Below are 72,089 nucleotides of genomic sequence, written 5' to 3'. Positions count from 1 at the left end.
CATACATTGTGAGCACATTAAACATCTCCAGCTAGCATGTTAACCTTCCTCCCCCTACCTTCCACCATACATTGTCAGCACATTAAACATCTCCAGCCAGCATGTTAACCTTCCTCCCCCTACCTTCCACCATACATTGTGAGCACATTAAACATCTCCAGCCAGCATGTTAACCTTCCTCCCCCTACCTTCCACCATATATTGTGAGCACATTAAACATCTCCAGCTAGCATGTTAACCTTCCTCCCCCTACCTTCCACCATACATTGTCAGCACATTAAACATGTCCAGCCAGCATGTTAACCTTCCTCCCCCTACCTTCCACCATACATTGTCAGCACATTAAACATCTCCAGCCAGCATGTTAACCTTCCTCCCCCTACCTTCCACCATATATTGTGAGCACATTAAACATCTCCAGCTAGCATGTTAACCTTCCTCCCCCTACCTTCCACCATACATTGTCAGCACATTAAACATGTCCAGCCAGCATGTTAACCTTCCTCCCCCTACCTTCCACCATACATTGTCAGCACATGAAACATCTCCAGCCAGCATGTTAACCTTCCTCCCCCTACCTTCCACCATATATTGTGAGCACATTAAACATCTCCAGCTAGCATGTTAACCTTCCTCCCCCTACCTTCCACCATACATTGTCAGCACATTAAACATGTCCAGCCAGCATGTTAACCTTCCTCCCCCTACCTTCCACCATACATTGTGAGCACATTAAACATCTCCAGCCAGCATGTTAACCTTCCTCCCCCTACCTTCCACCATATATTGTGAGCACATTAAACATCTCCAGCTAGCATGTTAACCTTCCTCCCCCTACCTTCCACCATACATTGTCAGCACATTAAACATGTCCAGCCAGCATGTTAACCTTCCTCCCCCTACCTTCCACCATACATTGTCAGCACATTAAACATCTCCAGCCAGCATGTTAACCTTCCTCCCCCTACCTTCCACCATACATTGTCAGCACATTAAACATCTCCAGCCAGCATGTTAACCTTCCTCCCCCTACCTTCCACCATACATTGTCAGCACATTAAACATCTCCAGCCAGCATGTTAACCTTCCTCCCCCGACCTTCCACCATACATTGTCAGCACATTAAACATCTCCAGCCAGGATGTTAACCTTCCTCCCCCTACCTTCCACCATACATTGTCAGCACATTAAACATCTCCAGCCAGCATGTTAACCTTCCTCCCCCGACCTTCCACCATATATTGTCAGCACATTAAACATCTCCAGCCAGCATGTTAACCTTCCTCCCCCGACCTTCCACCATACATTGTCAGCACATTATACATCTCCAGCGAGCATGTTAACCTTCCTCCCCCTACCTTCCACCATATATTGTCGGCACATTAAACATCTCCAGCCAGCATGTTAACCTTCCTCCCCCTACCTTCCACCATACATTGTGAGCACATTAAACATCTCCAGCGAGCATGTTAACCTTCCTCCCCCTACCTTCCACCATATATTGTCAGCACATTAAACATCTCCAGCCAGCATGTTAACCTTCCTCCCCCTACCTTCCACCATACATTGTCAGCACATTAAACATCTCCAGCCAGCATGTTAACCTTCCTCCCCTTACCTTCCACCATACATTGTCAGCACATTAAACATCTCCAGCCAGGATGTTAACCTTCCTCCCCCTACCTTCCACTATACATTGTCAGCACATTAAACATCTCCAGCCAGCATGTTAACCTTCCTCCCCCGACCTTCCACCATATATTGTCAGCACATTAAACATCTCCAGCCAGCATGTTAACCTTCCTCCCCCTACCTTCCACCATACATTGTCAGCACATTAAACATCTCCAGCGAGCATGTTAACCTTCCTCCCCCGACCTTCCACCATATATTGTCAGCACATTAAACATCTCCAGCCAGCATGTTAACCTTCCTCCCCCTACCTTCCACCATATATTGTCAGCACATTAAACATCTCCAGCCAGCGTGTTAACCTTCCTCCCCCTACCTTCCGTCACATATTGTCAGCACATTAATCATCTCCAGCCAGCATGTTAACCTTCCTCCCCCTACCTTCCACCATACATTGTGAGCACATTAAACATCTCCAGCGAGCATGTTAACCTTCCTCCCCCTACCTTCCACCATATATTGTCAGCACATTAAACATCTCCAGCGAGCATGTTAACCTTCCTCCCCCTACCTTCCACCATATATTGTCAGCACATTAACCATCTCCAGCCAGCATATTAACCTTCCTCCCCCTACCTTCCACCATACATTGTCAGCACATTAAACATCTCCAGCCAGCATGTTAACCTTCCTCCCCTTACCTTCCACCATACATTGTCAGCACATTAAACATCTCCAGCCAGGATGTTAACCTTCCTCCCGCTCCCTTCCACCATACATTGTCAGCACATTAAACATCTCCAGCCAGCATGTTAACCTTCCTCCCCCTACCTTCCACCATACATTGTCAGCACATTAAACATATCCAGCCAGGATGTTAACCTTCCTCCCCCTACCTTCCACCATACATTGTCAGCACATTAAACATAACCAGCCAGCATGTTAACCTTCCTCCCCCGACCTTCCACCATACATTGTCAGCACATTAAACATCTCCAGCCAGGATGTTAACCTTCCTCCCCCTACCTTCCACCATACATTGTGAGCACATTAAACATATCCAGCCAGCATGTTAACCTTCCTCCCCCTACCTTCCACCATATATTGTGAGCACATTAAACATCTCCAGCTAGCATGTTAACCTTCCTCCCCCTACCTTCCACCATACATTGTCAGCACATTAAACATCTCCAGCCAGCATGTTAACCTTCCTCCCCCTACCTTCCACCATACATTGTGAGCACATTAAACATCTCCAGCTAGCATGTTAACCTTCCTCCCCCTACCTTCCACCATACATTGTCAGCACATTAAACATCTCCAGCTAGCATGTTAACCTTCCTCCCCCTACCTTCCCCCATACATTGTCAGCACATTAAACATCTCCAGCCAGGATGTTAACCTTCCTCCCCCTACCTTCCACCATACATTGTGAGCACATTAAACATCTCCAGCCAGCATGTTAACCTTCCTCCCCCTACCTTCCACCATATATTGTGAGCACATTAAACATCTCCAGCTAGCATGTTAACCTTCCTCCCCCTACCTTCCACCATACATTGTCAGCACATTAAACATGTCCAGCCAGCATGTTAACCTTCCTCCCCCTACCTTCCACCATACATTGTCAGCACATTAAACATCTCCAGCCAGCATGTTAACCTTCCTCCCCCTACCTTCCACCATATATTGTGAGCACATTAAACATCTCCAGCTAGCATGTTAACCTTCCTCCCCCTACCTTCCACCATACATTGTCAGCACATTAAACATGTCCAGCCAGCATGTTAACCTTCCTCCCCCTACCTTCCACCATACATTGTCAGCACATTAAACATCTCCAGCCAGCATGTTAACCTTCCTCCCCCTACCTTCCACCATATATTGTGAGCACATTAAACATCTCCAGCTAGCATGTTAACCTTCCTCCCCCTACCTTCCACCATACATTGTCAGCACATTAAACATGTCCAGCCAGCATGTTAACCTTCCTCCCCCTACCTTCCACCATACATTGTGAGCACATTAAACATCTCCAGCTAGCATGTTAACCTTCCTCCCCCTACCTTCCACCATACATTGTCAGCACATTAAACATGTCCAGCCAGCATGTTAACCTTCCTCCCCCTACCTTCCACCATACATTGTCAGCACATTAAACATCTCCAGCCAGCATGTTAACCTTCCTCCCCCTACCTTCCACCATACATTGTCAGCACATTAAACATCTCCAGCCAGCATGTTAACCTTCCTCCCCCTACCTTACACCATACATTGTCAGCACATTAAACATCTCCAGCCAGGATGTTAACCTTCCTCCCGCTCCCTTCCACCATACAGTCCATACATTGTCAGCACATTAAATTTCCACAGTCGGTATGTTAAAGTTCTCCTATTGGTACATTAAACATTCACTATTCGTATGGAAACTTCCCAAACTTCCATTTACATTTTACAGTGTGGTATACCTCCAGTATAAGCACAACTTACCAACACAACCATGTTAACTTTGCACATATCACCATCAGCATGTTAACCTTGCACATATCACCATCAGCATGTTAACCTTGCACACATCACCATTAGCATGTTAACCTTGCACACATCACCATCAACATGTTAACCTTGCACACATCACCATTAGCATGTTAACCTTGCACACATCACCATCAACATGTTAACCTTGCACACATCACCATCAACATGTTAACATTGCACTTATCACCATCAGCATGGAAAACAAAATGAATCTTCCACTCTGATCACGTTAACCTTCTATTTTGAGATATTAACCTTCGACTCGTTGCGGTACTTTCCATGTTTGTAATCTTCCGGATCTGGTTCAGGGGGTAACCAGGTCGACAGACAAGAACAGTGATATCATCGTTCATGTTGTATCGTATCCGAGGTTAGAAAGAAGGTCTATCTCGTCCTTCACCTTTTCGCTCTGCATTCATTCTTAAACCTTCCCCGTTCATATCTGTCATTACCATGGAGATATTCCCAAGTTAACAAGCCAATCAAGCCTGGTGCGACCTTAAGATCACGAGGTCCTGAGTTCAAGCCCCTGCCAGCCGTTAAATTAACACCAGGAGGGTTAACTCCGAGGTCGGCAAAGTGAGCACCAGCTCACCGGGATGAATGAGACATGCAGGTATCCTTCGTCGGAGCGGCCACCTGTCCAGGATTGTGCCCAAAAGTTGAGGAAACCCCCGATGCACCTGAAGATGTAAAAAGGAGTGGTCGCCATCATCATCATCACCATCATCATCATCATCATCATCATCATCAAGCCAATCTGCGCAGCCCACGATCACAAGGGCAGCACAATGGTGCAAGATGACCCTGCATTCTGATTGGTTGTGATCTGGATTTGTGCGTTTGAAGAAGGTGAAATGGAGTCACCTCAGAACTCATAGTATCCATCTTCATTCATTAGAGGATCAAGTTTCAAGGACCAAGTTGTGAAGTTTTGTTCTCCCATCTTTGTTCCGATAACTTCTTTGTAAGTTTGTTAATGAGTCCAAGCCTCAAATCGTATATTGTAGACATTTTCTCCGGGATAGTTTACAAAATCTCATGGACAGTTTGTGTTTATTACTCTTGTTTCTCCAACTCTCAGTGGCTCAATGTCGGCACGATCCAGTTACCAGGATCGTTTGACTTCATTTTTCAGATCCTGATACTTCGTCAGTTTCCTTATTTCTGTTGTTCAGACCGAAATCTCTGGGTACCGACACCTCTATTCGCATTACCATCTTTTCCTTGTTTTTTCCATCTGAGTACTATATCCGGTTTGAGTACTATATCCGGTTTGAGTACTATATCCGGTTTGAGTACTATATCCGGTTTGAGTACTATATCCGGGTTTGAGTACTATATCCGGTTTGAGTACTATATCCGGTTTGAGTACTTTTTCCGGTTTGAGTACTATATCCGGTTTGAGTACTATATCCGGTTTGAGTACTATATCCGGTTTGAGTACTATATCCGGTTTGAGTACTATATCCGGTTTGAGTACTATATCCGGTTTGAGTACTATCTCCGGTTTGAGTACTATATCCGGTTTGAGTACTATATCCGGTTTGAGTACTATATCCGGTTTGAGTACTATATCCGGTTTGAGTACTATATCCGGTTTGAGTACTATATCCGGTTTGAGTGCTATATCCGGTTTGAGTACTATATCCGGTTTGAGTACTATATCCGGTTGCAATGATTTTTTTTTCTGTGTTCATGCTCCATGGGATGGAAAAGTCATACAGCAACATTACCTCCTCATTTTCAACGATAGCTTTCGCGTTCGTGCTTCCATGATTTTTCCGAGACTAGGATATTGAGGTTTTCGAAGATGTGCCAGGTGGATTACTTTGAATACATTTTTGGATGTCTCCGACGTCACTCCCAATTATTTGCACATTTTATAGACATCCCCCTTTCCTTTTCCTCTTAATTTCTTCCAAATTTTTCCAAACCCTTTCTTTTTCAAGTACTCCCCCATTCCTTGTGTGCCAGCTAAAAATAGATATGTCATTATATTATTTATTGTCATGGAATAACTTAGTTCTTCGGGCGGAGGGTTGTTTAATGGAATTCTAAAGTGTGTCCGGTGAAACGGCTTGAAATCCGCCGGGAAAAGATCTGTGACCTGCCAAGGAAAAGCAATGGGACGAGGTTACTGATGAGCCTAAGATTGACAGGCACAGGAACCTTGCCACTGGAGGAAGAAATTAACGAATGATGAAATCAATGGTGCATGATTCATTGATCTCACTGTTCATTAATTTATTTGTTTATTTATTCATTTCTCCACCTCCACCTCGCAGAGCTGTTAATACTTCAAGAACCCGACATTCATCCACCTTTCCATTACTGATGTATAAAAGACAGCAACCATATATGAAAGCTTTGCATGTGATGTGATGTGATGAGCATTAACACATCCATGGCAAGTAGCACCACCGCGTGCAAGTTCTGCCTCTCGGTGTCCCCATTATGGGAGACTTTTAATCGACCTTGCTTCCCAATTAAATTGTGTGAATAATGATTCGGTACTCTCACCACCGAGTTTGGAGATAGCACAATGTAAGAATTGTCCTAATTATCTTAGGATCACTCTGAACAAAATTAATCTGCTGAGACGTTTGCAGGGGAGAGGGGAAAGGGCGGGGGAGGATAATATGATTTTTCTTTTTAAGTTGCATTTCCCACATGTGTCTCTGCAACTGTAATATATATATATATATATTTATATAAAGCAGTAAAGTATGTTTGTTTGTCCTCTTATAACTCGAGAACTACTCATCGCAGAGGAAAACCAAAGGAATATTCGGAATCAGTTCGTCCTAGAGCAACTACAGCACACCTTAAATTTAAAAAAACTTCGGGTTTAAAATTAGCGTATTAGCGCAGAAACACGAGCAGAAGAGGGAGGGAATCGAAGGGAGGGAGCGCAGCGCTCCCTCTAGCGCTTCGCAGCGCCAGCGCTTCTGTTAGCGTAATTAGCGTATTTCGGAACGTTAATTTTTCAACTTCATTATTCGGAATCAGTACGTCCCAGAGAAACTTCGTAATGTTAATTTTTCAACTTCATCCGATTGACATGGGACCAACGGCATGTGACAGAGAGTGAAACATACATGCTACATTTATTTGACGACAATGAGTTCTGACTTCCGGGTTCGTGCCGCCAACCTTGTTAGGCGCCTCTTACGGCACACAGGGAATTACCAGTGAACTGGTACTCAATTTGCCGACCTCGGTAGGATGACAGGCTGAGTCAACCCCCCTGGTGTTAAGGGGGAGGAGGAGGGGAGGGGGAAGAGGAGGGGAGGGGAACGGGGGGGAGGTGGGAGGGAGAGGGGGGAGGGGAGGTGGGAGGGAGAGGGGGGAGGGGGGGAGGGGGAAGGGGGGGAGGGGGAGGGGAAGGGGTGAGGGGGGAGGGGATGGGGAGGGTGAGGGACGCCCTCCAGTACCGGCGTTGCCGGGCGGGGGAAGGGAGACCCGTACATTCCCAACCCGTACATTCGCCCTCTCGACTCAAGCTCACTCGGACAAAAGCCTCGCACAAATTACACCGTGAAGGCCCAATGGCCATGTCTATGCCACAAATCAAGTACGTGAGCGAGTCGGGCGCACTGAATTGAAAATACTAGGGCATTGCCCGTACTATATCTATATCTAAAATTATATCCCCCCCCCTCTATTTACATGAAATGGTTTGGTCCAAAGCGAACGGCTTCCGGAGTTTGGTAAAGAAATCGCCATCGCGTGCACAAACGCGCAGGAAAGCGAATGAATCGCAAATTCGTTTTTATTAGTTTTAAAACATAGTTTAACGCCAACATAGTTTGCAAACGTGAAATAAATGAATACGCTCTCAAATGTGCCATCCGAGGCAGAGTGTGTCCGCCACGTTCGGCACACGCGATAGTTCGCTGCTCTCTGATTGGTTGAATCGTTTTTTGGACATAGCTCGGTAAGTAATTGTCCGATTAATATGAAACCTTGAAAAGGCACATCCTCGGGTCCCCATCAATATACCTGGCAAGTTAAAAGTATATCGGACCCGTGGTTGTCGAGAAACAGCGGTCACAGACAAACAAACGTACAAACGTACAAACGTACAAACAGAGATTACTGGAATTATAGATAGATATAGAACGCTCATACTCCGTGAAAAGTGAAGCTACAATATTTTTGAAAAATTTCATTGGTTGCTAGGAGACGGCAGCATGTAAAAACCGTTTGAATATTTGCAATACAGTTTGATCCAGAGGTAAGTGGTATGGTCTTGCTGGTTGGTGGACACGATATGTGTAAGGGAAATTATTTTGGTGTCCTGTATCTGGTCGTGCTAGTTGGTGAACACGGTACATTTAAGGGAAATGATTTTCTGTCATTCTTCTGAGTGGTTGCTTCTCCTTCCCCGTATTTTTGTTCATTTTGTTGTTTTTTTCCACTCTCTTGAGTTGTGGGCCTTCCTTGAGTGGTATTACATTTATCATCATCATCATTGGAATGTCTGTTGTAAAGATACGGACATCAAGTCCGTATCTTGACGCAGAGAGCATCAAGCACCATCTTTTTATACCAGGCAACGACAACGGCAACGCACTAACGCAGACCTCGCTCGGCCCCGCCCACAGCAACCGCTCTCGGCCCCGCCCATAGCTGCCTCGCTCGGCCCCGCCCACAGCGATCTCGCCCGGGCCCGCCCACAGCGACCTCGCTCGGTCCCGCCCACAGCGACCTTGCTCGGTCCCTCCCACAGCGGCATCACTCCGCCCTACACGGCACTATCGATATATTATTCGTACAATGCCGGGTACTTCTGCTCGCTGAAAACAAATCTATGTGAAACATGCTAAATCATGCTAAATGCTAATCATGCAGAAGTACCCGGCAAAAACGCAATCGCTCTGAAATACGTGCGAACGCGTAAATGAGTTAATGGCGGCAACGAACATCACGTGATCGCTCTGAGCGAATCAGCGCGCTGCCCTGCTTCCGGTCAGATTCCGGTCATAATATTTCACGCTGAGATACAAATATGGTAAAAACATATTATGAAATAAATTTTTAGGTCAGCCATGTTCGTCCCAGGCTCAATGGCCATGTCTGTGCCAAATATCAAGTACATGAGCCTCTCCGTTTAGGAGTCTATCGGTAACATTACACACACACACACACACACACACACACACACACACACACACACACACACACACACACACACACACACACACACGCACACACACACACACACGCACACACAAACTGTGTTTTATATATATAGATTGTTACGGATCCCAGCGTCGGCCTTTCCCTTTAAGGAGGGGGGATTAATCCCCTCGCTGATGACTGACCGACGTGGTCCCGGGGGTATGACGTCACGCCCGGTCGGCGCTGGGTAGGGTATTAGGCCCAACCGTCCTATGACCTAAATACCAGCGCCTCCCGGTACGCAAGGAAATACTCCCCGCTCACGGCCGCAGCGTAATGGATGATTTGCGCCGAGCGAAGCGAACTGCGGCGTGAGCCGTTTACCAAGACTAGACCCGATTTATATTCGTTGGCCGAATTGCGCCACGTACCCTCAATATGGAAACCTCTAAAGCGACCGAATGTGAAGAAGAAGACAAGGTAGGAAGAACAGATATTTATTATTATTTACACACAACTAAAGCAGAAAAGAAATGAAATACGATTTACAAGGCAATGGAAGGAGCAGGAGACACAGTGCAAATTATTAGCTTAACTATACAGTCTTACCTATAAACCCCAAGACAACATGAAAGACGGACAAACGAGCACTCACACGATGGGGAAATTGCAGATGGATTGGCTGGAGGGAGAGGAACGTCCAGCCAAATGTAGTTGGCAAGGCGAATGTCCGAAGCACGGTAGGGCCGGGAGCGGGCAGCCGCCGTTCCTTCGCGGCCACGTCGGCACCGCCTTCAAAGCCCAAGCTGCGGTCGTGCAAGCTGCTACGGTTCGAACTGCGGCGGTAGCAAAGCTGCGTGGGGGAGTCAAAGCTGCGTGGTGGATTCAAAGCTGCGTGATGGACCCAAAGCTCAGCTCTCGTATCTCATCTGCTCCGTGTCTCATCTCCTCTCTGGTGGGGGCGTCCCACCACCGGTTATATTGACCACACCCCTGAACCTTCGCGAACCTCCCCAAGCGTTCTCTCCACGCCCTCTCAAAGCCAAACCCCTCGTTCTTGGTTGGTCGGCAAGGGCTGGCTCACTCCTCCCCTCTATGACGAGGTGGAGACACGCCTTTCTTCTCCGAGATTACCTCGCCTTAATGGTGGCAAATGTAGTTGGCAAGGCGAATGGCAATGACGCAGTTGGAAATGGAGGTTTTTTGAATGGGAATGAAAGGGGATCTATCTTATTTAATTGATGCAACGCAATGACTTAGTGGACCACAGAGCCTTATACTGACATTTACTAAGGACATAACTACTGAGGGAATCTATGATTTGCTACGTGTGTGCGATGGATTAACTAAGGGCGACCTTGGATCTTTACAATTGGAGGGTGATATTTACAAGATTTACAGCATACAAAAGGGGAAAATTTACATCAAATTACACACACAATTCCCATATCCCCAACAATATATATACATACATATATCCTCGGTTCATATTGATACCTCTGTGATTTTACACAATGAAAGTAACGATCCTTGGTATATATTGGTTTCCTTGTCCATTTTACACGATGAAAGTACTGATCCTCAGATCATATTTTTAGGTTTGTGGGGGGTAGTGATACCTTAGTTCAGGTAGAGTGTATAGATTAGTGTGCTCCGACCATAAGTAGGGATCCGGTAGACCGTGTGTCGTGGGTAAGCTTGTATCTTCGTCCCCATCACGAGGGTTGGGGCTTGTTAATTAGCGAGGGATTATGGGAAAATTAATTCCCTGTGTGTCGTCGCCTCTGTAATTTATTCCTCTGTTCCTTATGACACCACACTGGACGCCTAGCCAGAATCTACCATTTAAACACACTAATTAATAAAAACCAATGGAAATCATGCATGAAGCACTAGCGCTGATTACACTGACTTGGTAAGAGGATGCAGGACGGGCAGGCCGAGAGCCACGCCCTGAAGAGCAGTGATTGGTCGGGGTTTTGATTGACAGAAAGCACTTGTAAGATGGAACTCGCTGATTGGTAAAGCAGGACAGATGATGTCAGAGCCTGGACAATAAAGGAACGTGCTGGCGGACAATTTCTATTCTCCTTGCCTTCTCGTTCTGGATGCCATAGCGGGTGGTTGTGTGCCAACATCTTCCAGCCTTTTTCCGATTTTTGACCTGATCGCGAACGGCCGTGTGGCGAGGTCTTGCTGGTGGTCGTGAGGAGGAAGAGCTGTGGCTTTCCAAGCAAGAACGATGGGTGGATGAGCGCTGCTTGCTCGCCACAGAGCCACGAGGCAGCGCTGGTAGTTAATTTCACACGATGAAAGCACCGATCATCTGTTTATATTGGTATCTTAGTTCATTTTGCAAACAACTAAAGTACAGATCCTCGGTTTATATTGATTCCTTAGTTCATTTTATACAATTAAAGTACCGATATTCTGTTCATATTGATTTCCTTGCCAAGAGCGTCACATTCCAATTTCAGTTGCAAATTTCGCGATGATCGTCATTTGAGGGTCAGCGTACAAAAAGGTGCACATACTTGTCCACATATGTCAGATAAAATGGTATAAAAATGTTGGTAAAGTGCTCCTGGGACAAATTATTGATGAATGATGTCATTTGGGTGTATGATGTCTTCAAATATTTAAATGAAAAATCATATGATTGAAACAAACTTGATTTTGAGCGGTTTTGGGTGATTATTTCTGTAACATTTTAAAATTCGTTGTGGTCCTGATATTTATCACTGGTGCGTATTTTTTTATTTCATTATATGAGGAATTTAACATCCTTGCCAACAAGATGCTAAGCTTTGGTGAAAATAATGGAATACGTTCTTTCTTCACAATGACCCAGAGATACATTTTGGATGAAACATCTGCAACCGGCGACCTTAAGGGTCGGATTGTGTACCGTTGAGCTTCGGGGTAGGGTTGTGTACCGGCGACCTTCGGGATAGGGTTGTGTACCAGTGTCCTTAGGGCAGGGTTGTGCACCGGCGAACTTAGGGGTCAGGTTGTGTACCGGTGAGCTTGGGGGTCGCGGTGTGTACCGGCGACCTTAGGGATAGGGTTGTGCACCGGCAACCTTAGGGGTAGGGTTGTGCACCGGCGACCTTAGGGGTAAGGTTGTGTACCGGCGACCATACAGGTATGGTTATGTACCGGTGACCTTCGGGGTAGCGTTGTATATTGAGTGATAAAACAGAGAAGGCAAAGAGATACACCTCGTTAAAAATCAAAATTGGCCTTGCTCCCTCTGACTGATACCGATGACGAAAATTTTTGGGTCTGGCTCAAGGGCTAGGTGAAATAAACACTGAAATTAATTGTTGCATTTGGAAAGCTGGTGGTGCCTGCAAGCCATGAAAATATTGTCGATTGAATACCTTGTGTGGTGAACACCACAGGGTAGCACGGATGACCAAACAAGCTGCTACTCTGAGGCGTTCAGTTCAAATGGCGGAAAATACACGTGGGGGAGCAAAAGGAGAGGAAAACCCAGGCTTACCGTTTCGATCCCACCGGCAGTCTCCAAACCCTGCAATAAAATAACTCAAACGCAAACGGATTTAAAATGTACAAAAATAACAGATTTATCTCTCTATAATTAATGCAAGCAATCTCTGTGTGTCTGTGTGTCTGTCTGTGTGTATGTCTGTGACCGCTGTTTCTCGACAACCACTGGTCCGATCTCGGTGAAACGTGCCAGGTATATTGCTGGGGACCTGAGGATGTGCCTTTTCAAGGTTTGCTATTAATCAGACAAGTGGTTACCAAGTTATGGCCATTTATTTAGCAAACACATACGTTTTGTACGTGAATGAAGGAACAGCGAAGGACGAGAGCGAAGGAACGGCGAAGGACGAGAGCGAAGACCGAAGGAACGATGAAAGTTTTACTTTGTCTTTGCACGTACGGTCAAGCTACAGTGAAGGAACCGCGTGTGTGTTTGTTGTTCTCTTCTCTTTGTGCTTTTCCTTGCGATGAAATTGCAAAATGGCAAAATATGTTGGCGCTAATTGAAGAATTGGCCATTAAAACTAATTTGCGATTAATCGTAACTGCGATATGCGAACTTCCGGACAGCGAGGCCTTATTTTTGGTATGTACGTCAACGTACGTATGTCCACGTACTTACCTCCCCGCACGTACGGGCACGCACTAGTTTAAATAAATGCCGGTAAAAATAAAATGCGCGATAAACTAAATTCGTAAACGGGACGTCCCTAAAAACAGATCCAAAGACAGACGAAAGGGAAAAATAACTGAAACTGGAACTGCCACTTTACAACTGTTGGCAGTGATGACCGGTTTCCTCTGCCTTCCCACTTTCATATAACCCTGCTTTTGATACAACCCTGCTTTTGATACAACGCTGCTTTTGATACAACCCCGCTAACCCCACTTTCACGTTATTATTTTTTTCACACACACACACACACACACACACACACACACACACACACACACACACACACACACACACACACACACACACACACACACACACACACACACACACACACACACCTTTATAACTTTATAACAACCCCGCTTTCACATTATTATTATTTTTCTCCATCAATTTATCCGTAGATGATGCTCAAGGAATTTCATCCTTATCGAATGAAGTTTGGTACTTGTCGAATTATGACGTCATAATGGAGGCACCTATGACATTGTCATTCACATGGGTTATTCTCCATGGAGAGTTCTTTACAAAGAGACATGTGTCAATCTTTTCTACGCAGCGCTTTTTGAGAAAAATAGATGCAATTTTTTTCGGTTTTTCCAAGATGGCGGCCTTACCATGTGACTTATGATGTCATAATTATGCTGAAAAGATTCTACATGCCCAGGCACACCTATGGTGAAAATTTCCTGTCAATCAGTGCAATGACTGCAGAGAAAGTGATTTTTAAAGAAAATAAACCTGAAAACTGCAGAGCCAGAATCATTGATATGGCCTGGGAAGCCCAACCGAAGTTTCTTCTTCTACAAAAAATAACAACTTATAGCTTCTCCATATAAAATGCGATTGTGTCATATTTTCATCAAAAATAGTCGGAATTTCTCCAAATATGTTTTGGTCGTGTCTGAATATACCCTAGCGATTGCCAAATCTGAAATCAGAATTATATTTGAGGTTCAAATGACCCCGTGAGATCGCTCTGTGTGCTGCCTGGTCGTCGTGTGCAATGTGATAATTAATTCATTCCCCAAAATCATCCTGATTGGATAAAGTTTTTTACTTGTTGAATTATGATGTCATAATGGCAGCACCTATAACATCATCATTCACATTATGCTATTCTGTATGGAGAGTTCTTTACAATGAGACATGTCTCAAATATTTATGTGCAGCGTTTTTAGAGATATAGAGGTGCAAATATTTTCGGTTTTTCCAAGATGGCACTCGTACCACATGACCTGTGACATCATAATTAGGTTTACTCTCCATGCAATGGAGTGTAGCCTATTATTATTCCCAAAGTTTTTCGTACTATTCTTCCGCCCTATTTTGCACCTCTCAAAACTTTAAAATTAATGTTCTCAGCAACCCTTGGTCGGATTGACAGTAAATTTTCATCAAATGATCAGCTGGGCTCGTATAATTTTCTAATGCGAATTATGACGTCATATGTCACGTGGTATGGGCGCCATCTTGCAAAACACCTTCAACTTTGCCCCTCTATATCTCCGGAACGGCTGAATGGAAACATTCGAGCAATGGCTCATTCTAAAGAACTCTGCAATGGGAACAAAAAATATGTTTATTGAGTATATTTAAAATGCCAACGTTAGGTTAGAATTTGTCAAACACAATTTTTTCTCCACCAAAACCGATATTTTTTTGCCAGATGTTTAGTTAAAAAAAACTCAGAATGCAAAAAATTTCGAAGTCACAAGTCACATGGTTCGGCCGCCATATTGTTTTGAGTGAAAAGTCTGAAAAAACACTAAAATCCCATTTCTCCAAAATGCTTTGAACAGATCGAGCCGAATCTTGGCATGCATAATTGCATACCCATGACGAACAAAAAAGGCAGCCAGCATGATGTCATCCATCACATGGTTTCAGAGTTATGATGTTTTTAAGCATAAACTAGAAATGGTATCTCCTCCATAATTTGTGAAGATATCGAGTGGAAACTTTACACAAATGTTCCTCATGGCGGGATGTTTCATTGTTACTTGAGACGTTTTGATAAGTCACATGGTTTGGCCGCAATAAATAAGGAAAGAAAATTCTTAAAAGCTTCTAACTCTTGAACCACTGCATTGATCGACTTGAATTTTTAATGCCTTCTAGACCTCATCAAGCCGAAGAAGTGTGCAAAATTTCAAGATGATTGGATGTACGGTCTGGAAGCTAGAAGTTGTTATTGCGTGAAGAAGAAGAAACGCAACACTTTTTCTTACCAGGCCATGTGACATAACCACCTCTTTGGATTTGGCAGTCGCTAGAGGGTGTTAATATTCGAATGCAACAAATCTGGGCAAATTCTGATGAATTTTCGTAAAACTATGCTATATTGTCATTTACATTGGAAAATAACATTGTAAAACTCTCCGCCGCCTCGGCTTTATTCTAGCTCTCAAGTTCATCCTGTCTTCACTTTTAGAGAGAAAGAGAGGTATCTGCAAGCAATGGTAATCTTTATTTGGTGGAAATCCGATGAAAAATGACGAAGTTATTCGAAATCTAACATTATAAAATTGATCGCATTTTCAAAGTGAATTCTTACTGATGTAAAATATCCATGCATGCCAGCACGTGTGTGTGTGTGTGTGTGTGTGTGTGTGTGTGTGTGTGTGTGTGTGTGTGTGGAGGGGGGATGTGTGTGTGTGGGGGGATGTGTGTGTGTGTGTATGTGTGTGTGTGTGTTTGGGGATGTGTGTGTGTGTGTGTGGGGGGGGGGGGGGGTGCGTGTGGGTGTGTGTGTGTGTGGGGGTGGGGGTGTATATCGGGGTTGTATCGAAGGGGGGTTGTATCAAAGCATGAACGTGGGGTTGTATGAAAGCGGCAAGGTGGAGTAAACCGTTCATCACTGCCCGCAGTTATAAAGTGGCAGTTCTAGTTACCATTAAAATATTCTGCAGGAGGAGTCGCTCCTATGGTGAAATTTTCCTATCAATCGGTCCAATTATTGCAAAGAAAATTATTTTTAAAGGAAATAATTCTGAAAAATTGCAGTACGACAATCAGTCACATGGCCTAATAAGAAAAAGTGTTGCGTTTCTTCTTCTTTCCACAATAACGAATTCTAGCTTTGAGACCGTACAACCAATTTATGTTGAAATTTTTAACACTTAATCCCCTTTATGAGAGCTACATTACTTTAAAATTCCAAGTCAATCAATGCAGCGGTTCAAGAGATAGAAGCTTTTTATGATTTTCCTTCAATTATTTATTGTGGCCAAACCATGTGACTTATTGAAACTTCTCAAGTAACGTTTTAACTTCCCCCCATGGGGAACATTGGTGTAAAGTTTCCACTTGATATCTTCACACATTACGGAGGAGATAGCATTTTAAATTTATGCTTAAAAAGGTCATAACTCCGAAACCATGTGATGCATGACGTCATGATTGCTGACTGTTTGTTCATCATGGGTATGCGATTATGCATGCAAAGTTTGGGCTCGATCTGTTCAGCCGTTTAGGAGAAAAAGGGGTTTTCATGTTTTTCACGAAAGACAATATGGAGACCGAATCATGTGACGTATGACGACAAAAATTTTTGCATTCTGAGTTTTTCTTTAACTCAGGTTATGTAAAAAAAAGTATCATATTCGTGGGAGCAAGGGATCTATTTGTCGAATTCTAACCTCATAACGTTAGCACTTTTAATATACTAATATAAATAAACATGTTTTTTGCTCCCATTGCAGAGCTCTTTAGAATGAGCCATGACTCAATTTTTTCCATTGAGCCGTTTTGGAGATATACAGGGGCAAATTTGAAGGTGTTTTCCAAGATGGCACCAATACCATGTGACCTATGACATCATAATTAGCGGTAAAAATTATACATGCTTCGTCGATCACTTGATGAAAATTTCTTGTCAATCATACCAAGAATAATAAGAAAAACTCCAAGGAAAAACAAAAGGTATTCATTCCTCCACAATGTAATTGTAGGGGAAACCTAATTAAATATGTGTCTGTGTGCACTTAACTCTGATCGCTGGTGGGGTCTTGTCTGTAATCGTGGAAATCATCAGGGCCTTGGTGGGAACCGCACGTTCGTTGGCGGGAACCGCACGTTCGTTGGCGGGAACCAGGCCTCGCTGTGTGTCATACTCACTCCGGGCCTAGTCGCACTGCAGCAAGCCAGCAGTGCTTGTCCACCCGTCGTTCTTGCTTGGAAACCCGCGGCTCTTCCTCCTCACGACCACCAGCATGATCTCCAAACACGGCCATTCACGATCGCTCCCTTGAGCCCGAGAGAAAAATGCCACCGTTCCTATAAGGTTCAGGCGAGAAAAAGCGCAAGAGGGAATTCGATCAGAGCGAGGAGCCAAGGAGAAGAGAGCAAAATGTCCGCTAGAGCGAAAAGCCAAGAAGGAGAGAGAGCAAAATGTCCACTAGCGCGTAAAGCCAAGAAGAAGTGAGGGGAAATGTCCGCTAGCACGTTCTTTTATCACCCAGGCTCTGACGTCATCTGGGGTGCTTCGCCAATCAGCGAGTCACTCCCTACCAGTCCTTCCCTGCTCCTATCAGCAAGTCCCATCTTACCCCAGGCTTGTGACAATCAAAACCCCAACCAATCACTGCCCTTCTGTGGCGTGGCCCTCGGCCTGCCCGTACTGTGCGCTTCCAGAGTCAATGTCATCAGCGGCAGCACTCAATGTTCTGGCTTCCGGTAGGTTTTTAATTTGGGTGTTTAAATGTGCGCGATTGGCTAGTGTCTATGTTGTGGTGCCAAGAGGGACATAGGAAATAAATTACAGAGGTAACGACATACAAGGAATAAATTACCCATAATCCCTGAGCTAATTAACATACCCCACTCCTCGTAATGTGGACGAAGATACACCTTACACGACATCCGGGCTAATACAAATTCCCTACTTATTAGATGGTGGTTCCTCTTCTTCATCGTGACATACGGAGCATGCTAATTTATGCACTCTACCTGGTCTAGGGTATCCCTACCCCCTGAAAACGTAACAATATTTACAAAAGCATGTAGAACAGTCTCAGTACCAAAATCAAACTCTACAATAGTAATGTTGTCTCATCACCACTGTACTGTATTTTGCAGAGACGTGAAAATTGAAAAAGTCTCAGGAGCACGAGATGGATGCTTTTGACAGCAGATGCCTATGTAGCATTGACAGCATTAAATTGAATGACATTGCAACCAATGTGTAAGTAAGAAAGAGGACAAAGAAAGCATTCGTCTCTGATAATTTATGAAAAAGACTTTCATTGCCTTCAGAAGGTATTCATAACCATTGACTTTTTTTCACATTTTGGTGTATTAAAACCGGAATTTAAAATGACTTGAATTGAGATTTTTTTTTGTCACTGATCTACACATAATACCCCATAATGTTAAAGTGGAATTTTGTTTTCAGAATTTTTTTACAAAGTAATTAAAAATGAAATACAGAAATATCTAATAAAAACAAGTATTCCACCCCATAAGTCAATACTTCATAGAAGCACCTTCAGCAGTGATTACAGCTTTGAGTCTTCTTGGGTATGTCTGCGTCAGCTTTGCACATCTGAATTTGAGGAGTTTCTCCAATTCTTCATTGCAGATTTGCTCAAGCTGTGTCAAGTTGAATGGGGAGTGTCGGTGAACAACAACCTTCAAGACTTTCCACAGATTCTCAATGGGAGTCAAGTCTGGGCTTTGACTTTGGCCTTACAAGTATCCCAGTCCCTGCCACTGAAAAGCATCCCCATGGCATGGCATGATGCTGCTACCATCATGCTTCATGTTAGGAATGGTGGTGTTAGATGGGTGATGAGTTGTGCTCAGTTTCCATCAGACACAGCCCTTTGCATTCAGGTCATAGAGTTCAATTTCCATTGCATCAGACCAAAGAATATTTTGACTCATGCTCTCAGAGTCTTTCACATGCCTTTTGCAAACTCCAGATGTGCTGCTGTGTGCTTTTTTCTCAGGAGTGGCTTCCGTCTGGCCACTCTCCCATAAAGCCTAGATTTGTGAAGTGCTGCAGAGACTGTTGTCCGTCAGGCAGGTTCTCCCATCTCAACCAAGGAAGTCTGTAGTTCTGTCAGAGTGGCTATTGGGTTCTTTGTCCCCTCCCTAGCCAAGGTCCTTCTTGCCCGGTTGCTCAGTTTGGTCAGACGGCCAGTTCTAGGAAGAGTCTGGGTCGTTCCATATTCTTTCCATTGCCTAATGATGGAGCTCACTGTGCTCTTGGGAACTTTCAACCCTCTCGAAATTGTTTTATACCTTCCCCAGATCTTTGCCTCCCAACAATTCTATTTCAGAGTTCTATGGACAGTTCCTTGGACTTCATGGTGGACTTCCTGCTCTCACATGCACTGCCAACTGCGGGACCTTCTATAGAAAGGTGTGTTTCTTTCTAAATCTTGTTCAATCAATGGGATTGGCCACAGGTGGACTCCAGTTAAGTTGTACACGCATCTCAAGGATGATCAAAGGAAAATGGATGCACCTGAGCTCAATTTAGCAAAGGGGTTGAATACTTAGTGACTCAAGACTTTTCAGCTTTTCATTTTTTATTATTTTGTAAGACAATTATTTTAAAACATTTTCACTTTGACATTATGGGGTATTATGTGTAGATCAGTGACAAAGAATTCTCAATTTAATCCATTTAAATTCAGGCTGTAACAACATAATGTGAAAAAGTCAAGGGGTGTGAATACTTTCTGAAGGCAATGTACTGGGCGTGGGACATCTAATATGCCTACCAATCACACAGATATCCTAGCAGGCAGGCTTTGACATGGCAACCGCATGGAAGTAGACTGAGAGGAAGACCTAAACATCTTAGGAAAACACCATCAATAGATACTTCAAGGAACCAGAGTCTCCCACTGAAACGTAGAATGGTTCGGCAGAAGCAGGGTGTGTTGGAGATCCTATGTCACCTCATGTGTCAGAAGGAACAGGAGAAATGAAGTAAGTAAGAAAGTTGATTTTGTCCATGATGCACCAGCAAAGCAATGAGCATTCTTTGGAATGTTGCACAAGTCACTTGGCATTAACAAGATTCAGTGTGAAACTTGTCAATGCCAAGTTTCACCTAATGGTGTAGTTTTAAGATATTGAAAAGTGAAAAGGCAAGGTATGATGATGTCCCTCTGAAACACTTCATTTAAGGATTTTGTCCATGGTTACTGGGACAGCAATTGTTTAATCTACAAACTGTGTGCATTCAATGTGAAACAGACAAGCTTCTAACAGTTGCATTTTATATTTGTACGTTAAGCCCACAACTGAGGATCCTTCGAGAAGCTAACCTAAAACACTGCAAATGCCGAGCTGCCATTATTGATATTGTTCAACTTCCATGGCAACAGTCGTACGATGGATAACACTGAACAAATCCCCACCTAATCATGTCGAACGTTCAGCATACAGAATATGCCACGAACCCTGAATGAGTTATCTGTATTATCCTGTGCCTTGGCCAGCCGCTGGGAAAGATAAGGGTAAAGCACAGCAAGGGTAAGGACATCCATGTACATCAGGATGTCACCAGTGGCCTGCACAGGGTGCATACGTTCCTAGGTCTGCACATACGATGAGATTGGAAAGGCAGAATATCACAAGCGTGCCTTTGGTCTCACGCTCCCAAAGCAATTCCCTGAGTCTTGTCAATGCCAAGCTTCATCCCTATTCCTTTCCCTCCCTCTGTCCAACTGACCATTCCTCATTGCAAATTCCACTTTAGATAATCCTGTTTCATCCACCCCTATGGCTCGCAGGGCCTACAAAGAAAAATTGGTATTATTATCCGATGATAATAGGCCAATGAAAGCCTGTTATCCATGCAGGTGGTTGATGGTGCACAGGTTTCAAAATTGAATGCAAATGTTTCTTGCTGTTCATGAAAGTTTAGACAATCCTTTCAGCCTGCCAGGCTTTGATATGCCCAGAGAGCATGCTTTGGGAGTGCTACATCCATAGCTGGAAAATATTTAAAGGGAAGTCAGCAACTTTCATTAAAATTGATATTTTGCTTTTTAGTCTCGAAGCAATCCTTATGTGGAGCATTGTGTGGTGCCATAAGCATTTCTGTCACTTGGCAAGGACCTCAATTTCTCTGTGGATTTCCCTGGTTGATCTAGCCAACATGCAAGAAAAAGCAGTTGATGGGGAAATGGCAAAAGCATGACGATTTCCTTCTCGATAGCCTGCTGACAATGTGACCATGAAAACCAATTACAGCTTCGTTTGCCTCACTCCTCATTCATCGTCCTCTCTCTGCCATCTACCCTACAATAGAGTTTTTGATCAAGCCAAACGACTTTAGCTTCGCCACTTCACCTTCTTGAGCAAGCAACTTCCAATACTGGCCAAATAATTAATGCTGGATAAAAATCCATACTTTTTATTTCTTACATTTTCAATCTGCATCCTCCAGTAATCAATAGACGGCCCACTCAAAGCTGTCATTTATTATGAATCTTATGCTTGCTATAACCTTTCTATAAAGCATGAACTCATTTTCAAGGTAATGCATTAATGAGAAATTGACCTTTTACGACCATTTGTAAGATTAAAATATAATAATTTAGATTTTCCAATATGGATGACGTCACAAGATTTCTCGATGAATTAATTCAAGATTGAATAACATGGGAAGAAGATATCAAAATATAAACTCGACTGTGAATGAAGTGTACTGTTACAGATTCGTCACTTCCTCCTTTGTTTTTTTACATACTTGTCGGATTTTTAGTTTCAGGTAATATTGTTGTTAAGATTTATGTGTGAAATGGAGATGACTTTAGCAAAAAGGTAAACATAAATGTTTGTGGAGGAAAAAGAAAAAAATGGAAAGAAACCGGAAAAGGAGAGGAGAAAAATTGGTGGGGAAAAGAGACAGCCATGAGTCGCATTGAGGCTGCGAGCGGACTTCCTCGATATTGGTCGCGAAGGAATTGAGGCTTCCCGTGAAAGGGATTGCCCGCGACATCATCCCATATTGCGATTGCAATTAAACCTGTCTCTCAGGTTTTGGTACCATTCGTGAACTATTGTTGGCGGGAAAGCAAGCACCTTCATTGCAGACCGATCCGCCATTTTTCCTCTAGGAGGCTGTCCACCTGGTGAATCGTGTTTTGTTTGGCGTATCGTGAGTTTATTGCTTTGAGAGCATTGGGGAATGATGGTACCATCACATGTATTATTCATGAGATGCAAGTGATATTTTCATTGTACTTTCTTTAAGAGTGTGATTATTGTGTATGTGAGAGTTCTTAATACAATTACTTGTTTTGTTCCACACAATTGCATTGGTGTGGTTTTACCATGGTTTATTAGAACACTCAAAATAAACAAATCTTTCTGCCTTGTTCCCTCTCGAGACTCTGAGGTGCACCGTAATCGGGGTTTGGGGAGGAACACAAAACAGTACGTATATGCTCAATGGTTTCTTCCAACCCATAAAAGTCTAATTTATGTTTAGCCAACAAAACTGCCTGATTTCCACAAGTGTGAGTTGTGGAGTAGAGCATTAATTTACTAAAACAGCAATTGATAAGACACCGACCGAAGTATACGCAGCACATTGATAAGCAATTTCTGTTCTTGCAAACTCTGGATAATCTATCATGAAACAATGAACATGTCTCGGGAATATTTCAATTGTACAATAAGAAAGTGAACTTGAGTTTCTCTGACACCAAAGCTCTGACTTGACTCTTAGATGCAGGTGTCAAAAATCCTACATAAACGCAGCCATTGGACCTCGGAGGCCCAACGGATGTATTCGTGTAATGTTTTTTTTTTTTTTATAGATTTTTTTTTCTTTCATGTTATTTTTCAATCCAAGTCGATGCCCATGGATGTGTATTTGCTCAGAAAATGTGAATCATTGATCCTATTAGTTGGAAGAATCTCATACAATTAATGAATCTTTTTTTTTTAATGGGAATTTTATTTTTTGGTTCTTGGTTTTTCAACTTTTTTCTCTAAAAAGTTGAGGCTCATGGAGGAGTATTTGCTCAAAAATATGATTCATTAATCCTTTTATTTAGAATGTATATGTCCACAACTATCAAAAATCCTACACCTATGCAGCCATTGGGCCTCGTAGGCCCCACAAATGTATTCGTGTAAAGTTTTTTAATTTTCATATTTTTGTCACTGAATTATTTGTAACCAAGTTATCGGAGCATATAATGAGGCTCACATCAAGAAAATAATGATATAACGTAGTAGTACAACAACATTTATGTGGGGCCTTGAAGGCCCCAGGCCTGCATTCATGTTGGATTTTCGGGTTATGAGTGAAGAATGAAGATTTTCCCATGAGCCTGAATGAATTTTTTTTTAATGTCACTGAATTTTGTGTAACAACATGAAATTCGGTGAAAATGAGGCTCATTCCAAAAAAAAATTGTACAGCATAGTTTATGCAACAAAAAAAAAACCTTGTGGGCCTCCGAGGCCCAATCACTGCATCCAAGGGTTAAAGATATTTCCTTTGGCTTTGACAGCACTATGTTTTTCTTGCTTCTTACGATTGTGTGAACTGTTGTAAAATCAGGTAACATCTGTGATAGAATGTGTGCATATTAAAGGACAATCTCTCAAAAAGCCATATTGTCGAGGCCGTAATCTATCAGTCCGGAAATGGCTGGAAAAATGACTATTGTGCTACCCCCGCCGTGTAAACCTTGGGGTCAACCAACCCCCGCCCTGTAAGCTCCCTCAATGAGCACACACTTTGATGCGGTCAATACACCTTCATTCGGGTCGGCATCAGATGTAAAGCTTGTCGCCAAGTTTCATCAAAACTGTGTTTGGCTCAAGTGATGATGACTGAAGTGTTTAAGGACTCACTCACTCACCAACAGACAAAAGTCCAGGTGAGCTAACAATCATACAGTTAGAAGCAGTTGTACTCTCATGTACTTCCTGGCAGTTCCGGTTAACTTTCAAATTACTACAAGTTACGCTATTGTGGTTTATGTATTGCAGTATGAATTGCTGGTAACTGAAGTGATTACAGTTATAGTGACAGTAGTCTGCAGATAATTACTCCTTAATACCAGAGGTAAAACTATGGTTGGTTATTGTTCTAATTACAGGAGTCTGCAATGAATTACTCCTTTATATTCGAGTTAAAACTGTAGTTGGTTATTGTTCTAATTACAGGAGTCTGCAATGAATTACTCCTTTATATTCGAGTTAAAACTATAGCTGGTTATTGTTCTAATTACAGGAGTCTGCAATGAATTACTCCTTTATATTCGAGTTAAAACTATAGCTGGTTATTGTTTTAATTATTGTTATTGTTATTGTTCTAATTACAAGAGTCTGCAATGAATTACTCCTTTATATTCGAGTTAAAACTGTAGTTGGTTATTGTTCTAATTACAGGAGTCTGCAATGAATTACTCCTTTATATTCGAGTTAAAACTATAGCTGGTTATTGTTTTAATTATTGTTATTGTTATTGTTCTAATTACAAGAGTCTGCAATGAATTACTGCTTTATATTAGAGTTAATACTATAGTTGGTTATTGTTCTAATTACAGGAGTCTGCAATGAATTACTCCTTTATATTAGAGTTAAAACTATAGTTGGTTATTGTTTTAATTATTGTTATTGTTATTGTTCTAATTACAAGAGTCTGCAATGAATTACTGCTTTATATTAGAGTTAATACTATAGTTGGTTATTGTTCTAATTACAGGAGTCTGCAATGAATTACTCCTTTATATTAGAGATAAAACTATAGTTGGTTATTGTTCTAATTACAGGAGTCTGCAATGAATTACTGCTTTATATTAGAGATAAAACTATAGTTGGTTATTGTTTTAATTATTGTTATTGTTATTGTTCTAATTACAAGAGTCTGCAATGAATTACTGCTTTATATTAGAGTTAATACTATAGTTGGTTATTGTTCTAATTACAGGAGTCTGCAATGAATTACTCCTTTATATTAGAGATAAAACTATAGTTGGTTATTGTTCTAATTACAGGAGTCTGCAATGAATTACTCCTTTATATTAGAGATAAAACAATAGCTGGTTATTGTTCTAATTACAAGAGTCTGCAATGAATTACTGCTTTATATTAGAGTTAATACTATAGTTGGTTATTGTTCTAATTACAGGAGTCTGCAATGAATTACTCCTTTATATTAGAGATAAAACTATAGTTGGTTATTGTTCTAATTACAGGAGTCTGCAATGAATTACTCCTTTATATTAGAGATAAAACTATAGCTGGTTATTGTTCTAATTACAAGAGTCTGCAATGAATTACTCCTTTATATTAGAGATAAAACTATAGTTGGTTATTGTTCTAATTACAGGAGTCTGCAATGAATTACTCCTTTATATTAGAGATAAAACTATAGCTGGTTATTGTTCTAATTACAGGAGTCTGCAATGAATTACTGCTTTATATTAGAGATAAAACTATAGTTGGTTATTGTTCTAATTACAGGAGTCTGCAATGAATTACTCCTTTATATTAGAGATAAAACTATAGTTGGTTATTGTTCTAATTACAGGAGTCTGCAATGAATTACTCCTTTATATTAGAGATAAAACTATAGTTGGTTATTGTTCTAATTACAAGAGTCTGCAATGAATTACTGCTTTATATTAGAGTTAATACTATAGTTGGTTATTGTTCTAATTACAGGAGTCTGCAATGAATTACTCCTTTATATTAGAGATAAAACTATAGTTGGTTATTGTTCTAATTACAGGAGTCTGCAATGAATTACTGCTTTATATTAGAGATAAAACTATAGTTGGTTATTGTTCTAATTACAGGAGTCTGCAATGAATTACTCCTTTATATATGGGATAAAACTATAGTTGGTTATTGTTCTAATTACAGGAGTCTGCAATGAATTACTCCTTTATATTAGAGATAAAACTATAGCTGGTTATTGTTCTAATTACAGGAGTCTGCAATGAATTACTCCTTTATATTAGAGATAAAACTATAGTTGGTTATTGTTCTAATTACAGGAGTCTGCAATGAATTACTCCTTTATATTAGAGATAAAACTATAGTTGGTTATTGTTCTAATTACAAGAGTCTGCAATGAATTACTCCTTTATATTAGAGATAAAACTAGAGTTGGTTATTGTTCTAATTACAGGAGTCTGCAATGAATTACTCCTTTATATTAGAGATAAAACTATAGTTGGTTATTGTTCTAATTACAGGAGTCTGCAATGAATTACTCCTTTATATTAGAGATAAAACTATAGTTGGTTATTGTTCTAATTACAGGAGTCTGCAATGAATTACTCCTTTATATTAGAGATAAAACTATAGTTGGTTATTGTTCTAATTACAGGAGTCTGCAATGAATTACTCCTTTATATTAGAGATAAAACTATAGTTGGTTATTGTTCTAATTACAGGAGTCTGCAATGAATTACTCCTTTATATTAGAGATAAAACTATAGTTGGTTATTGTTCTAATTACAGGAGTCTGCAATGAATTACTCCTTTATATTAGAGTTAATACTATAGTTGGTTATTGTTCTAATTACAGGAGTCTGCAATGAATTACTCCTTTATATTAGAGTTAATACTATAGTTGGTTATTGTTCTAATTACAGGAGTCTGCAATGAATTACTCCTTTATATTAGAGATAAAACTATAGTTGGTTATTGTTCTAATTACAGGAGTCTGCAATGAATTACTCCTTTATATTAGAGATAAAACTATAGTTGGTTATTGTTCTAATTACAAGAGTCTGCAATGAATTACTGCTTTATATTAGAGATAAAACTATAGTTGGTTATTGTTCTAATTACAGGAGTCTGCAATGAATTACTCCTTTATATTAGAGATAAAACTATAGTTGGTTATTGTTCTAATTACAGGAGTCTGCAATGAATTACTCCTTTATATTAGAGATAAAACTATAGTTGGTTATTGTTCTAATTACAGGAGTCTGCAATGAATTACTCCTTTATATTAGAGATAAAACTATAGTTGGTTATTGTTTTAATTATTGTTATTGTTATTGTTCTAATTACAAGAGTCTGCAATGAATTACTGCTTTATATTAGAGTTAATACTATAGTTGGTTATTGTTCTACCTACCCAGGCACCTTGTCTCCTCCTACCCATGACCATGCGAGTACCACTGTCAATCAGGACCTAGAGAATGTAATGAACTGGGGGGAAGACTGGCTTGTTACTTTCAACCAAAAAAGACCACCTTATTGTCTTTGTCTTGTTCAAGATCACCTTGTTTTCCGACCCTGTCTATGGATTCTTTACCTTTGTAGGAACTTCCTGTTACCCTTCTGCCCGGATTGGATATCAGCTCAAACCTCAGCTGGCGAAAGTACATCTCTGGTACAGCTAAAAGAGCCTCCCAACGCCTTCGTGCTCAGCTTATTTCGTGCTCAGCGATACCTTTCTCAAGCTGCTACGTTCCATCTATACAAGGCCACTGTACTTCCTGTCATTGCACCTGTCTGTTCTTGACAGAATCAAGCGACATGCCAACTCCTGTCCCATCACAATGGCAGCATCATCCCAACATCATCTCAGTCCACCTCTCTGTTGCTCACCTTGAGCCTTTACTGTAGATATTATCAGGAATCTGCTGAGAGGGTCAATCACAGGTTGTTCCACCTGAGCATACTTTAAGACGCTCTGCACGTTTGGCATTTCTTCCCATCCGTACACTGTATCTGTCCCGAGGAGTAAGACTATGAGGTATGCTTCTGGTTTTTCCCTCCAGCACGGAAGCACTCGGGAAGTTTACCTGCATCCTGCTTTCCACTCCATCCCAACCTACCTCTATTCAAGAGGATTGTCAAAGGATTCCTCCTTTCTGTCTAATATCGATACTTTCCTTTGTGTAGCCTCCACCTCGAGTGGCCTTAAAGACTTTGTGGCGGTTGATCTCTAATTTAAAAGAAAAGTTCGAATTACAGTAGTCTGCAGAGAATAACTAAACTCTAGTAATGAGACGTTATTTTTCCCTGTGAGCTAGGTAGGTCGAGGTAGTTGGCCGATGTTGGTTTATGGACTCAATTTTTCCAGAGATCTGACCGACAATGATCCAGGTGAATTTTCACACTGATCACACAAATACAGAGCCTTCAGAAAGTATTCACACCCATTGACTTTTTTCACATTTTGTTGTTGCAGCCTCAATTTAAAATGGATTAAATCGAGTTTTTTTTTTTTTGCTCGCTGATCTACACAAATTACCCCAAAATATATACGTATAATTTATTTATCGAATTTTTACAAAATAATTAAAAACGATATACAGAAACATCTCATTTACAAAAGTCTTCAACTTCCTGAGTCAACACTTCATTGAAGGGTGTTTGGCAGCGATTACAGCTTCGAGTTCTCTTCGATGTATCTGTATCAGCTTTGCATACATCTGGATTTGTGGAGTTTCTCCCATTCTTCCTTGCAGATTTGCTCAAGCTCTGTCAAGTTGGATGGGGAGCGTCAGTGAACAGCAATCCAAGTCTTTCCACAGATTCTCAATGGGATTCAAGTCTGGGCTTTGGCTGGGCAACTCGATAAGTTTCACGTTCTTGTTCTGAAGCCATTCCAGTGTTGCTTCGGCTGTATGATTGGGGTCAATGTCCTGATGAAACATAAATATTCACCGCAGTCTCAGGTCTTTTGCATTCTGAAGCAGGTTCTCCTCAAGGATTTGCCTGTATTTCGCTGCATTCATTGTTCCCTTTATCCTTAAAAGTCTCCCTGTTTCTGCCTCTGAAAATCATCCCCATAGCATGATGCTGCCACCGCCATGCTTCAGAGTAGAGATGGTGTTAGATGGGTGATGAGCTGTGCTCGGTTGCTGCCAGATGTAGCACTTTGCCTTCAGACCGAAGATCTCAATTTTCGTCTCATCAGACCACAGAATATTTTCCCTCATCCTCTTTGAGTCTTTCACATGCCTTTTTGGAAACTCCAGGTGTGCTGTCATGTGCCTTTTTCTCAGGAGTGGCTTCCGCCTGGCCACTCTCCCATAAAGCCTCGATTTGTGAAGTGCTGCAGAGACCGTTGTCCTTCCGGGGCAGGTTCTCGCATCTCAGCCAAGGAACTGTGCAATTCTGTCAGTGGTAATTGGTAATCTTCCACATGTGTTATACAGCACATATTGTGGTAAATTTCATTACTAATGGGGCTAAATTCTGGAGAAGCATGCAAAGGCTGTGGAAAAGTGAAACCTTCTAACTAGTGATCTGATTGGCTGTTAGCGTGGAGGAATCAAGGAAATCTCTGGAAACGGTACAAAAGCCGTACACCGCAAAGTTCCGCAGCAAATTCAAAGAGATGTAACATCTGTGCCTGCAGGTATCTTCCTGAGATGCGATCAGGCGAGTGAAAGTTTCTATTTAGGCACATCAAGAACTGATCTATGACTCACAATCGTCAAAATCTATTAGTCAGTCGGTAGCATGCGATGAAGGCCCCCAGACCAATAGATGATGGCCTATACTCCGACTACTTCTTTCAACACCACCAATTATTCCCATCTTATTGTGGGGTCGGCCGGGGAACGTTTTTTGGCCTAAGTCTTTCATGAACCGACAGGCCAGGGCTTAAATTCAACTGAAGGTAGCAGCAATTTGTAATTTGTTCAGGATGCTGGTGATAACTTGCCTACTCTTCGTGAAAGACTTTAAAGGAACTTCAAAGTCAACCAAAGACCAAGGGCTGTCACACGGTCCTCTAACTTGGTGTCCTCATAGACGATGCAAACAACCAAGCATCACTCTCGATGCGAAACACCAGGGTGACAGTTTATAGCTGGATCAAGATTCAAATCCAGGATTGACAGCTAAGAGGCAAGTGTACACATCCATAAACGATCCCACAAGCTCTATAAAGTACAGTAATCTTTTTCATTTCAATAAAAGAAAAATAAATGCTTCGTTAAAGAAAAATAAATGCTTCGTTAAAGGAAAATCATTGACAGTGTTCATATTATTAAGTAATTGATGCGGTCAAACTGAATTCGGATGCTTTTGCTAAATGTATGAAACTTTTTCAGAAAGAAGCTTATAACCCTAACTTTCTGACGTCATTAATTTATAACAATAAAAAAGTAAATATTTTTTATCAGTTTCATAATACCATGACAATAAACAGAACAAACTGTGTAGCATCAGTGGCATTTTGTGAAGGTCAAAGATTTGTCCAAATCTCTTTAATTACAAAATGCTATTGTTTTCCCTGCTCTTCGAAAATAGCCTAAAATTACATCATCGAACACAATATTATACTTTTTATTGAAATACCATGGCATTTCTGAATTGTGATCAAAATTACATCATCGAACACAATATTATACTTTTTATTGAAATACCATGGCATTTCTGAATTGTGATCAAAATTACAAAAAACATCGGTTTACCACAGACATTGTCAAATGTTCCCATTTTAAATAATGCACGAAGTTGGTAAAACATTGACCTTGTATACGCTTCATATAATTATTTATAATTGACCTTATACACTTCATAGTACAGCTCGGTTATAGAGAATCATTTCGGTGTCACAAGGGTTCTCGCAATTTTTCTGTTCCAGCTTCAAATGTTTTTATTTTTATTTTGATATTTAATGACTCATAATGTGTTTCTGCAAACACGCAGAAGTTTTAGTTCATTTTTTTCTCCAAACTCTACAGTCCTCTAGCATCTATCTAGCCCCACCTCAATCCTTTATAGCCACTCCCTCTCTGTCATCTCTAGCCCATCCCTCATCTCTAGCCCATCCCTCATCTCTAGCCCATCCCTCATCTCTAGCCCATCCCTCATCTCTAGCCCATTCCTCATCTCTAGCCCATCCCTCATCTCTAGCCCATTCCTCATCTCTAGCCCATTCCTCATCTCTAGCCCATCCCTCATCTCTAGCCCATCCCTCATCTCGAGCCCATCCCTCATCTCTAGCCCATCCCTCATCTCTAGCCCATCCCTCATCTCTAGCGCATCCCTCATCTCTAGCCCATTCCTCATCTCTAGCCCATTCCTCATCTCTAGCCCATCCCTCATCTCTAGCCCCTTCTCTTTCTCATGTCTAGTCTCCCTCATCTCTAGCCCATCCCTCATCTCTAGCCCATTCCTCATCTCTAGCCCATTCCTCATCTCTAGCCCATCCCTCATCTCTAGCCCATTCCTAATCTCTAGCCCCTTCTCTTTCTCATCTCTAGTCTCCCTCTCTTTCCTGTATAGCCCCATCTCTCTCATCTGAGCCCCTCTCTCACTCTCCTCTCGTGTCTGTGTCTCTTTCTCGCCCCTCTTTCTTCCCTCTCTCATTCCCATCTCTCTCTAGCCCCTCTCTCTTTCTCATCTCTAGCCCCTTCTCTTTCTCATCTCTAGCCCATCGCTCTCCTCTCTAATCTCCCTCTCTTTCCTGTATAGCCCCATCTCTCTCATCTGAGCCCTTCTCTCGCTCTCTCCTCTCGTGTCTGTGTCTCTTTCTCGCCCCTCTTTCTTTCCTCTCTCGTTCCCATCTCTCTCTAGCTCCTCTCTCTTTCTCATCTCTAGCCCCTTCTCTTTCTCATCTCTAGCCCATCGCTCTCCTCTCTAATCTCCCTCTCTTTCCTGTATAGCCCCATCTCTCTCATCTGAGCCCCTCTCTCACTCTCCTCTCGTGTCTGTGTCTCTTTCTCGCCCCTCTTTCTTCCCTCTCTCATTCCCATCTCTCTCTAGCCCCTCTCTCTTTCTCATCTCTAGCCCCTTCTCTTTCTCATCTCTAGCCCATCGCTCTCCTCTCTAATCTCCCTCTCTTTCCTGTATAGCCCCATCTCTCTCATCTGAGCCCTTCTCTCGCTCTCTCCTCTCGTGTCTGTGTCTCTTTCTCACCCCTCTTTCTTCGCTCTCTCATTCCCATCTCTCTCGAGCCCCTCTCTCTTTCTCATCTCTAGCCCCTTCTCTTTCTCATCTCTAGCCCATCGCTCTCCTCTCTAATCTCCCTCTCTTTCCTGTATAGCCCCATCTCTCTCATCTGAGCCCTTCTCTCGCTCTCTCCTCTCGTGTCTGTGTCTCTTTCTCGCCCCTCTTTCTTTCCTCTCTCGTTCCCATCTCTCTCTAGCTCCTCTCACTTTCCTCTAATACTTAATGAGGATAAAATGAAAACTTTAACGACCTCATCTGATACGTAGTTCTGTGATTTTGTATTGATACTCATATGTCCGAAATTCAATATTTAAAAGTTTACGGCACATTTTAGCAATTTTGGCGGCCATTTAAAAAAATTGGATGGCATGTTGAATTTCCGAGTTGCTCATCAACTGGATTTAAAGAGTATCTATGCAAGATCATAACTGCCAACTTTCATGGTTGTATGGAACTTGTATGACACAGAAGTAAAATAAAGTTTGGGAAAGGAACAACAGATACATTTGTGTGTTGTGTGTGTGTGTGTGTGTGTGTGTGTGTGTGTATCAATACATGTGTATATATGTGTGTGTGTGTATCAATACATGTGTATATATATGTGTGTGTGTGTGTGTATGTGTGTGTACATGTGTATGTGTATGTGTGTGCATTTGTACGTGCGTGACTTCTTTTTTCTTTTTTTTTGTATACAGAGTCGAGGCTCGTGAAAGAGCTAACATTTATCAAACAAACAAGCAAACAAAGTATATAAAAAGGGGAGCGGTCGACAAGATGGGGAGAGAAGGGGAAGAAGCACACAAACACAACATTTGAGAGCAGGGACATCGGGAGATGTGTGGGAAGGAGAGGGCCTGGGGGGAGGCAGGATAGGTATAAAACGCAAGGACACCAAGGACTTCCAGGAAAGAAGTCGGCACCTCAAAAAAGTGGATTTGGGGTGAAATTAGCGGGGGTAGAAAAGATCAAGGTTTTGGATTGGGGAAGATAAGAGATGGTGGTGAACAGCCATTTTAAAGACCTGGAGGGAGGAGTGGGAATGAAGAGAGTGAGGGAGTTTGTTCCAGAGGTGGGAGAAAAGAGGAATGAAAGAGTGAAGGTGAGCAGAGAGTCTTGATTTTGGCAGTTTAACCATAAGAGGGTTGCAGGCAGATCTTGTGCGACCTGTAGGAATATTTGGGGGACAGAGCCCAGAGGGAGCTGGGGGAGCAAGGCCGGAGAGGAGTCGGTAGAAGACGGAAAGACCACCAACCTGCCTGCGGGGAGTAAGTGAAAGGCCCTCGGAGATATCGTCATCGCGGGAGATTCCAATGATTCTGAATGCTTTGGTTTCAACAGCGTGAAGAGGAGCTAGGTGTGAGGCAGGAGCACCAGCCCAGAGGGGAGAGCAGTATTCCATTGAGCTGCGGATGAAAGCCTTGTATGTGGTGAGGAGCTCAGGTGTGCCAAGGAAGGACGTCGCACGACGGAGGATGCCCAGTCGGCGACTGGCTTTGGAGGCCAGCTTGGAAATGTGGTTTTCCCAGGAAAGATCATGGCAGATAGTGAGACCCAAAAGCTTGAGTGACAGAACTTCTTGGAGAGGATTATTCAGAAAGTAGATGGGAGGGTTGTCCAGTCGGTCTTTTCGGAGAGACATCGTAAGAGTGTGAGATTTGTCAGGATTGAAAGACATGTTCCACTTGTTTGCCCTGTCTGATTTTGTCCAGGTCTGCAGAGAGTGAGGAGGCTGCAGACTGCCGATCTGAGGGATGAGGAATGGAGCGGCAGAGAGTGGAGTCATCAGCAAAGAGACAGAGAGGATTTTCAAGAGAGTCAGAGAGATCATTGATGAAGACCAGAAAAAGCACAGGGCCCAGAACACTGCCTTGGGGAACTCCAGCCTGAACAGGAAGAGGAGATGAGAGAAACCCATTCAGGGCCACACGTTGACTACGACCAGAGAGGAAGTCCGCCAGCCATGCGTGGAGATTTCCATTGATACCAAAGGAGGAGAGTTTGGTGAGCAGAGCTGGGTGCCAGACCGTATCGAAGGCACGTAATATGTCAAGGGAGACAGCTCTAATTTCCTGTTTGGCATTGAGGACCTCCATCCATTGTTGAGACAGCAGACATCCCTATGTATGCTATAGATTAACAAACCTATGAGACCAAGACACCATAAGGAAAAAACAAATTGCTATCGTCCTCACCATCGAGCTCTTCAGTTTGGTCTTGATCACTTGTAGGGAGGAATTTAATTTCAAAATGCCGTTCTGGTGCCGTGCAAGCAGGGTGAGCTGCATCTCAGAGCATGCCATAATTTCAATGGAGGAGGGGGGGGGGGGGCGGGGGAGGAGAGAGGTTTAGCCGACTCTTCCATTAACATTTAGGTTGTGAGTGATGTACATGATGGTGTATTTAACAATTAGCAATTTTGCAAATACATTTCCTTGTCGTTATCAGTACCATTCGGTATAACTGATACCGGTACCAAGGGTGTGCTGTGGTGAAGAAATGCTGCAGACGTGATGAGCTCTTATGTCTGACTTGTCTTGAAGACCCAGAAACCACTGCAGATATGCTGTTTTAGCTGGATTTAAATCATATGAGAATGAAATAAAAAATAACAAATCTGGGAGGGTTTCACTTCCCAAAGGTCTGCTGCCTTAGAGCTACAAACAAGATGCCAGCACCAACAGCAATCTGGAGTAATTGAGTGGACATCTTGAAAAGGGGAAGAAAAAAAATCAAACATCATTGCTTTTGTCATTTACAAATTCCAGGCAATCATCTTGAGAGAAAATTCCTGCAGGTGATTTTGTTGCATCGACTGTGACCGGACCATCTAACATCAAGAACCACATCTAATGATCACATACCACAAAGCCACATCTGATTGTGCCATAGACTCAGCATGGAGGACGTATAAAACATACCAATCACAACTGCACACACGTGTGTAATAGCGACAGCATAGTTGCCAACATTGAGAGAAGAAAGGAGGTTGGATGGAAAAGATCCATGCTGCGAAACAGTGATGCGACCGAGGGGGAATGATCTGGGAGAAAAGGTGGGTCGCCTCTCCCTCTCGGCTCTGCAGAAGGGGAAACGTTGTAATTTTAACCAAAAATGTCTACATTCTAAAAACACTTATAGAAAATCAAAGCAGAATAATCATGTTTTCTTTATGAATTTCCACCCAAAGGCTGACAGTAAACTTGTCACAACATGAAAATCTATCAAAAACAGTGATGAGACATTTTGTGAAAGTGGTATTTTCACTATTATTTGGAAATAAAATTGTAGACTGGCTGTTCAAATGTAGAAAAAATGGTATTTTCACTATTATTGAGAAATTAAATTGTAGACTGGCTGTTCAAATAAACAAAAAATGGTCTTTTTTATTATTATTGGAAAATTAAATTGGTTGGCTGTCTGTTTAAATATATAAAAAATGGTATTTTTACTATTATTGAGAAATTAAGTTGGTAGGCTGGCTGTTCAAATATATATAAAAAATGATATTTTTATTATTATTGGGAAATTAAATTGGTAGGCTCACTACCTCTCTGGTATTTTTTTAATTATTATTGGGAATTTAAATTGGTAGGCTTGCTGTTCAAATATATTTTAAAAATGCTATTTTTATTATTATTGGGAAATTAAATTGGTAGGCTTGCTACCTCTCTGGTATTTTATATTATTATTGGGAATTTAAATTGGTAGGCTTGCTGTTCAAATATATATTAAAAAATGATATTTTTACTATTATTGAGAAATTAAAGTGGTAGGCTCGCTACCTCTCTGGTATTTATTATTATTATTGGGAATTTAAATTGGTAGGCTTGCTGTTCAAATATATATTAAAAATGATATTTTTATTATGATTGGGAAATTAAATTGGTAGGCTCGCTACCTCTCTGGTATTTATTATTATTATTGGGAATTTTAATTGGTAGGCTTGCTGTTCAAATATATTTTTAAAATGATATTTTTATTATTATTGGGAAATTAAATTGGTAGGCTCGCTACCTCTCTGGTATTTTTTTTATTATTATTGGGAATTTAAATTGGTAGGCTTGCTGTTCAAATATATTTTTAAAATGCTATTTTTATTATTATTGGGAAATTAAATTGGTAGGCTCGCTACCTCTCTGGTATTTATTATTATTATTGGGAATTTAAATTGGTAGGCTCGCTGTTCAAATATATATTAAAAAATGATATTTTTATTATGATTGGGAAATTAAATTGGTAGGCTCGCTACCTCTCTGGTATTTATTATTATTATTGGGAATTTAAATTGGTAGGCTTGCTGTTCAAATATATATTAAAAATGATATTTTTATTATGATTGGGAAATTAAATTGGTAGGCTCGCTACCTCTCTGGTATTTATTATTATTATTGGGAATTTTAATTGGTAGGCTTGCTGTTCAAATATATTTTTAAAATGATATTTTTATTATTATTGGGAAATTAAATTGGTAGGCTCGCTACCTCTCTGGTATTTTTTTTATTATTATTGGGAATTTAAATTGGTAGGCTTGCTGTTCAAATATATTTTTAAAATGCTATTTTTATTATTATTGGGAAATTAAATTGGTAGGCTCGCTACCTCTCTGGTATTTATTATTATTATTGGGAATTTAAATTGGTAGGCTCGCTGTTCAAATATATATTAAAAAATGATATTTTTATTATGATTGGGAAATTAAATTGGTAGGCTCGCTACCTCTCTGGTATTTATTATTATTATTGGGAATTTAAATTGGTAGGCTCGCTGTTCAAATATATATTAAAAAATGATATTTTTATTATGATTGGGAAATTAAATTGGTAGGCTCGCTACCTCTCTGGTATTTATTATTATTATTGGGAATTTAAATTGGTAGGCTCGCTGTTCAAATATATATTAAAAAATGATATTTTTTATTATGATTGGGAAATTAAATTGGTAGGCTCGCTACCTCTCTGGTATTTATTATTATTATTGGGAATTTAAATTGGTAGGCTCACTGTTCAAATATATATTTAAAAATGATATTTTTATTATGATTGGGAAATTAAATTGGTAGGCTCGCTACCTCTCTGGTATTTTTTATTATTATTGGGAATTTAAATTGGTAGGCTCGCTGTTCAAATATATATTAAAAAATGATATTTTTTATTATGATTGGGAAATTAAATTGGTAGGCTCGCTACCTCTCTGGTATTTTTTATTATTATTGGGAATTTAAATTGGTAGGCTTGCTGTTCAAATATATTTTAAAAATGATATTTTTATTATAATAATAATAATTATTATTATTATGTTTGTATACAAGATCGAGGCTCGTGAAAGAGCTAACATTAATCACACAGAAAGACAAACCGACACATAAAACATATAACATGGGGAGCGGTAGACAAGATGGGGTGAGAGGGGGAGGAACACAAACACAACATCTGAGAGCAGGGACATCGAGATATCTGTGGGAGGGAGAGGGCTTTGGGGGGGGGGGGCATGGGAAGGGGGAGGGGTGTGGGAGAAGTATAAAACATATGGACACTGCCCGGACTTCCAGGAAAGAAGTTGGAATTTCAAACAAGGTGGATCTGGGGTGAATTAGCAGGGGTAGAAAAGATCAAGGTTTTGGATGGGGAAAGATAAGAGATGGTGGTGAACAGCTGTTTTAAAGACCTGGAGGGAGGAGTGGGATTGAAGGGAGTGTGGGAGTTTGTTCCAGAGGCGGGAGAAAAGAGGAATGAAAGAGTGAAGGTGAGCAGAGAGCCGAGATTTCGGCAGTTTAACCATCAGAGGGTTGCTGGCAGATCTTGTGCGACCTGTAGGAATATTTGGGGGACAAAATTATTTGGGGGACAATCAAAATTATGATTGGGAAATTAAATTGGTAGGCTCTCTACCTCTGTGGTATTTTATATTATTATTGGGAATTTAAATTGATAGGCTTGCTGTTTAAATATATAAAAAGTGGTATGTTCACTATTATTGAGGAATTAAATTGTAGACTGGCTGTTATAAACAAAACTGGCTGTTATAAACTGGCTGTTAACTGGCTGTTATAACTGCTATAACTGTTATAACTGTTATAACTGCTGTTATAACTGGCTGTTATAAACAAAAAGTGATATATTTATTATTATTGGGAAACTAAATTGGTAGGCACGCTGGTCAAATATATAAAAAGTGGTATTTTTATTATTATTGGGAGATAAAATTGGTCGGCTCACTGGTCAAATATACAAAAAGTGGCATTTTTATTATTATTGGGACACTAAATTGGTAGGCTCGCTGGTGAAATACATAAAAAGTGGTATTTTTATTGGGAAATAAAATTGGTAGGCTGGATGTTCAAATATATAAAAAGTGGTATTTTATATTATTTTTGGGAAATAGAATTGGTAGACTGGCTGGTCAAATATACAAAAAGCGGTATTTTTATTATTATTGGAGAATAAAATTAGTAGGTCTTTTCAAATATACAAAATTTCGGAAATAAATATACAAAAATATATAAAATATAGAAATATACAAAAATGTACAAAAATACAAAAAGTGTTCAAATATACAAAAAGCGGTATTTTTTATTATTATGGGGAAATAAAATTGGTAGGCTGGCTAGTCAAATATATTGTTATTGGGAAATAAAATTGGTAGGCTCGCTATTGAAATATACAAAAAGTGGTATTTTTATTATTATCGGGAAATTAAATTGATAGGCTCGCTATTGAAATATACAAAAAGTGGTATTTTTATTATTATCGGGAAATTAAATTGATAGGCTCGCTATTGAAATATACAAAAAGTGGTATTTTTATTATTATCGGGAAATTAAATTGATAGGCTTGCTATTGAAATATATAAAACGTGGTGGACTAACGCCATTAGTGGAAGATAACCGCCATTAAGTGGAAGAGTTAACAAGTGTTTGACAGCCGAGCATATTGCAATAACCACAGACCTGCGCCCCTGGTGAAAATGTTTAAAATAATCCAATGTAGCCAGAATTGGATTCTTGTGAATGGCAATGTGAAGTTTAAAAGCCCTATGGCTGCTATATCTTGCCTTGCAGAATCACCATGCAGTACCGCGAGGCGGGGAGCTGCTGCTGGGAGATGTGCAGTCGTTACAAGGCAATGATTTCAAAGACATGAACCAGAAGCCATTACAACACATCGACTCAAATGGAAGCATACCGCTTCGGGCTGCGCCATTTTCCCTGACAGAAACCTATACAGTCAGGCAGCTTAGGCCCGGATTTGAGATGGATATGAACGTTCCGGCCAAAAGCGCCTATTTTTCCCCACATGTTACCCGTTACCTTACCTTTCCATTTTTGATAGGAACCACTTCCTCCGAATGCATTATGGCGGCCATCTTGGATTTTCAAGATGGCCACAATGTAAAAACCTATATCTACCAATATCTCAGCTTCTAAGCCACTTAGGATCAAAATCTTGGTGTCTAAACAAACATTTTCTGTGTCAAGGAATAAAACTATACCATTTGGAAAAGCAACAGACGATTTTTATTAACACAAAAAAGAAACTGAAAATATAACTTGAAAAATAAATAAAACGGAATCTTACTATAATTCACCAAATGTCCGTCCATCCATTCGAAGGTACCGCAAAAACGGCTCAACCGATCGCAACGGTATTTTGGGTGGGTATTCCTGGGACCCCTGGGAGTAAAATAGGCTATATTGTTTTTCCAAGTTTTCCAATTTTCCAATTTTCCAGTTTTCCCAAACACGATGGAATAATATTTACCGATATGAACAGAGATGTGGCTTTTGTTGAAATTCTACAAATACTGTTTATTCTACATACCAGGAGAGAGTAGAACGACTCCTGACAAACTCTTCCTATATAAACGTGCGGCTCCGAAGTAACATGACAGCGTGTGCAAAGCGACTGAGAAACAGGTGTAGCGGCCGCTTCCGTGTTACAGATTCGGCATGCACTACAACAACAAACAACAACATGCATTTTAAGGCCATTTTCCCTGCTAGAGCGGGGGTTAGCCTTGCGGTCCCCATGACAATCTTCTCCATCTTGCCCTATTTTCTGCATCTCTCCTTGTTAACCCCCTTGCCCGCATTTCTTCTTCCACCATCTTCAGCCGGGTCTTTCTCGGTCTTCCCCATCCTCTACTTCCTTCGACATTCATTTCCATCACTCTTCTCAACCAGTCACTTTCATCCTCCCTCAACCCATGACCAAACCATCTCAACCTGTTCCTCTTCACAGCATCAATCACAGGCTCTATTCCCATCATCTTTCGCAATTCATCATTTGTCTTCCTCTCTCTCAACGATACTCCACACATCCATCGAACCATTCGCATTTCCACCCTTTCCAACCTTCGTTGCTGCTCTACGTTCATTACCCATGTCTCGCTCCCATAAATCATAACACTGCTCACACATGCAGCATACACCTTTCCCTTCAGCTTCAACGACACTCCCCTCCTCATCAGCACGCCACTCAGTTCCCGAAACTTCTTCCATGCAATCTCACTATAGCAACCGTTGCCGAGTCTGATCCACCTTCTCCATTCAGCATGTCTCCGAGGTAGCAAAATGTTTTCACACCTTCCAGCTTCATGCCGTCTCCAAGATCCAACTCAACATTTCCTCCATCTGCAGCTCCCTCTGTGCACACCTTACATTTGAATGTAGCTGCCACACTGGATAATGACCCTCTCAGACCACTACATAGTTGATGAACCCACTCAGCACACATTGTACATTGAATGGAGTTCACTCTGATACCCTTCCTGCACACAGCACAGGGCCACTTCCCAGTTCTTTCCACCTCACCACATGCTTTACCACTTGCCATCACCTTCGTCTTTCCGATATTCACCTTCGTCTTTCCGATATTCACCTTCAGACGTTTTGTCTCCATACATTCCTTCCACTTGTTCCTCGTTTCCTTCAGTCCATCCATACTTTCCGCAATCAACACCAGATCATCTGCATACAACAACTCCCACGGTAAACCCTCCTTTACGTTCTGAGCCAGCACCTCCATCACAGCTACAAATAGTAGTGGACTTAGTACCGACCCCTGATGCACTCCTACCTTCACCTCAAACTCACCACTGTTCCCGTCCTTCGTCCTTACAGCTGTGCGCGCTCTTTTGTACATTGCCATCACTACTCTGATCAACCATTCCTCCACTCCTAACTTCCTCAATGCCCATGTCACTACTTCACATGGAACCCTATCGAATGCTTTCTCCAGATCAACAAACCCAAGAAACAACTTCTTCCTCTTCTCCATGTACTTCTCCTGCAACTGCCTCACAATAAAAAGCGCGTCTGTCATTCCTCTTCCTGGCATAAATCCAAACTGCATTTCGTCATATTCGGCGTGCACTCTTCACACATAAACGTGCGACTGAGAAAGATGTGCAGCGGCCACTTCCGTTTTGCAGAATTCAATCTTTTTTCAAAATGGGCGCCATGTACTGTTTTGATTTTGATGATTTGCGTGTGATATGATTCAACGGATGTTTGTATGAATCGTTTAAAATAAAAAAAGCCTTCAATTTCTGATAATTTGCCTTTTCATTTGGGCCTTCCAATTGAAGCCCCGTTCAATAGGGCGGGTACCGTTGCTAGTACTGTTAATGTACCATAGTCACTGAAAATACTGCTCGGACTGTAATTATATCAACTGTAAATGTGACGTTATATTGTCATCACACACCACTACACATGCATTTTATTCCCAGCCTACTTCTCACAGTGACAACTGCAGAGTTCAGTGCACTTCCAACGTACCTTTCTGCATTCGCGCCGAGCACCACATCAACTTTGAATCTTGAAGCTACATTTGACGAATTCAGTTCAGGCCACAGGTAACATGTTACACACAGGAACCCATGAAATGCTGTCCTCATCGAGAGTCCAGCCCCAACCTTCTGGAGTATGTGCGTGTTGTTCAATCTGCTCACTGGTGCACCACATTCCTGCCTGATATGCAACTCGCTTTGTGTGCTGCAATAGTGCATCTTGTGTTGGGGGAAGTCTCTCCATTGTCTTCCCCTTCTGGCAAAACAGCTCCTTTCTAGCTTCATCCACATGTTGCAGGTCACTGGTCTTATCATACACGATAACAGTGAAGCGTTTCAGCAGCTGGAAATGTTGAACACCAACCCCTACTTCTGTGTAATGATGAAGTGCCATGTTGGTAATGGCAAATGTCACATCGTGATAGCAGTTCCAAGCCTCCCATGCTGACTTCTTGCCTCTTCCAAAGAATTCAGATGTAGTATTGCATCCCGTGAAACTGTGAAAGATAGGGAGGGCCAGGCATTTCTCCCTACCCAGGTCTTCGTAGATATCATTGATGTGGTTATATGTAAAGTTCTTGCCCATACCAAAGGCAACCCAAATGCTCACATCTTGGCACAGAGTGATCAGGTGATGGAACTTGCCAATGAGAATCACCACGACATCCGTGTCAACAGTGCGCACCAGACAGTTGGTACAGTCATTCTGAAGAGCATCCTGTAAGTGGAACAGCAGCCTCGTGTCCGCTTCCTCATGATCACATGGTGCCATGGATTTATTGGTTCCTCGAAGAATAGCTGTGATACCAGATGTGATGATGATTTCCTTCTCTTTGGGGCAATCCACAGTGGCAATCTTGTTGGAAAGAAATGCAAACAGCTCCTGTTTGTTGGCTGGGGCACTTAAGAAGTCGGCCCAGTTTCCTGGGAGCTTGTTCTTGCCCGCAACCTTTCTCCGAAAACCCTTTCCTCGCTTTTCTCTAGTGGATTATTTGATGCTGTTGGGGAAGTATGTATCCTATACTATATCAACTATTTTGGAGTTTTCTAGTTGTTTTATGATGTATGGAACAAAGACCTGATCAGCATACTCATCAAATGTCACAATGTTGGTCGTGGGGAGCAAGTGCACCACAGCAGCTCCACCAAGAAGCTTCATGTCAATTGAATCAGGAGGATCATTGTGGGTGTCTTTGGCCAGAATGATCATCAGATCAGATTTCTTTCCTAAGCGCATTTTTCCATTATCAGATCGTGAAGGGGGGAAAGGATGGTTCTCATGGCTGAAGAATGTACTCATGTCACTAACCCTGTGCTGCATTACCATGTACAGGTGAGAGAACAGAACAACATCATCCTTGAGTAGGGAGATCTTTCCCACTTGTTTGGTCTTGGCTTTTTGACAATGGACATGGACAACTGAAGAGAGGAAGGGCATTCTTCTTAATCGGCTCATGAATGGAGGATGTGCGATCAATAATAACCTCTTTGCAATATTTGGCATACTGGTCCTTTCCTAGACCATGTACTGTTCGCACCGTGTTCACCACAAATTCATCCAAAACATTCCGTGTGTCTAGTGCCAGTAACTCATCACTGTCATCAAGGAGAGGGTTTCCTAGCTCATTGATGACCTGAACCACATTCACAGCCTGCTCATTGACACTTCTCTGTGTGGAAAATCCCTCTTCATGATGACAACCACAATCTGAGTCTTTATCCTTTGGGAGGTAGTCCTCCTCAAACTCCTTCAGTAACCTTGCTTGTTCATGCCCTGAGACCATCCATTTCCTGTAGGCTGAAGGATTTTCAGTCAGACCGAATGCACCCCCAGAACCCTTGACCACTTCATTATTTTGTTCATGGGCTTGGTCGATTGGGATGATCGAGAATCTGTTGGTGGTTTTGTGGATGACCCAGTGACTGTACTACTCAAACGCTTTGAGAATGGGTGCTGGCAGACTCTCCATGTCTCGGATGTGTATTGGAATCCACCGTGCATAATTGTGGTGGTTTAAAGCGAAGAATCATGGAACCAAGGCCTTCAGGCTTTCAACATACAGAGGAAAATTCCCCTCACGGTGTGATCTGATGAAGATGAGTCCCAGGAGTTCCATGTTGAGAACTGTATCCCAGTACTGGAATGTTGGACTCTTCTGTACCATTTCCTGCCTCCACGTGCTCCTTGGCTTCATCATTGTGTGTTCTATTCCCTCAGTGTGCAGAAAAGCATCCTCCTGGAGCTTTGCCAGTGCCAAAGCAGTCACCTGGTGAGTGTGCCTTGTTCTGGTCAGATGTGAGGCCTTCAGAAATGAGTCGGTGGTGCTTGATGCAATGGCAGCTTGTGTCAGCGCATTTGTCCATCCAGATCCCTCCAAGTAGTCACCATATGTTTTCCACATCACCATCTCTATGTGCAGGCCACCAAACATTGCTATGAACTTATCCTCTCCGTGTGTGTCAGGCCAGTTCTACTGAGTGAACATGGCAAGAGCATAGAGTGGTGCATCAAAGGCTATAACTGGTATAGGTCCAGAATTGAGAAATTCTGTAGCCCAATGCAGCACATTTATCCATGCTTGATCATAGCTGCAGTAGCTGCCTTCTCATAGAAAAGGGGCAAGAGCTGTGTGAGGGTGGTGTGCTGATCTGCTGATGCATCTTGCATGGAGGCATGGAATGCTGACCAGGTAATAGTGTCACCTTTTTCATCTTCATCTTTCTCCATCTGTTGTCTAGCATGCTCCAGCCAGCTCTTCTCCTTCAATTGTGTGCCTACCAGTTGTCCGTCTTTTGGTGCTGACGCATTTCACAGTTGTGGAACTGACACTTTTGCTGTCTTCAAAGCCAACTGTGGTGAAGCTGTCTGGCAACTGGTGATTCTTCTTGGTATCAGCCAAAGGCAGTCTGATGTCGTTCTGCTTCTCTCCCGAATTAGACGAAATGGGAAACTGGAACAGACATGCCTGTGCCATGAAATGACCCCTTAGCAGTTGTACTCGAAGGATTGTGATCCAGGTTGTCAAGCACACAAACAGTAAACACTCCACATCGCAGCTGAGCAGGAACCACAGCTCCTTTGTCCTGAACGTTCTCACAGGCAGCAGTCGCAAGCTGGCTCTCAAGGTGAAGAACTCTGTCATAGCTTACACTGAGACCCAAGTCATGTAGCTGTGTGATGCTCGTTTTCGACCTGGTGCCTGTGTGAATCTTCATCCCGTTGTACAGTGGCAATGGTGGTTCCCTATCCAGGGAATGCCGACACTTAGAAGTCGACGCATGTTTCTTGAAGTTAAAGAGAATGGTCTGAGTGACTGAGGTTTGACTGCGAGTCTGTGGAATCTTGGTCTTTCAGGTCAGCACCATTCAACATCATAGACACAAGGGTCTTAAGAGTAGATGGAACTGATCCTTGTTGACAACCAGAAGGAAATTTGCCATCAAAGTGGAAACCTTTGTAGCTGACCAGCAGTAGTGGCAGCCTTAGCCAGCAGTAGTGGATCACCTTTATAATCACATGCCATGGCTTGCTTTAGCATTTCCTGCATACCATGTTCAAATACCAGAATCTTATTTTTGCCATCACTTTGCTATTTTGCTTGCGGGAAGTATGCTGGAACTTTCTCCTTGAATCGGGTTCTGTTTGTCTCCTTATCAACACCAAGGTATCGTTCGCGGTTTTCATACAGCCGACGCAAGACCGAAAATTTGGAGTAGAAGGTCCCATCTTCCACACAGGTTTCTACATGAGTAAAGAGCTCCACAAGTGCTCTTGCCTTTATCTTCTTTTCCTCAGAAGAATCTCCTGATTCCTGCTCATTTTGTCGCATCAGTGATTTGTAGCGATTCCATAGTTCTGTTAAACACTGCAAATGATATTTAGCCTCGAGTGCTATGAGATAACGACCTTCTATTCTAGCCATTAACTCTGTTACCTGCAGCTCGGTAGCCACCTGTCTTATGGTCTCATCATCTCCAAGTGTTCTTAATTCATGTAGGTGTCCATCCTCTCGATGACAAAACAGACCATTTTGTCAATCAACTGGCGCTGAGGCCGTTTAACCCCAGAAGTGCTGCTCTCTGCAGCGTCATCCTTGTCACGCTTTTTGGTATCTCTCTCCAACTTCTCTTTGCTGAACTTGACAAAGCAAGATTTGTGCCATTCACCCCGGTTTTGGACCAGTTCACCTACAGTCATGTCTTCTCCAAAGTTAAGCACCACTGGCAATGTGTCCAGGGCTCTGAAAGAATTAACGTTATTCCGGAAGGAGCTGTATGGTTCTGACTTGTCCGCACTTCTTAATGCATTGAGTGGGCATTTCAGAAGCTCTGAAGTCTTTTCTTGACAGATCAAACACATGTTCCAATCCATCATGCTAGTCAACCTGAAAATAAATGAAATTATTAATTTCTTATGAAATAATCATCCTATAAAACATGTCAATTAACTTCTCCATCTGTTGTACTTCTTTTTCTTTCCTCTATGTTGACGGAACTGTTCTGCCTGAAAAAAACCTGAAAATAACCAAGCCTTGTTGTATTTTTGACCAAATAACCAATCTGACACTATCCTAAATGGTATAGTTGTATTCCTTGACCCTGAAAATGTATGTTTAGACACCAAGATTATGATCCTAAGTGGCTTAGAAGCTGAGATATTGATATACAAGGTTTAACATGGCAGCCATTTTGAAAATCAAAGATGGCCGCCATAATGTATTCGGAGGAAGTGGTTCCTACCAAAAATGGAAAGCTAAAGCTATGGGTACCATGTGGGGAAAATTTTGTGCTTTCGTCCACAACGCCTACATCCATTTGCTAAGCTGCCTGACTAATACCTCTACATTGGTTAAATGGGATTTCACTGAAGCCTTGTTGCCCTTTTGCATTAACTATTGGGTGTGACTAATTTGTGACTGAAGCTGCATATTTAAAAGTCATTGCAAAAATCTTCTACGAGCCATTCATTCATTACATACATCTGCAAATTATGTGCATCCGCACAGTGCACATAATTTGCATATGTACGTCAAGGTGTGTCATCAGGTCCCTTGTGATGGACGCATCAAGACAATTGAAGTTCAGAGGAGACTGTTTGTATGATTTGCTAATATAACAATAAGTTCCCTTACAAGGAACATAAACACAAGAGGAGGCCATGAGGCCTATCAAATTAATGCCAACAAATGGTTGTTTGTTGGTGTTCTATTCTTTTAAACTAGCAGGGACCCATGGAAATTCCACTTCATGTAAAACAAGAGTTCAAGTCCTCAATTCTCCCAACACCCTCCCACCCCCTCCCCCGAACCCTAAGGCGTCAATCCTCTCCCTACTACAAGCCTTCACCACCCTCTCCCCCCACCCGTCCCGGTCACCTGTCCGACTCACAATCCCACGAGATATGCAGAAAAGATATGTGACCATGAGCTGGTCATGGCCCATTATGGTCACCTGTACAACTCACAATCACACAAGATATGTGGAAAAAAGAAAATATGGAATGTGACCATGAGCATGTCATGGCCCGTCATGGTCACCTGTACAACTCTCAATCCCACGAGACATGCAGAAAAGATATGTGACAATAAATGACCTGAAACCAATGATCTTGCTTCCTGATACATATACACACCATAAAAAGTAAATAATGATCTTGGCCAAATACCTTTTATAATGACTTGGGTTTAATCCCCGCTTGAGAGAATGCCAATTCGGTCCCTACTTGAGTCCTTCTCCAGCTTCATTGAAAATGACACCAAGTGGAACAATCTCACCAACAAAGCTTTGCTCATTGCATACAATGTCTCTGCCCAACTTGTACAATTAATGCAAAACTCCTGCGATGATCCAATAAGTATTGACATGCCTTAGACCACGCTCCGTGCAGAAATTAATTACGTAGTCCTGGCACACACACACAATCGTCGAAGCCTTAGGATTTGGCCTCCATATGACAGGAAGCTGTGCCTTGAGATAGTCAATTGTGGGTTTAAAAAGTGGAACTTTGAACAATCTAATGCACAGCAGATGTAGCGATTCCATGTGTACGTACAATTTGCGTTGTTCCTTCACCACATCATCTTTTAATAACGTCTTACTACACCGACCAGTGTGCTTGGAGAAGCACTCGCGGGTCTCCTTCACTCATTATGCACCACGTGGGGTTTAACACCTACGGTTATAAAGAAATGTGCAATGAAAATTGCGTACGTACCGCTTTACACAATGGCCGCTCTCGTTCTTTCAAGCGGCTCCGGAGGGATACTGCAGATGCGCAGTGGAGTGATAACGTGTCTGTTACTCAGGCTCCATGAAAAGCCGGAAGTTTTTCTTACAATAACATTTGGCAAAAATCGAATATTTTGAATTGGAAATCTAAAAAAACTACAATGGCACTCAGTAGAGAGAAAACCTCCGCCTGTTTGGCCATATCACCAAAACGGATGTTCACCAAAATTGAATCGATTCTTCCTTGTCACAAACACACCCTGTCCAACAAGTTTCGTCGAAATGCATCCACAACTTTTGGAGATATCCTGCTATATATCGTTTTTGGCCCTATCCCCCAATAGTGAAGAATCACTTAAAATTTAAATAACTCTCATATCCGGATCCATATTCAGATCTTTACCAAAATCCAATGGAATCGTCCTTGACAGACGACCAACCGGTCCACCAAGTTTCATCCAAATCCGTCCATAACTTTTTGAGATATCCTGTTGTGTATAGTTTTTGGCCCGATCTCCCAATGGTGAAGAATCACTTAAAAATTAAATAATTATCATAACCGAATCCACCTTTAGATCTTTACAAAAATCCAATGGAATCATCCTTGTCAGACAACCAACCGGTCCACCAAGTTTCGTCCAAATCCTTCCACAACTTTTTGAGATATCCCGCTATGTATCGTTTTTGCCCCTATCTCCCAATGGTGAAGAATCACTTAAAAAATCCCAGTAGCCTGATCCGAATCCGGAACTTCACCAAATTATAATCATTTCGTCTTTGTCACATACGCTACATCTCTGCCAAATTTCGTCCGAATCCGTCCACAACGTTTTGAGATATTTTGTTCACAAACGCACAGACAGACAAACAAAAACAAAGACAGACAGACAGAGGTGAAAACAAAACCTCCATCCACCTTTGGTGACGGAGGTAATAAATAACAGCAATAGTTTAAACTGCAAGCAGTAGTCAGGTTCACTATGTGTTTTTGTTCTAAATGTATGGAGATTAGCAAAGCAGTGCATTTTTGAGAAGCTCATGGCATCAGGAATCTGAAAATCAATGTTTACATTTGCGCAGATGCCTGCATAGCCGCCATTTTGGATTTTCAAAATGGCGGCCATAAAATAAGAATTTCCGAATGTCTCAGCTAGTAATATTGACATAGAAACTTCATTCTAAATGCTAATCCTATGTTTCCAGGTCCAAGGAATCCAAAGCCTATGTCAAATTAGTGATTATGAACACCAAAAACCAATAAAAGAAGAAGTTTGTGAAATTATGTTTCTATTTTCATGAAAAAATGCACTCAAATTTGGTAGCGACAACAGCATACTTATAGACGTATTTCCTATCTCAGTTTGACACATCATTCCACATCATCATCACTCTCAGTGTCATATTCAACATCACAGTCTGCATCGTTTTCACATTCTGTGCCGCACAAGCAGAGTTCTGCGCAAGGCAAGTTATTCCTTCTGCATGAACATCTCTGTGTAGAACAGATGGTTTTGCAGTGGCATCTGACCAACTCGATGATGGTTTGTGTGGCAGGAGGAACCGTTGTGGTGACTAGCAGTATTTGGCCACTTTTGTCCTGATATTAACCAAACTCGGCTTTGTAACCGCACACGCTGGATGTGTTCATCAAGTGCATGGAGTGCAGGAGGTAAGTTGTTGCTTTCAGCTAGGTGTGTACAAAACAGATAAAATCTTAGATCAGGGATACTTGCAATGTGAATACCCTTGGGAAATAAGGTTGAGCACACAAATTTGGCCAATACGTCTTTCACCTCCTGTGTTAGGTCACCTTCCTCCGGTAGTTTCATCAATGTTCTGACTAAGTGCATTTCAGCTTTCATATACTGCTGAAACCATTTTGTTTTGCTTATTCCTGAGAATTTTCCAACATTGTTGCAACAGATCACACCAGGACACACCAGAAGCAACAGAAACATTTACTTTGAAGGCAACAATCACGAGGAGGCTGACACATTGATGATCTGCCTGGCAGCGGAGGCATCATAGCGGTGACCTGATGCACATCTAGTATTCTTCACTCCTGATACTGACGTCTTGGTTCTGGCTGTGGCACACTATGACAAGCTCTGCAAAAAGACATCTATTTTGATGGTATCAGGTACAGTCGAAATAGAACCAATCTGGAGAGCTTTGGGCAAAGAAAAGGCGCAAGCTATACCTGTATTACACGCATTCACTGGAGCAGACAATGTTGCTAAAGACAATGTTGCAATATTACAATGTCTATTATAATTACGGACTGATGGAACACTGGTTGCAGCCTGTCTATGAATTATGTACATCTATTAATTACGTACTGTTGGAATGTACCTTTAGACCCTCCAGACTGCTGAGATCCCTTAAACCTTTGAAGGCCCTTTAAAACCCCCAATACCCCGCAAGACCACGAAGATGCAAAAGACCCAAAATATCTTAAAGACACTGAAGACCCAAAAGACCTCGAACACTCAAAAGACCACAAACACCCAAAATACCCTAAAGACTCAAAAGACTTAAAAGACCTAGAGGACCGCAAAGACCCCTAAGACCCAAAACACTTCAAAGACCCAAAATACTTCGAAGACCCAAAATACTTCGAAGACCCAAAATACTTCGAAGACCCCAAAATACTTCGAAGACCCCAAAATACTTTGAAGACCCCAAAAACCCATAAAGACCCAAAATAAAATGAAGCCCCAAAATAAAATTTTACCCAATATACCCAAAAGACTCTGAAGACCTTTAAAGTCCAAAAAGACCCCAAACACCCAAAATATCTAAAAGACCATGAAGACCCAAAATATCCAAAATACCTAAAAGACCACAAAGACCCAAAATATGATGAAGACCCTTAAAGACCCAGAAGACCCAAAAAACAAAAAAAAAAACTTTCGACTCCAAGATTCTGAAGACCCCCCCCCCCCCCCAAGAGCCTCAAGACCACTTTTACCTTTAAGATCCTTTCAATACTTTAGACACCTTCAGATCCCTTCACCCTTCCAACCTTTTCTATCCTTTAAACCTTTACACACCTAAAGTCCCTTTCGACCACTTACACCCTTCAGACCGACGAGATAGCTTGGGCCCTTGACCATTTAGATCTTTACACCACTTGGACCTTCTTTGATTACAAATAAATAAAACAAGTACAGATACATTCAAATTCATACATTCAGCTGTTCACCACCATCTCTTATCTTCCCCCATCCAAAACCTTGATCTTTTCTACCCCGCTAATTCACCCCAGATACACTTTTTTGAAATTATAACTTCTTTCCTGGAAGTCCTTGCAGTGTCCATATGTTTTATACCTCTCCAAACCTCCCGCCAAGCCCTCTTCCTCCCACAGTTCTCTCGATGTCCCTGCTCTCAAATGTTGCATTTGTGTCCTTCCCCCTCTCTGCCCATCTTGTCTACCGCTCCCCTTATTTTGTGTTTTATGTGTCGGCTTGACTTTTTGTGCAATTAATGTTAGCTCTTTCACGAGCCTCGATCTTGTATACAAAAAAAAAAAAGTACACGGCCCCCATGCCAAATATATAACATATCCTCAAACGGGCGGCATTGCTGGGGCTCCCACAGCGTCTGGCGGTGCCGCCGTGCAGCACATTCAGACAGTATTGAGAGGGAGTGGCGTACAAGAATTGATCGATTAATTGCGTATTAAAATAAATAAATAATAATCGTAAAACAATAAATTTCTTAATAAATTCGCTAACAGCATACGATTGTTTCATCCGAAGCTGCAGCTTTTTGAGAGGTAATTCAACAAATAAATAATCGAAAAAATAAATAAATAATTAGTCGATCAATTGATTGATCAATAAATCAAAAATATATTTTATAGCCAAATAACTTGGTCAATGTCGTGTCCCAATATCAGCTTCGTAGCTCAAAAGGTGCCTGATATATTGCCCAGATGAGAAAGAAAATGAATGACTAATAATGAAAATAATTAAATAATAATCGCAAAATAATTAAATTATTAATCATTTGGCTAATAGCATACCTAAACCAGAAGCGTGACATCGAATCTGTAAGTTTAAAAAAATTAACAAAGCAGTTGATCGCATAATCAAATAATTAATTGATAAAAGGATGAAGCAATAAATAGAGAATAGCCTTTACAGCCAAATCGGTTGGTCATTGTCATGTCCAAATATCAGTGTCCAAACTGTCATGTCCAAAAATGTCCAAACATTCTTGGTTCCCTAATAATGCTGGGTTTATATAACCCATGGTGGTAATTTAATATCCTCCACATGCTTTACAAATAAAATTTATTTAAACAACAATATTCACACTAAATAACATTGATTTCAGTCGAACAAAGTAAGACAGTAACATGGGGATTATAATATCTTGGTTGTTGAAAAGATTTGTTTTGAGCAATATTTTGAGCATCTGCGTGGATAGTTTTAAAGATTTGCTTTGAGCAATATTTTGAGCATCTGTGTGGATCGTTTAAAGGATTTGTTTTGAGCAATGTTTTTAGCATCAGATTGGATAGTTTTAAAGATTTGTTTTGATCAATGTTTTGAGCATCTGCGTAGATCGTTTTAAAGATTTGTTTTGAGCAATGTTTTGAGGATCTGAGTGGATAGTTTTAAAGATTTGTTTTGATCAATGTTTTGAGCATCTGCGTAGATCGTTTTAAAGATTTGTTTTGATCAATGTTTTGAGGATCTGAGTGGATAGTTTTAAAGATTTGTTTTGATCAATGTTTTGAGCATCTGAATAGATAGTTTTAAAGATTTGTTTTGAGCAATGTTTTCAGCATCTGAGTGGATAGTTTTAAAGATTTGTTTTCATCAATGTTTTGAGCATCTGAATGGATAGTTTTAAAGATTTGTTGTGGGCAATGTTTTGAGCATTGGCTTCGATCGTTTTAAAGATTTGTTTTGAGCAATGTTTTGAGCATCTGAGTGGATAGTTTTAAAGATTTGTTTTGAGCAATGTTTTGAGCATAAGCGTGGATAGTTTTAAAGATTTGTTTTCAGCAATGATTTGAGCATCTGCATGGATAGTTTTAAAGACTTGTTTTGAGCAATGTTTTGAGCATCTGCATAGATCGTTTTAAAGATTTGTTTTGCTCAATGTTTTGAGCATCAGCGTGGATAGTTTTAAAGATTTATTTTGACCAATGTTTGGAGCATCTGCGTCGATGGTTTAAAAGATTTGTTTTGAGCAATGTTTTGAGCATCTGAGTGGATAGTTTTAAAGATGTTTTGATCAATGTTTTGAGCATCGGAGAGGATAGTTTTAAAGATTTGTTTTGATCAATGTTTTGAGCATCGGAGTGGATAGTTTTAAAGATTTGTTTTGAGCAATGTTTTGAGCAATGTTTTGATCATCTGCGTAGATAGTTTTAAACATTTTTTTTTGGCAATGTTTTGAGCATCTGCATAGATCGTTTTAATGATTTTTTTTTTTTTTTTTTGTATACAAGATCGAGGCTCGTGAAAGAGCGAACATTAATCACACAGAAAGACAAACCGACACATAAAACATACAACATCGGGAGCGGTAGACAAGATGGGGAGAGAGGGGGAAGGACACAAACACAACATTTGAGAGCAGGGACCGAGAGACATGGAGACATCGAGAGATCTGAGAGAGGGCGAGGAATTTGGGGGGGGGGCATGGGAAGGGGGCGGTGGGAGAGGTATAAAACATATGGACACTGCCAGGACTTCCAGGAAAGAAGTTGGAATTTCAAACAAGGTGGATCTGGGGTGAATTAGCGGGGGTAGAAAAGATCAAGGTTTTGGATGGGGGAAGATAAGAGATGGTGGTGAACAGCTGTTTTAAAGACCTGGAGGGAGGAGTGGGATTGAAGGGAGTGAGGGAGTTTGTTCCAGAGGCGGGAGAAAAGAGGAATGAAAGAGTGAAGGTGAGCAGAGAGCCGAGATTTCGGCAGTTTAACCATCAGAGGGTTGCTGGCAGATCTTGTGCGACCTGTAGGAATATTTGGGGGCAGAGCACAGAGAGAGCTGGGGGTGCAAGGCCGGAGAGGAGTCGGTAGAAGACAGAAAGACCACCTACCTGCCTGCGGTGAGTGAGTGAAAGGCCCTCAGAGATAGCTTCATCGCGGGAGATTCCAATAATTCTGAAAGCTTTGGTTTCAACAGCGTGAAGCCGAGCTAGGTGTGAGGCAGGAGCACCGGCCCATAGGGGAGAACAGTATTCCATTGAGCTGCGGATGAAAGCCTTGTATGTGGTGAGGAGCTCAGGTGTGCCGAGGTAGGACTTCGCACGACGGAGGATGCCCAGTCGGCGACTGGCTTTGGAGGCCAGCTTGGAAATGTGGTTTTCCCAAGAAAGATCATGGCAGATAGTGAGACCCAAAATCTTGAGCGACAGAACTTCTTGGAGAGGATTGTTGAGAAAGTAGATGGGAGGGTTGTCCAGTCGATCTTTTCGGAGAGACATAGTAAGAGTGTGAGATTTGTCAGGATTGAAAGACATGTTCCACTTGTTTGACCAGTCTGTGATTTTGTCCAGGTCTTCAGAGAGTGAGGAGGCAGCAGACTGCCGATCTGAGGGAAGAGGAATGGAGCGGCAGAGAGTGGAGTCATCAGCAAAGAGATAGAGAGGATTTTCGAGAGAGTCAGAGAGATCATTGATGAAGACCAGAAAAAGCACGGGGCCCAGAACACTGCCTTGGGGAACTCCAGCCTGAACAGGAAGAGGAGATGAGAGAAACCCATTCAGGGCCACACGTTGATGACGACTAGAGAGGAAGTCCGCCAGCCATGCGTGGAGATTTCCATGGATACCAAAGGAGGAGAGTTTGGTGAGCAGAGCGGGGTGCCAGACCGTGTCGAAGGCACGTGATATGTCGAGGGAGACAGCTCTAATTTCCTGTTTGGCATTGAGGACCTCCATCCATTGTTGAGACAGCAGAAGCAGCATGTCCAGAGTAGAGTGACCTGGTCTGAAACCAAATTGATGATCAGAGATCAAGCCATTGGAGAAGAGGAAAGATTTCATATCCGAAGCAATGATGGATTCCATGACTTTGCTGATAATTGGGAGAAGGCTGATTGGTCTGTAGTTGCTAGGATCTGTTTTTGCACCTTTTTTGTGCAAAGCGGTGATGTTGGCTGATTTCCAAGCAGATGGCAGTTGACCTTGAGCAAAAGAGAGGGTGAAGAGAACAGAGAGAGGGTGAGATAGAGCAGCAGAGCAGGATTTTAGGACCCGTGGGCTGATGCCGTCGGGTCCAGTTGCAGAATCAGAGTCGAGGGTTGACAGAAACTTTTCCACCTTGTCAGGAGGAAAGGACACGGAGTCCAGGAGCAGCAGGGTACGACTGGGTATGGTGGGTACAGAGAGGGATGGGTTTGGGACACAAGATTTAGAGGCAAACACAGAGTTGAGGCATTCAGCTTTTTCACGTGCGGAGTCAGCTGTGTAGCCGTTTGAGGTAAGGGAGGGGATTGGAGGGGGAACAAACACCAGAAACGGATTTGACCAGACGCCACCAGGATTTGGAAGAGGGAGACAGATAAGAGAGTTCGGTCTTGAGAACGGAGAGATATTGTTTCCTGGCTCTCCTGAGGGTGGACACACACTTGTTTCGGGCTTTGTGAAAGGAAATGAGATTTCCTTCCATTGGATTTGCTTTCCAGGAGACGAAGGCAAGTTGTTTCTGGGCAACAGCCTCACCACAAGATTCCGTGTACCATGGACGGGAGGAAGGGTATGACAACTGAAGACGAGATGGGATAAATCTGTGCATGAGAGAGAGCAATTTACTTTGGAAGAATTTCCAGGATGAGTTGATGTCAGAGGTGGTAGAGATGGGAGACCAGTCCAGATGATTGATGGCTGCTTGAAGACCGTGCCAGTTGGCCTGAGTGAAATGCCAGACTCGTCGACGCTGAGCAGGCTCCCTGAGGATGGTCAGAGAGATGTCCACTTTAACAAGGACATGATCAGATGATCCGATCGGAGCAGAAGAAGAGCAACAGACATTTTCAGGGAAGTTAGTCATAACCAAGTCCAGAAGAGAAGATGTTCCGTTGACTGAGATCCGGGTCGGGAAATTGACTGATTGTGTCAGTCCCAGTGAGTCGCAGAAGTCCTTTGCTGAGGAGCCATGGCTGGTGAGAGAGGTACCCACACCCAGCCAACTGGCATGATGACAGTTGAAATCACCACATATGAGGAAGAGAGAGTTGGGATGAGTAGATAGAAGTTGGTCCATATCATCAGACAGCGAGATGTAGATTGAGTCATCACTGTTTGGTGGACGGTACAACACACATATGAACAAGAGGTGGGAGCGAAGGGGAAGCCGTAGCCAGAGGTATTCCTGGGGGTGAGGTGGAGAGAGTGCAGTGCAGGGCGAGTGAGGAAGAGAGTTTTTGATAAAGATAGCAACCCCGCCTCCAGGACGAGGCTCAGGTCTATCATACCGGAGGAGGGAGTAGCCCGGGAGAGATACTATGGAATCAGAGACATCATAAAGGAGGAAAGTTTCTGTTAAGCATATCACGTCTGGTTTGACAGAAGCAACCTGTATGGAGAGATCAGTTAAGTTTGAACGAAGGCCCCGGATGTTTGAGGTCCATACCGTTAATGAAGAGGAAGGGGGAGCATCAGATACAGAACAGGGGGGAGGAGGGGTAGGGTAAGATGTGGAAGAGGTGGAAGAGGTAGGGAGAGCTGTTGAAGGTGTGTCAGAGATTTCAGAATAGCTCGGAGAAAGGGAAGGATGGGGCGGACAAAAGGTTTGATGGTGATTGGGTGAGCCACAATGAGGTGTTATTTGAGGAGGGGGAAGAGCGAGGCAGAAGGTTGGGGGAGATGGAGGTGAGAGTTTGAAGGGGGAAGAAGCGGGGAGGACGCTTTGAGGAGGGGGAGTGAGAGGGGGGAAATTGAGAAGCAATGAGGGTGGGGAGATTTGAAGGGGAGGGGTGAGGGGGGAGTTTGGGAGGGAAGGGACAAGGGGAGGGATTTGAAAGGGATGGGATATGGGGGAGATTTGGAGGGGAGGGGTGAGGCAGGAGTCTAGGAGGGGAGGGGCGAGGGGGCGTCTTGGCGGGGAGGGGTGAGGGGGTAGTTTAGGAGGGAGGGGGCAAGGGGGGAGATTTGAAAGGGATGGGTGATGGGGAAGATTTGGAGGGGAGGGGTGATGGGGAAGATTTGGAGGGGAGGGGTTATGGGGAAGATTTGGAGGGGAGGGGTGAGATTGGATTTTTGAAAGTGTACGATTTATGGGAAACGAACATTTATTGCAAAATGAGTTTCTTGTGACCTTCGAGTTAAAAATACGTTCAAGGAAGTTTTTAAGTTTAAGGATTTGTTTTGTCCAATGATTTGAGCATCTGCATGGATAGTTTTGAAGATTTTTTTTTTGAGCAATGTTTTGAGCATCTGCATAGATCGTTTTAAAGATGTGTTTTGATCAATGATTTGAGCATCTGCATGGATAGTTTTAAAGATTTGTTTTGAGCAATGTTTTGAGCATCTGCATGGATAGTTTTAAAGATTCGTTTTGAGCAATGTTTTGAGCATCTGCGAAAATAGTTTTAAAGATTTGTTTTGAGCAATGCTTAGAGCATCTGAGTGGATCGTTTCAAAGATTTGTTTTGAGCAATGTTTTGAGCAATGTTTTGAGCATCTGCGTGGATAGTTTTAAGGATTTGTTTTGAGCAATGTTTTGAGCATCTGAGTGGATCATTTTAAAGATTTGATTTGAGCAATGTTTTGAGCATCTGCAGAGATCGTTTTAAAGATTTGTTTTGAGCAATGTTTTGAGCATCTGAGTGGATCGTTTCAAAGATTTGTTTTGAGCAATGTCTTGAGCAATGTTTTGAGCATCTGCATGGATAGTTTAAAACATTTGTTTTGAGCAATGTTTTGAGCATCTGAGTGGATAGTTTTAAAGATTTGTTGTTGGCAATGTTTTGAGCATCTGCGTAGATCGTTTTAAAGATTTGTTTTGAGCAATGTTTTGAGCATCTGCATCGATAGTTTTAAAGATTTGTTTTGAGCATCTGAGTGGATAGTTCTAAAGATTTGTTTTTAGCAATGTTTTGAGCATTTGCGTAGATTGTTTTAAACATTTGTTTTGAGCAATGCTTTGAGCATATGCATAGATCGTTTAACAGATTTGTTTTGAGCAATGTTTTAAAAATTTGTAGACTGGCTGCTTGATGGATGTGTAGAGGGAGTGAATTCTAAAGAGTTGAAGCCCCTACTTCAAATGTTCAGTCACCATAGTAACGAGTTGAGACTTTTTCAACACTGAGAAGGGATTTAGCTGTAGATGTCAAGGTGCGTGCAGGCGAAGTCAGGGCCAAAAATATTGGCACCCTTACACTTTTTTCAAACAATGCACCATTTCTTCCAGAAAAGTGTTCAAATGAATAAATATTTTGGTATCCACACATGTATTTCTTTGGTTTTCATTGGAACGAAACAAAAAAGCTGAAAAAATACTAAATCTTAGGTTATTCCACACAAAAGTCCTAAAATGGCCCAGACAATTTTTATTGGCACCTTTTTAGAGGTTGATAGAAATAATGAGATTTCAAGCAGGTGATTCTCCTTTGCTTTGGAATTTAACTCACATGTGGTAAGTTGCAGTTTCCTGCAATATAAAAATCACTCATTCAACCAGTTTAAATGGAGAGCAGGAGTCATTCTGCTGTTTTCTTTCACTGTGTGTGCCCACAATGAGCATGGAGAAAAGAAAGAAAACCAGAGAATTGTCTGAGGAGGTCAGACACAAGATTGTAGCCAAGCATTGACGATCTCAAGGCTACAAGTCCATCTCCAGAGACCTTCATGTTCCTGTGTCCACCATACGCAATGTTATCAGCAAGTTTAAGGCCCATGGCACTGTAGCCAACCTCCCTGGGCATGGCTGCAAGAGAGAACTTCATCGAAGATTGCAGTGAAAGATTGTTCGAATGGTGGATAAAGCACCTTGATCAACTGTCAAACAGATTCAAGCTGACCTTTGGACAAAAGGTATGACAGTTTCAACTCGCACCATTCGTTGCCAACTCAATGAAAGTGGGTTCTATGGTAGAAGACCCCACTGCTGAGAGAGAGAGACTTAAGAAAGCCCGACTAGAGATTGTCAAAACACAGCTGAACAAGCCAAAATCCTTCTGAGAAAATGTCCAACGGACAGATGAGACCAAATTAGAGCTTTTTGGTAAAGCACATCATCTCTACGTTTACAGAAAACAAAATGAAACCTTCAAAGAAAAGAACACCTTCCCTACAGTCAAACATGGAGGAGGTTCAGTGATGTTTTGGAGTTGCTTTACTGCCTGTGGCACTGAGTACCTTGAATGTGTGAATGGCATCATGAAATCAGGAGATTACCAAGGCATTTTGGAGCGTAATGTTCAACCCAGTGTCAGAAAGCTGTGTCCCCGTCGAAGGTCATGGATCTTGCAGCAGGACAATAACCCCAAACACACTTTTTTAAAAACACCCAGGAATGGTTCAAGACAAAACGCTGGACTGTTCTGAAGTGGCCAGAAATTAGTCCAGACCTAAATCCCATTGAACACCTGTGGGGAGATCTGAAAACAGCAGTTGGGAGAAGGCACCTTTCAAATCTGGGAGAACTGGAGCAGTTTGCACAAGAAGAGTGGGCCAAACTGCCAGTAGAGATGTGTAGGAAGCTCGTTCATGACTAAAGGAAGTACTTGACTGCAGTTATTCTGTCCAAAGTCTGTGCTACCAAATATTAAGTCTCGGGTGTCAATAATTTTGTGAATGCCATTTCTAATTATTTCCTGATTTAAAAGGATATATTAAGTTCTGAATTTAAAAAAAGGTGCTGTAATATTAACAGTGAAATAAAGAATTGTGGAGACGAAATATTTTCGTCGATTTCAACTTATTTTTCGAGAAAATTGTGAGTTATTTGAAAATAATTGCACAAAAAAAAAAGGGTGACAGGGTGACAATATTGTTACGTTTGAAGGGAGTAGGCAGTGACTACTTTATTCCAGGTAGATTTGTATAGGTTGGTGCTCCGAATGTCATGTGGAAACCTTGATGTAATAAGTACTTGTTTAGACCATGTGTTCGGATTAAGCTTGTATATGCGTCCCCATCACAGGGTGGGGGGGGGGGGGCTGGGGGGCATGTTATTTACCTCAGGGTTTATGTTTATTAATACCTTGTAGTTTGTTCCCTCTGTAATTTATCCCTATGTCCCTTATGGCACCACATTAGACACTAGCTAGAATCGTGCATTTAATGGCACCAATTAAAAAGCCGACCGGAGCCAGGACGTTGGGCGCTGCCGTTGACAACCCCAACTTGAATGGCACATTTCCCATTGAACACCTTTGGGGAGATCTGAAAACAGCAGTTGGGAAAAGGCACCTTTCAAATCTGTGAGAACTGGAGCAGTTTGCACAGCAGGCCGAGGTCGGGCAGGCCGAGGCCACACCCCGAGGAGCCTTGAGTGGTCAAGGTTTTGATTGATGGGAAGGACTGGTAGGGAACAACTCACTGATTGGTGAAGCACGACCGATGACGTCAGAGCGGCGTGTAAAAAGAGTTGGAGCAGCGGACATCTTGTTCTTCTCGTTTTGGATGCCAGCAGGGGAAAAAGGCCATTTTCCCTGCTCAAGCAGGAGTTAGCCTTGCGGGCCCCATTACAATCTTCTCCATTTTGCCCTATTTTCTACATCTCTCCTTGTTAACCCCCTTGCCCGCATTTCTTCTTCCACCACCTTTAGCCAAGTCTTTCTCGGTCTTCCCTATCCTCTACTCCCTTCTTCATTCATTTCCATCACTCTTCTCAACCAGTCACTTTCATCCTTCCTCTACACATGACCAAACCATATCAACCCGTTTCTCTTCACAGCATCAATCACAGGCAATATTCCCATCATCATTCGCAATTCATCATTTGTCTGCCTCTCTCTCAACGATACTCCACACATCCACTGAACCATTCGCATTTCCACCCTTTCCAGCCTTCGTTGCTGCTCTACGTTCATTACCTATGTCTTGCTCCTATAAATCATAACACTTCTCACACATGCAGCATTCACCTTTCCCTTCAGCTTCAACGACACTCCCCTCCTCGTCAGCACGCCACTCAGTTCCCGAAACTTCTTCCATGCACATCTCACTCTCGCAACCGTTGCTGAGTCTGATCCACCTTCTCCATTCAGCATGTCTCCTAGGTAGCAAAATGTTTTCACACCTTCCATATTATATCTTCTAGGTATCACTTGGTATCAAATGTTAAAAACTTTCCAAATCTTAAATCACATTTTTCAATTCAAGAAGAGATTGAACTCCTATCACAAAAGGGGATGTATTCTTATGAGTATATGGATTCATTTGAGAGGTTGAAAGAAACAGAACTTCCCTCGAAAGAGAATTTCTATCATAAGTTCAATAAAAATCATATAATTGAAAGATTATACTCAAGCACAAAATATTTGGAAGAAGTTTAATATAATAGAACTTGGGGAATATCATGATTTGTATCTTAAAACTGATGTTCTTTTATTGGCTGATGTATTTGAGATCATTAGAACCGTCTGTCATAATAAAAATTCCTATGGTTTAGACCATGCTCATTATTATACAGCCCCAGGATTGGCTTGGAGTGTTATATTAAAAACAAGCCGAAACCCGTGGAACATCCACGGAAGGGAGGATGTGGTGTATGGATAGAGTGTACTATTATAATGGATGGCATAGGGGAGCGCTCATGGGATCTTCTTCTTCCGTTGAGCTCCAATTTTTTCTCTTTAAGTTAAGTCCAATCAGTCCTTCTCTATGCTCGAAGTGCTCAGGCCATGCCTTCCCGCCCTCATACTTTTATTTCCGTTCAGTGTAGAAAGAGATTGACATATCGTTCGTCTGTTTTCAGCTCGTTATCTTTAAGCTTCCTTACGTCTCGCCACCTGCTACACCTCTCTGAGTTACGAGGATTTATGCAACGCACCCCGAGTATCGCAACGTCACTCCATTTAACTTTATTAAAATGACGATAAAGACGTTTCCTTATATATCCTAATTTAAAATGTTCAAGGGAATAAAAAGACCATTTGGTTCACACCACCCATGTTCACACCACTCGACTGTCCAATCAGCGGACGGCTCGCTTCGCCTTCGCCCAGCAGACGCCAATACGATGGCGTCGTAAAATGGCGTCGTATCGGCAGTTAATCGGATGCTTTTGGGCCCCAACGTCGGCTAATTCAGATTTTTCAAGTATGTCTGTACGTGATGAACAAAGAGCGCGGTTCGTAGATCGTAAATCCATGAGTGCCGTGGGCATCGGGTCACTGGGTGCGGCGTAAAAGGGATAACAAAGTCGAGTCCTTACGGTATTATTATATAGATGACTAAACAAGTTTGGAATGAATCAGTGATATAGATAAGCTTTTGATGATAGAGAACGTTAAAAGAGGAGGAATATCTCAAGTATGTTCAAAGAGATATGGCTAATTCCATATTTGTGGAGTTCAACATGTGACATTAGGTCCAAAATTTCAAATCAATGAAATATGCATAAACATGTGATTTCGTTATAGTAAAATATTTCTATTTTCAGAAATTTGAAAAACTATTCCACACACAACGCTCTCTATTCAGGAGAATATCATTTGAATGGTCATGGGTCAGGCTTCATATATTAACTATATATTAACTTTTCATAATAACCATATTAACCACTGCCCTTCGTCTTTCAAGAATCAATTTCAATTTGTAACCTAGCCACGAAGGCCGGCTTCTGTATTATCAAGACAATCACAGCGTAAACACGGGACACGACAATCTTCGCTTCCCTCTGGTTTTTTGCTGTGCAGTGTACACGTTGAGAATCTATCAATATCAATGAAAATTCGGCAAATAATCAATCAAACCGAGAACTTGCACTCAAATTTCAATCTGCCATGTCATCAGGAACGTAGGTTTACTCGGCTTTCCAAAACCTTGGCTGAGTAACGTGCGATGGTTTTAGCCACATTGCCCACCACAGCGTAAATTGGTATTCCCACTACGTATAAGGGGGGACTACATGAAGGAAAATTTCGCTACCCATGCACGCTTCAAGTTTTGCCCCGTCGTCTGCACCGTTCGAAAACAACAACATCCGGAAATTCTACAAGGGGTAGTTTCATGAAACTCAGAGCTTATCTGATGTGATTGTTTCATATGGGAAAATTCACAACGTAAAAAATGTCGGGGGATGCGATTGCCAACCTCTTCCCGAGTGTTCGTAATTTATTCTTCAACATGCCACTATGTTATCCAAATGCTTAATCATCATTTTGTGGAATGATTAATCTCATGAATATATTTATCATTTCCCCCTCATGGCTACTTATTTTGAATTTCCACTTCATCTGAATGACAGTTTCATACATAAAACTGGGGGACACGAGGACTTACGTTGTGAGCCATAATTGTAAAACCAACGGCACACAAAATGATAAACACATGATACTATACAACGATACAACTATACAAACATTGTTGTCAATTATTAATGTTTTCCTTCGCAATTGAAAAATGCATGAATTCAAGAACAGCAGTGAAGTTGCATTTCAAAATAATATATTTATACCGCAAGTCACAAATAAAATGAAAAAAAATACGGTGACACCAACACTTCTTTTAAGATTATGGCAAAATCTTAGTATTAATAATGCTTTTCCATTTACAATTGGAACACCCAATTGCTGCTCTACCAGAATAATGATATGAAACTCATGTGAGATTATATGGGATATTAGGAAAATCATGCAAATTTCAGTCACTTCATAATTCACTGTTGGACAACACAAATATGGAATTAGCCAGATGCCAAAGCAAACAACAAATATCTTCCTAACTATGATGCTAAAAAAGATAGTTCTTACTTGATGTATTTATTACGATGCCAACAATTTGTATGGATGGGCTATGTCTCAAGCTTTACCTTATGGAAAACGTAAATGGGTAAAAGAAAATAATTATGAAAACGTTATTATGAAAACGTTTTACAAAACATAGTTAGATCTTCTCAAAAAATAATTAGAGAAAGCTAAAGTTGGGTATTATTTTGAGGTTGATTTAAAATATCCAGAAGAACTCCACAACAAACACAAAGACCCTGCCCTGTGCCCCTGATAAAATAATGGCTCAGCGGTTATCAACAATCATTTCTTACTACGGCCAAACCAACAGAAAAACTACTTACTACATTATATACATTATATGACAAAGGGAATTATGTTTTACATTAAAGGAATTTAAGACAATATTTATCTGCTGGTTTGAGAGTAAAGACAATTAATAGAATTTTAGAATTTAAACAAAGTTAGTGGTTAAAGACCTATATTGATTTTAATACTAAAAGGAGAACGGAAGCAAAAACAGATTTTGAGAAGGCCTTTTATAAATTAATGAATAATGCTGTGTTTGGAAAGACTATGGAAATGTTAGGAATAGACAAAACATAAGACTTGCTACATCTTGGAAACAACCATCTAAATTAATTAATAGACCAAGTTTTCAAAGAGTAGAGGTGTTTTCAGAGAGTTTTTGTGCTACTCATATGATTAAAGACAGTATTGAAATGGATAAATCTATTTATATAGGAACATCAATTGTTGACTTGTCCAAATTATGAATGTATCACTATTTTTACAACAACTTAAAGAAGAAATATGTGAATAATATTAATCTACTTTATATGGATACAGACAGTTTTATTTTGAAAATCAATACGGAAGATATTTAGAAGGGTATGTCTCAGGATGTTGATATTTATGACACAGGCAATTACAACCAAAACAACAAGTTGTTTTCTACAAAGAATAAAATGGTTATTGGAAAGTTTAAAGCTGAATTGGGTGGAAAGATAATGAGTGAATTTGTGTGATTGAGAGCAAAGGCTTATGCACATAAATATATTGATAATAATATTGAAAAGAGTGATAAAACGTTAAAGGGAGTAAAGAAAAATGTAAACAAAGAAACAACAAGTAAAGATACGTTCAAAATACACCGCCCAAATGCCAAATAATTAAATATCCCACAGCGCGGCATTGCCGGGGCGGCTCCGGCACCCGGCAATACCGCAGTGCAGCTCATAGAGACGGCATCGGGGAGGGAGATGTGTACAATAATTGATTGATTAATTGTATAATTAAAACCAATAAAAGATCATCAAAAAATATTTTCTTAATCAATTGTCTAATAGCATAACTAAACCACTAGTGCTTCATCCGAAGGTGTATCTTTTAGAAATTTAATTAAATAAGTCATTAATAAAAAATTAAATAATTAATTGATTAAGAAATAAATAATTAATCAATAAATAATTAATCGATTAAATGATTAATCAATAAATCAAAAATATCCTTGATAGCCACATCACTTGGTCACTGTCATGTCCAAATATTAGCTTCCCAGCTCAAAAGGTGCCTGAGATATTGGCCAAATGAGAAAGAAAATAAATAAATGATTAATAATGAAAATAAATAAATAACAAGTACACATACATTCAAAGTACATCGCCCCCATTCCAAATAATTAAATATCCTACAGCGCGGCATTGCCGGGGCGCCTCTGGCGCCTGGCAATACTGCAGTGCAGCTCATAGAGGCTGCATTGGGAGGGAAAGATGTACGCTAATTGATTGATTAATTGTATGATTAAAATCAATAAAAGATTGTCAGAAAATATTTTCTTAATCAATTGGCTAATAGCTTAACGAAACCACAAGTGCTTCATCCGAAGATGTATCTTTTAGAAATTTAATTAAATAAGTCATTAATAAAAAATTAAAAAATTACTTGATTAATCAATAAATAATTAATCAATTAATCAATAAATAATTAATCGATTAAATGATTAATCAATAAATCAAAAATATCCTTGATAGCCACATCACTTGGTCACTGTCATATCCAAATATTAGCTTCCAAGCTCAAAAGGTTCCTGAGATATTGGCCAAATGAGAAAGAAAATAAATATATGATTAATAATGAAAATAAATAAATAATAATTATTAAAAAATTAAATTATTAATCAATTCGGTCACAGAACACATAAACCACCACCATTTCATCAGAATCTGTAACTGAAATTTTTTATTTTTTTTTAGTAATTAATCGAATAATTAAATAATTAATCGATTAATTGATTAATTGATTGATCAATAAATCAAAAATATCCTTGATAGCCACATCACTTGGTCACTCATGTCCAAATATTAGTCAATTAATTGATTATTCAAAAAACAAAAAATACAGTTTTTGACAAAGGACTTGCTCACTACTGTGCCGAAATTTCAGCTACCTAGCTCAAGGGATTGCTGAGATATCGCCCGGACAACCAAGCAAACAAGAAAGCAAGAAAACAAACAAGAAAGAATACAAACAAACAGAGTGAAAACTGAGTACTCCCTTTCAGCGTGCGTCACTGCCGAGCCCCCTTCGGTGCCCAGCAATGACGATTTGCAATGCCTGGAGATGGCATAGGAAAGGTGCGGTGTACAATAATCATTAAAAAATTAAATTATTAATCAATTCGGTCAGAGAACACATAAACCACCACCATTTCATCGGAATCTGTAAAAAAAAAAACTAAAAAAAATTACTCGTTAATCGAATAATTAAATAATTAATCGATTAATTGATTAATTGATTAATTAATAAATCAAAAATAGCCTTTGCAGCCAAATGGGAAGCCTTTGCAGCAAATTTATTTGTTGTTCTTTTTGTTCGTTCGTTCTTCGTTCGCGATCACGCGGTTAGAAATGTATAATCTCTCCCCTGAACAACTATTTTCTCTCATATATTAATTATAACACCCTTTTCTTCTTTTCCTACAAAAGGATGCTTTCGTCTTGCTCACCAAATCTATTCATTCCAAAAAATATATATAATACCATCTCTTACAGTTCCTCCTTTCTACATTCCCTAAACTATCCAGAACTCCACCCCTCCTCCAGTGTCCTCAAACGTATTTTTGACTCGAAGGTCTCAAACTCATTTTGCAAAAAATGTTCGTTTCCCATGAATCGTACACTTTTCAAAATCCAATCTCACCCCTCCCCTCCAAATCCTCCCCATCACCCATCCCTTTCAAATCTCCCCCCTTGCCCCTTCCCTCCCCTCCCTCCTAAACTCCCCCCACACCCCTCCCCTCCGAGACTCTCCCTCGCTCCTCCCCTCCTAGACTCCCCTCTCACCCCTCCTCCTCAAAGCATCCTCCCTGCTTCTTCCCCCTTCCAACTTTCACCTTCATCTCCCCAAACCTTCTGCCTCGCTCTTCCCCCTCCTCAAATAACACCTCACTGTGCCTCACCCAATCTCCATCAAACCTTTTGTCCGCCCCATTCTTCCCTTTCTCCAAGCTATTCTGAAATCTCTGAAATCTCTGACACACCTTCAACAGCTCTCCCTACCTCTTCCTCCTCTTCCACATCTTACCCTACCCCTCCCCCCCCCTTTTCTGGACCCGATGCTCCCCCTTCCTCTTCATTAACGGTATGGACCCTCAAACATCCGGGGCCTTCGCTCAAACTTGACTGACCTCTCCATACAGGTTGCTTCTGACAAACCAGATGTGACCTGCTTAACAGAAACTTTCCTCCTTCATGATGTCTCTGATGCCTTGGTATCTCTCCCAGGTTACTCCCTCCTCCGGTATGATAGACCTGAGCCTCGTCCTGGAGGTGGGGTTGCTATCTTTATAAAAAACTCTCTTCCTCACTCGCCCTCCACTGCCCTCTCTCCACCTCACCCCCAGGAATACCTTTGGCTACGGCTTCCCCTTCGCTCCCACCTTTTGTTCATATGTGTGTTGTACCGTCCACCAAACAGCGATGACTCCATCTACATCTCACTGTCTGATAATATGGACCAACTTCTATCTACCCATCCCAACTCTCTCTTCCTCATATGTGGTGATTTCAATTGTCACCATGCCAGTTGGCTGGGTGTGGGTACCTCTCTCACCAGCCATGGCTCTTCAGCAAAGGACTTCTGCGACTCACTGGGACTGACACAATCTGTCAATTTCCCGACCCGGATCTCAGTCAACGGAGCATCTTCTCTTCTGGATTTGGTTATGACAAACTTCCCTGAAAATGTCTGCTGCTCTTCTTCTGCTGCAATCGGCTCATCTGATCATGTGCTTGTCAAAGTGGACATCTCTCTGACCATTCTCAGAGAGCCTCCTCAGCGTCGACGAGTCTGGCATTTCACTCAGGCCAACTGGCACGGTCTTCAAGCAGCCATCAATCATCTGGACTGGTCTCCCATCTCTACCGCCTCTGACATCAAATAATCCTGGGAATTCTTTCAAAGTAAATTGCTCTCTCTCATGCACAGATTTATACCATCTCGTCTTCAGTTGTCATACCCTTCCTCCCGTCCATGGTACACGGAATCTTGTGGTGAGGCTGTTGCCCTGAAACAACTTGCTTTCGTCTCCTGGAAAGCAAATCCAACGGAAGGAAATCTCATTTCCTTTCACAAAGCCCGAAACAAGTGTGTGTCCACCCTCAGGAGAGCCAGGAAACAATATCTCACCATTCTCAAGACCGAACTCTCTTATCTGTCTCCCTCTTCCAAATCCTGGTGGCGTCTGGTCAAATCTGTTTCTGGTGTTTGTTCCCCCTCCATCCCCTCCCTCACCTCAAATGGCTTAACGGCTGACTCCGCACGTGAAAAAGCTGAATGCCTCAACTCTGTGTTTGCCTCTAAATCTTGTGTCCCAAACCCATCCCTCTCTGTACCCACCGTACCCAGTCGAACCCAGCTGCTCCAGGACTCTGTGTCCTTTCCTCCTGATAAGGTGGAAAAGTTTCTGTCAACCCTCGACTCTGATTCTGCAACTGGTCCTGACGGCATCAGCCCACGGGTCCTAAAATCATGTTCTTCTGCTCTTTCACACCCTCTTTCTGTTCTCTTCACCCTCTCTTTTGCTCAAGGTCATCTGCCATCTGCTTGGAAATCAGCCAACATCACCGGTTTGCACAAAAAAGGTGCAAAAACAGATCCCAGCAACTACAGACCAATCAGCGTTCTCCCAATTATCAGCAAAGTCATGGGATCCATCATTGCTTCAGATATTAAAACTTTCCTCTTCTCCAATGGCTTGATCTCTGATCGTCAATTTGGTTTCAGACCTGGTCACTCTACTCTGGACATGCTGCTTCTGCTTTCTCAACAATGGATGGAGGTCCTCAACGCCAAACAGGAAATTAGAGCTGTCTCCCTTGACATTTCACGTGCCTTCGATACGGTCTGGCACCCTGCTCTGCTCACCAAACTCTCCTCCTTTGGTATCCATGGAAATCTCCACGCATGGCTGGCGGAATTCCTCTCTGGTCGTAGTCAACGTGTGGCCCTGAATGGGTTTCTCTCATCTCCTCTTCCTGTTCAGGCTGGAGTTCCCCAAGGTAGTGTTCTGGGCCCTGTGCTTTTTCTGGTCTTCATCAATGATCTCTCTGACTCTCTTGAAAATCCTCTCTATATCTTTGCTGACGACTCTACTCTCTGTCGCTCCATTCCTCATCCCTCAGATCGGCAGTCTGCAGCCTCCTCACTCTCTGCAGACCTGGACAAAATCACAGACTGGTCAAACAAGTGGAACATGTCTTTCAATCCTGACAAATCTCACACTCTTACAATGTCTCTCCGAAAGGACTGACTGGACAACCCTCCCATCTACTTTCTCAACAATCCTCTCCAAGAAGTTCTGTCGCTCAAGCTTTTGGGTCTCACTATCTGCCATGATCTTTCTTGGGAAAACCACATTTCCAAGCTGGCCTCCAAAGCCAGTCGCCGACTGGGCATCCTCCATCGTGCGAAGTCCTTCCTTGGCACACCTGAGCTCCTCACCACATACAAGGCTTTCATCCGCAGCTCAATGGAATACTGTTCCCCCCTCTGGGCTAGTGCTCCTGCCTCACACCTTGCTCGGCTTCACGCTGTTGAGGCCAAAGCTTTCAGAATCATTGGAATCTCCTGCGATGTAGTCAACGCCGAGGGCCTTTCACTCACTCACCGCAGGCAGGTTGGTGGTCTTTCTGTCTTCTACCGACTCCTCTCCGGCCTTGCTCCCCCAGCTCTCTCTGTGCTCTGTCCCCCCAATATTCCTTCAGGTCGCACAAGATCTGCCTGCAACCCTCTTCTGGTTAAACTGCCAAAGTCTAGGCTCTCTGCTCACCTTCACTCTTTCATTCCCCTTTTCTCCCGCCTCTGGAACAAACTCCCCCACTCCCTTCAATCCCACTCCTCCCTCCAGGTCTTTAAAACAGCTGTTCACCACCATCTCTTATCTTCCCCCATCGAAAACCTTGATCTTTTCTACCCCCGGTAATTCACCCCAGAGTCCTTGCAGTGTTCATATGTTTTAATCCTCTCCCACCTCCCCCCAAGTCCTCCCGATGTCCCTGCTCTCAAATGTTGTGTTTGTGTCCTTCCCCCTCTCTTTTGTGTCCTTCCCCCTCTCTCCCCATCTTGTCTACCGCTCCCCTTGTTTTTTGTGTTTTGTGTGTCGGTTTGTCTTTTTGTGTGATTAATGTTAGCTCTTTCACGAGCCTCGATCTTGTATACAAAAAAAAAAGAAAAAAAAAAAAGCACTTGCTCACGATTCTGCCGAAATTTCAGCTTCCTAGCTCAAAGGATGGCTGAGATATTGCCCGGACAAACAACCAAGAAAACAAACAAACAAACAAGCACACATACTTTCAAAGTACACAGCCCCCATGCCAAATAATTAAATATCCTACAGCGCGGCATTGCCGGCGCGCCTCAGGCGCCCGGCAATACCGCAGTGCAGCTCATAGAGACTGTATTTGGAGAGAGAGGTGCACAATAATTGATTGATTAATTGTATAATTAAAATCAATAAAAGATTATCACAAAATATTTTCTTAATCAATTGGCTAATAGCATAAGTAAACCACTAGTGCTTCATCCAAAGATGTATCTTTTAGAAATGCAATTAAATAAGTCGTTAATAAAAAATTAAATAATTAATCGATTAAAGATTAATCAATAAATCAAAAATATCCTTGATAGCCACATCACTTGGTCACTGTCACGTCCAAATATTAGCTTCCCAGCTCAAAAGGTGCCTGAGATATTGGCAAAAATGAGAAAGAAAATAAATAAATGATTAATATTGAAAATAAATAAATAATAATCATTAGAAAATTAAATTAAAAAATCAATTCGGTCACAGAACACATAAACCACCACCATTTCATCAGAATCTGTAACTGAAAAAAAAAAACCCCCGTAATTAATCGAATAATTAAATAATTAATCGATTAATTGATTACTTGATTAATCAATAAATCAAAAATATCCTTGATAGCCACATCACTTGGTCACTCATGTCCGAATATTAGCTTCTGAGCTCAAAAGGTGCCTGAGATATTGGTCAAATGAGAAAGAAAATAAATAAATGATTAATAATGAAAATAAATAAATAATAATCATAAAAAAATTAAATTATTAATCAATTCGGTCAGAGAACACATAAACCACCACCATTTCATCAGAATCTGTAACTTAAAAAAAAAAATTTTTTTGTCATTAATCGAATAATTAAATAATTAATCGATTAATTGATGAATTAATAAATCAAAAATAGCTTTTGTAGCCAAATCACCTGGTCATTGGCATGTCCAAATATCAGCTTCCTAACTCAAAAGGTGCCTGAGTTAATGGTCAGA

The sequence above is a fragment of the Myxine glutinosa genome, chromosome 14, assembly GCF_964187855.1.
Source record: "Myxine glutinosa chromosome 14, kmMyxGlut1.1, whole genome shotgun sequence".
NCBI lineage: Eukaryota > Metazoa > Chordata > Myxini > Myxiniformes > Myxinidae > Myxine > Myxine glutinosa.
Note: the sequence above shows the minus strand (reverse complement) of the source record.